Genomic DNA, 59,205 nt, shown 5'->3' with positions numbered 1-59,205 from the left:
CCTTAGTTTCAGGGGAACTGGGAGCCCCGCTGACTCCTGAGGCAGCAGTGGGGGTCCATGGGGGAACCCAGGCTTCCTATTCTCAGGCCCGGGGCTCACACTGAGCCGGGTGGTGCTTGGTTCCTAGCAGAGATGGGATGGAAGCTGGCAGGTGGGACATGCTTGCCCTAGAAGCTAGGATGCTTCTCACCTTGTGTCCCCCTGATTTTATCCCAACTTATCCCATTTTCCTGTTTTATTTCTTCATATTCTCATCCATATCAAAAGCACAGTATTTTGTGTATGAAATGCATCTCCTCATGTGGAATGCTATCTCCTTGAGGACAGAACCTCCAAGATAGAGGGTCTGAGTCAGGTGGCTGGGACTCTACGGCCAGCACCAGGTTGCTCCATCATTGGCCACCAGAATTCAACTTAAGCCTGTCTACTTGGGGTGTGGACACTGCCCTGCGAGACTGGAGGTCCCTATGACAGTCTTGCCTTCACCTGTCTCTCTAAGGGTGCAGTCTGGGACAACGTGACACACCAAGGACAACTGTTGGTGTCAGATCACCAGGGGTAGGAGTGGTTGGGTGGGCTGCTTAGGGACACACACACAGGAGTCCCTTCTTGGAATCCCTTTAGGGGCCAGGTGAGGCTGGGGGCTGCGAAGTTCCAGACAGGCAGCTTGTGGTGGGATTTTCCAGACCTGAGCTCTTCCTCCTGCAGCCCTGGCCAGCAGGGCTGTCCTTGTCTTTCCATCTCCCAGCACCCCAAGAGGTGGGCGTCGTCCCTCCCTCTGGGACAGAAAAGCCCAGGCTAGCGCTTGCTCAGGGTGTCACAGCAGCCCCCATTGCTGGATCTGAGCGTGTGCCTCGCCTGTGACCTGCTGACCCTGGCCTGGCCTGGAAGCCTCTTTCCTGTCTGAGATGCCTGGGCCAGGAGGCTCCAGTGGACTAGGGTTTCCCGCCAGCAGAAGGCAGACCTTGCTCCTCCTTCGCCATGCAGAACCAGCCTCTAGATGGAGGGGCCTGGGCTCCCCATGCCTCAGCGGCCCCAGCATCCATCCAAACTGTGGAATGTTGCTTTGTGTTCATTTTCCATATTTTTATGTTGATTTCCTGTTTATGAGAAAATCATTCCTGATAGTAATATAATTATAAAAAATTTCAGGTTTTGTTAGAGATGTGATCAAATTTAAAGAAAAAATGTGCAGCAGGTAATAGTACAGGTGTCACATGGGTGTGGCCTGAGACCGCATGTAGCTGGGAACAGCGACAGCTCAGGAACTTGGGGCAGCGGCTTTGGCTCTCTGCCGCCCCTGGATGCTGTGCCCTGTGGGCCGAGGTGCCCTCATAGGGGACGATTTTCTATTAATGTTTGGGGGTGGGGGGCTGTATAAACTGAGTTTCCCAGATGCCTCTAGGGGTCCTGAGATGAACCAGAGACAGGGCCCTCCCTTGTGCCTGGGATGGCTGGTGCTTTGGGGGAAATGGTCGGGGTGGGGCTGGGGTGGACAGACAGTGGAGAGCTGCCCCTGGCTGGGCTCAGAGCTGAGCCATGGGGACCCCTCCAAGGACTCTGGGGTCTGAGCCCGGAGCTGCAGTGGGAATGCACGGCACAGCAGGTGTTTGAAAATCTGGGGAACTGCAGGACCATGGAATCGGGTGGTTATTGCTAAGCTCCGTGGAGGCTGTGGAAAAAAGCAGCACAAAGCTGAGGGTGCATAATCAGCAACTAGAGGCTGAATGTGACACCAGAGGGCTCCTGGGGCTCACAGAGAGGCTGGACTCTAGAGAAACAGCAGAGAAAGCCAAGGGCCCAGCCCAGAAGGATCAGAATCCACAGAATTGTCGAGCTCTGGAGACGGATGCTTCCCGCAGGGCAGGTTCGTGGGGCCGAGGCCAAGGCCAAGGCCAGGGCCTGGTTGGGAAAAAATTGGACTGCGACACAGGCAATATCAGGCCGATGCCCCAGTGATCTTGATTCCCCAGATGCCCCATTTCTGCAGAAGGGGCTTACCCTCCTCCTGGAACCGGCACCACATGTGAGCTTCCTGCAGCTGCTGTGACAGAGGACACAAACTTAGTGCTTAACACGACACACGTTTCCCAGTTTGGGAGGTAGGAGGCCGGCACGGACTCACTGGCTGACTCAGGGGTCGGTGGGGCTGGTTCCTCCTGGCTGTTCCAGGGGGGAACATGCTTCCTGACTTTTGCAGGTCCTGAGGCGCCTGCTCCCTGGGCTTGGGGCCCCTTCCTTCCTCCCCCTGCAACTCCCGCAACATGCCAGGCCGAGTCTCCCTCAGGCTGCATCTCCCTGGTTCCCTCTCCTGCCTCCAACACTGGGCCACCTGGATGCCCCCGCGTCTCAAGGCCGGCTGATTGATTAGCTGTTTTAATTCCCCTCTGCCAGGTAACCTGACCTATTCACAGGTTTGCGGCACTCACTGGGATGTGGATATCTTTGGGGGATCGTTATTCTGCTCATCCACCCACATTTGTAACACAGACACCTCTCCCTTACAAGACGACACACGCTCACCCGGGACGTGCCCCCCCACCGTCCCTCCTGAACACGACGATGTCTATAATCAGTTCAGTCGCGGCCTAACCCAGGAGGGCCCTGGGAAAGGGGGAGGGACTGTGTCCCAGAGGAGCCACAGGGTCTCACCAAGCTTTTCTCACGGGAGCCGTGAGCACACACAGCGGGCCGGTTGATCTAGACAGCAGGAACATGCGGCTGGGTCAGGGCTCGCTGATGTGGAAGTGCTGTCAGGCGGTGGTGGGCGAGACCCCGAGGAGACGGAGCCCCCTCCCTCCTGGGATGGCTCCTGGGAGCGTGAAAAGGTGAGGGCCACTCCGAGAGTCGAAATGGGAGTTGCCTGCAGGTGGTGGAGGAAGGGCTTGGAAGTGGCCTGCTGGGCAGGGTATACTCAGGAGCCTAGAAACCGGCCAGAGGCCCGCGGCCACAGACGGCCCAGGGACGTCCTGTTCACCAGAGCTCTGGAACCACTAGATGGTGCTGGGACTCTCCTCCAATGGCCAGGGCTTGGGACAAGAGGTAGGTCACACACGAGGCTCGGTGTTGGCAGAAGGTAGCAGGACTTTGAACATGGTGGCATGTGGCATCACCTAGCCTTCAGAAGCCAGGTGGACACGATGGGAGTGGACGGCGAGGTTGGAGGGGCAGCCATGACGGCCTGACCTCCAGAGAGTTATGGAGACGGTCAGCGGAGTACGAGGCCCTTAGGGGCAAAACAGGGACGTCCATCAGAGGTGGTACCCAACACAAGACACTGTGTGTGGGGCCTCAGGAGGCCGTGGGAAGATGCCCCAGGAGCATTGCGGTGCCTTGCCTGGGTGTTAGACCTAAGCCGGAGCCCAGTGACCAGAGGAGAGAGGCTGGTCCCTGTGAGGAAGGACCGTCTCGGTGAGTATACCTGGAATTGACTCTCCCAGGCCTTCCCCAAAGGGACCTGTTTCCCTCTGCTCCAGTCACTCTACACTTGGGGAAGGGGACACCCAGACATGTCAGGCACTGTTGGACATGAGTTTGAGTTGACATTGATACCCCATGTATCAGTCTGTTCTGTTGCTTGTAAAAGAATGCTTGAAACTGCGTAATTTATAAAAGAACAAAATTTATTTCTTATAATTTTGGAGGCTGGGAAGTCCAAAGTTCAGGAGGTGCCTCTGGTGAGGGCCTTGTTCGGGGTGGTGACTCTCTACAGAGCCCCAGGAGCCTGGGAAGGGTTCTGGGGGCAGACAAAGCAGGGACACCAACTGGGACACTGTCCTCTAGGACACCCAGGGGACAGGATTCTGGGAGGGAGTGGGATGGGAAAACCAGCAAGGGAGGGACAGAGGCCCCCCTGCAGCTCTGGGGCAGCCTACGTTGTGGGGGGCTTGCAAGTCCCACAACGTGGGGGTGCTTGACCAACCCCCAAAAGTGGAGGATCTTGGGGCAGAGAGTGTGGGGTCCTGGCAAGGAGGGGACCACTGGGCCTCCTGGTGCCCAGGACATGGCTGAGGATGTTGAGGCAGAGGTCTGGGGAACGTGGCCGTGGCAGTGCTGCCATGCCCTACTCAGGAGTCTTAGGGGCAGCCATGGGGACCCAAGCCCACTGCGGCTCCTCAGCCAAAAGAGAAGGGGAGAGGGAGCAGCTGCTCAGGGGCAGGGCCTGGGTGTCCCAAATTCTAGGGTAAGCCGCTTCACAAAGACCCCACAGACCAGGATGGCTGTGTGCCAGGAACACTCGGGGAGACCCAAGAAGGAAAGGCAGCAGTGGGGGAGTGGGCTCAGGCCGTGGCCACCCCCTACACACTCCTTGCAGCCCCCCAGGCCCCAGACCCTGTGATCGCTGGCCCCTCTGACCCTGCTCAGCAGCCTGGTTTCCTAACCCTGGCCAGGGCTCAGCTTTGCAGTCAGGAAGGGCTTCTAGGACTTACAATTTTTAAGAAACAATGGAAATATCTCTGGTAGAAATTGAAATAAAAAGCTGTCACGACGCCAGAGCAGTATGTGTGTGGCCGAGTGGATCAGGGTTCATTTGGGGCAGCCTGCAGACATCGAATGTCAGGGTTGTTCTCTCCTCCCACCCCACAGACACCCCAATCGGCCCTCAAGCCTCAGGTCCCTGCACCCTGGAGCAGAGGGGGCTTCAGAGATTGGCAAGCCAAAGACGGCCCCTTCCTTAGCTCAAACAGAATACCATTTTCCTCTGCCAGAAAAAGTCAAGGGTTTACAAGGTGATGCGAACTGTCCAGAGTCCAAACCGGGTGCCCCTCAGAGACTCTGAAGCCGTGGGTTTTGGGGCAGGGCCAGCAAGAGTGGGGGAGCTGGGGAGGGAAGGCGGGACTCGCTCCTTCGCCATGCTGGGCCCAGGCTTGAGCGTGAGAAGGGTATCCCGAGCCCCATCCCAGGCACGGCAGGGCTGGGAGAGAGCAGAGACCACCTGGATCCCCAGCTGCCCTGTGGAGTCCAGGAGCTGAGAGTCCAAACGGGCATCACAACAAAGAGCAAAGTGACCTTGTAGTGGAGACCCGTGCCTGAGATAGGATGGGGGCAGCTGGGCCGGGGCCCACACACCCAAGAGGGAGGCCTCAGGGAACATCTCAGATGTCCCGCATCGGGGGCTGTACCGAGAGACGCCCCCACAGCAGGAAAAGCCCCAGGTGCTCCGAGCCCTGCAGGTGGCTCTTCTGCCCTTTTTCACCAAACCCCTGGTAGAGCGGCAGCCCGTGGGCCAAAGATGGGGGCCGGAGACAGGGCCGGGGGTGGGGAAGTCTAAGCGGGGATTTTGAATCGGGAAGTGACTGAGCAGATGCTCCTAAGTGGGCAGTGAGAAACCACTGGATTTAACGGGAATCGCCCAGCACTGTCCAACCGAACTTTCTTCAAGGATGGAAATTCCCATATCTGCTGTCCAGTCCAGTAGCCACTGCCAGGGAGATGCCACCATCCCTCCCAGCCACTGGCTGGTGGAGAGACAGGTGGGAAAAGCCTGAGGGTCACCGGGGCAAGCCCAGCAAGGCCCCCCACCCAGGCGTCCTTTCTTTTCAAATGAGGGTCGCTGTGTGAGGGAAGGTCTCGGGGGTGGGCCTGGAGAGGTGGGCTCTAGTCCCCCTTCCCCCTCTAGATCCTATCAACTGTGTTCAACTTTGCACATGTTGAGACCAGTGCTGCCCAGTGGCACTTGCTACAGTATCCGCTGTCCAGTGTGGTAGCCACTGGCCACTTGTAGCTACTGAGCACTCGCAAGGTGGCTCTTTTAATCAGCCTGCATTTACATGGCCTCGTGTAAACATTGTCCCTGCAGTCACCAGGCTGTTCTGGGAGAACAGAAGTAAACTGAGACCTCCCAGGGCAAGGACACCTCTCGCCTTTTGTGGGCGGTTGAGTCCATCTGAAACATCTCACCCCAGCCGAGAGGCTCCTCGTCTCAGCTGAGGCACAGCCAGGCTGGGTTTGAGGGCGTAGATTGTGGAAGACAAGGAAAATGAGCAAAAGACCATCCAAACCGGGGGGTGGGCTCTGGGGGAAGGACAATTGTCCCATCCTTGGGGTGGGGGGAGGCCTAGGAGGGAGGCCGCCTCCTGGAAACAGACCCCACCCAGCACACCTCAGCACCCCACCCCACCATGATTGCTCCAGGCTGGCCCTGAGCCCTCCAGAACCTTGGGACACCCCTCAGAAAGTCACCCCTCAGAAAGTCACCCCTCAAAGACACTTGAGGCTGCTGTCCACACAGTTTAATAGGACAGCAGGCAGTGGGCAGGAGGCGTGGTCCCCGGACACCTCCTTCCCAACCTCTGTGTCCTCGGCCCCTGAGCTCAGGAAGGACAGGGCACTTTGGGGGCCGGTGGGGTGGGAGGGCTGGAAGCAGAGGACGGAGGTGGCGGTAGAGCTGAACAAGGGAGGCTGCGTGGGGGTGGCCAGAGCGCAGGTCCCTCCTCAGCTCTCGCAGGGCTCTCGAGGCTCCAGCGGGACGTGCTGGAGGATCCAGGACGAGTAGGTCATCACTTGTGCATGGACCCCAGGATAGTCCCCGTGCTTGGAGTCCATGCCCCAGCTCAGCGCCCTCACTGGGAGCCACATGTCCAGCCAGTAACAGACTGGGGGGACCTGCCATCATCCTGTGGGGGGAGGACACAGTCAGACACAGGGGCCCTGGTGCCCCCTTGGTAGCGCAGCGTTGGGAACCTAAAGCCGAGGCAGAGGGTGGGCCTGGGTCTCACCTGGCAGGAGCCCCGCCCCTTCCTCCCCGCACAAAGCATGTCGTCCTTGATGACGCTGCCTTCGCCGCGGCAGGTGAGCCCTTGTGGTACATCTTCTCGCAGACTCGGTTGCCCACGATGGCGACCTCGGCCTCCTGCAGGTGTTGGGACAGTGGCAGCGACACTGGGGGGAGGGGCTGGGTGAGCACGGGCTGGCCCTGGGGGCTCGGGTCCCTCCGTCCATCTGCCAGGGAGCGCGAGCCCTGGCAGGATCGTTCAGACGCACACTCCTGCTCGGCAGACTGAAGCCACAGTCCTGCGATTGAAACCACAGGGAACCGTACGGTCCCAGAGTTACATGATGACGTTCTGCAGCGGAGGTGTGTTCATAAAATTAAAACAGGGGCTTCAGCCAATACAGAAAAAGCCACCCAGAAAATAACAGCCACGCTGAAGCCATAGCCATGGCCAAGAGCTGTGCTCTGTGGTTCTGGAAGGTCTCGCTGATGTAACAACAAACAGGAGGAAGAGTTGCCACATTGTGGTGTCTGCGCCGGGCAGGGTTCCCGGGGAAAGGAGCCTCCAAGCCGAACCTCTTTGAAAGAACGTGCCACCACTGGCTTTGGGGGGATCCTTCACTTCTGGGGAGCAGTGAGATGCACCGGTCTGTCTTTGACAGTCACCATGAAGAGGGTGGTGCGGAGGAGGAAGGTTATCATTAAATTGTCATCGCCCTATGTAGGTCCCAGAGGAAAAGCTCAGAGTCGCGTCTTCAGGAGGAGAGAAGGGCCGCGTCCCACTCACGCTTCCTCCGCAAGTTTCAGGGTCGACGCCACAGGTGACCAGTGACGCAGACCCCCGTCAGAGACTATAGACACCGGGAGCCGGTGCCGAGGGGGAGCCTCTCCTGGGCACACGCTTCCCCTTCCCAGCCTCAGTTTACCCATCTTAACCCTGGGGACGTGGACAAGGTGAGTTCTCAAAACACGCATAGAGTCTGCGGATGAACAACCCGAGAGTGTAAGACCAGGCAGGTGAGGCGAGAGGACCCGCTGCCCCCAGCGACATTCTGCTGGAAACGGGGGCACAGACCCCTTCCCGGGGAATGAGAGTGCTGACGTCCTGAGCGAGTCACTCGCACCGTTTGACCTCCCCACTTGCGAACTGAGGAACGGCACCTACCTCCTTGGAGGTGGGCAGGGTTTAAACAAGAACCACTGCAGACGCCCCCTGGGTGGGCTGGGAGCAGGCGGCCCACCTGCGACCCAGGCTCAGCCCCCACTCCCCGGCCCGGGTCCTGCCCTGTCCTTCCCTATCTACCCTCCAGGTTCCCAGAACTTACTGGGGGCCTCGACGGTGCCCCAGCCTGGCACCCAGCACTTCATCCCGGGGACGAGCATCAGTGAATCAGGAGCCAGGGAGACGGGTGGACGCGCTCGGACAGCATCGCAGGGGTCTCCAGCCTCAGCAGGGCAAGGTCCGCGCCCCCTCGGCAGACAGGCTCACGCTGAACTTGGGGTGGCGGATGGTCTGAGCCACCTTTGTGAGCTGGTCATTGTCATAGAGCTTCACTTGTCCGGTTTGGACCCTGTATGTCTGCCCGCTCCCCACCCCCACTTCTCCCCACCGGGGGGCCGCCGGTGAGTTACTCACGGTGCTGTGCAGTGGGCAGCGGTCGGCACCCACTGGGGGTGGATGAGGGAGCCCCGACATTTGTGCTCCCACTGGTCACATTCCTTGTTGAAGATGCTCAGGCTGACCTGCCATGGCCACTTCCCAGGGTGAACGTCACGCCCCCACATACTGCCCAGCAGCTCAGTGTCCGGGGTGGGGTCTGGGGAAGCAGAGCGAGGAGCCATCGGGGAGCCTGGAGCTCAGCACAGCCTCTCATGGGCTCAGTCCCTCCCCAGGGCCCGGGGTGAGCCGGGCCACCTCATACGGGAGTCACCCCTCCACCCCACCCTAAGTCAGTGCAAGCCTGGGGTCAGGGACCGGTCCCGGGACAGCAGGAGCAATGAATGGGGTCAGGACTCACCCGGGAACATGGGCACGGAGCCCCCCAGGCAGGGCAGGGTCAGGAACAGCAGCCACAGCACCTGCAGGGTGGGGGCCAGAGCTTGGGTGAGGAGACCAGGGGCCCGACCTCGGGGTTTGGGAATGGAGAGGGCGGGAGCATCCGAGAGGGACACACCCTCATCTTCCCATGTCTCTCTCCTGTAGACTGCGGTGGGGGGCAGGGGGGCCCTCCAGCCCCTTTATCCTCCCAGCCCAGGAAGTAAGGGGGGGCGGGTCTAGTGTGGGCGGGGTCTTGGTCTCCTGTGGGCGGGGCCTCCTGTGGGCGTGGGGCGTCTCCTCAGGGCGGCGTGTGGGTCTCCTGTGGGCGGGGCTCCCCTCTACTAGCTGTCAATCCATCAGCATTTTAATGAAGCCCTTCCATGCTCCAGGCCCAGGGAAAGGCCCACGTCAAGGCGTTTACACTGAACGGGGCCATTTCAAGTGGTGATCGATGCAATGAGGACGAGAGAGGGCGAGATACAGGGGTGGACCAGGCCCTTGCTGTGCTCAGGAAAGGCCTCTCCAAGGAGGATCCATGCCAAGGGCAGACCAGAGGAATAAGAGGGCTGAGCCGGGTTCTCCAGCTGGGTGTCCCGGGTCCACGCCCTCCCCCCCCCCCGCCCCGGCGCTGGGGCCTGGTGCCCAGCAGTGCAGTGTGCAGACACCTGTGTTCTCCACCTGGACCTGACTGGTGCCACCAACTCCCCACCGCGCCCCAAGACAGCTCTGGTAGCCCGGCAGAACGCGTGTGGAAGGCTGGAGAGGCCGAGGGATGTGGGGCCAAGACACCTCTGTGCGAGGGCCGCTGCAGGCGTGACCAGGAGCAACCGTTTCGCACCCTCTTCCTGCCCCTTCCCAGGGCACTAGGCGTCCCGCGGGCCCTCCGGGACAAGAAAGCCTCCTGTCCCCTCAGCAGTCAGCTCAGGGAGCCCACGCGCTGGGACCTGTGAGATCTCTGGGATGGGGCTCTGTGTCTTGGGGTGGGGAAGACTCCCCCAGACCAAGGAAAGCAAAGCGCCAGGTGAGTTCCATGGTCCCCAGGACAGGTACCTGCTTGGCCTGAACCTGCGGGGTGAAGGATGAGGGCAGAGGAGGGGATGTTGATGACACTAGGTACTCCCCCCACCACAGCCACACCCGGCCAGTGAATCCCTCTGCCCCACTTTCCAGCATCCCCAGCTCCCAGCAGAGCCAGGTCCTTCCTGTGGGCTGTGCCAGGTCAGGTGACCCATCCCAGCCAGAAGGTGACCCCCTGGAGGTAGAGGCTCCACGCCTCCCAAGACCCCTAAGAGGAGATTCCCCAAACACAAATAACAACACATGCCCCATGTGCTCCTGCTGCAGACCCCGCCTCAGAGGGCGGGACCCTAGTGAGTGTCCCTTTGAAGACCCCAAGTTCCCATAGCAGGGAGAGGTGCCCGGGAGACCCGGGACAGTTTGTGGACCCTCGCATGTGGGCGGCTTCTCAGGGGACTCATGTCACGGTCTCACAGCTGTAAAAGAATCAAGGAAATGAGAATTGTGGTCTCTTTTTTTTAACGTTCATTTTTTAAAACAGCTTTATTGAGATAGAGTTCACATACCGTACAATTCCCCCATTTAAAGTGTACAGTTCGGTGGGCTGTAGTGCATTCACAGATATGCACAACTATCACCATTGTCAATTTTATGGCATTTTCAACACCCTAAGAGGAAACCCTGCGACCGTCCCCCATCCCTCCCCTCCCCAGCCCCTGCAACCGCTGATCTACTTTCTGTCTCTGTAGAGTTCCCTCTTCTGGGCATTTTGTATGCTGTGTGGTCCCCTGTGACTGGCTTCTCTCACTCAGCTGCTGCAAAAGCTGTGGGCTCTTTCCTTGGGTGTCCCCTTCCCTGTCCCAGGAAGCCAGGTCAGCACCCCCTCCCCAACCTGAGTGTCAGTAAATGTGGCTGAAGACACCTCCATCCTGGCCATCAGGGGTCAGTCCCAGGCACTTGCACGGTGGTGGGGTCTTAGCTTGGGCTGCTACGACAAAGTGCCTCAGACGGGGTGGCTTATAAACAACAGAACTAATTTCTGATGGTTCTGGAGGCTGGAAGCCCCAGATCAGGGAACCGGTAGGGCTGGTTCTGGTGAGGGCCTGCTTCCTGGTTGATAGACAGCTGGCTTCTGGCTGTGTCCTCATGGGTTGGAAGGGACGACCAAGCTCTCTGGGGTCCCTTTTACAAGGGCACTGATCCCCTAACCACCTACCGAAGTCCCTACCTCCCAAAACATTGGAGGTTAGGGCTTCGACATATGAATTTGGGGGTACACAAACATTCAAGCCATAGTGGGGGGTGAGAATTGAAGGATACAGCCACCAACAGTGGGAAAAGGAGGTTCTTCCAGGCATCTGAGGGTCCCCAAGGGCCCGCCTTCTCCCACGGCATCTGGTGTGGGGAAGGGCAGGTAGTGGCTGAGAGGGGCCCCGGGAGGCTGATTCTGGGCGGAAGCCCCAGCTGCCTCTGCCTGACTTCTGTGCTCCACAGGACAGAAACAAGCACTGGAGCCTTCAGAATTTGAACTGCCACGTGGGCTCAGAAGGTGGCATCTTGGCACTGACAGGTGTGCACTGAGGTATTGGGGCACGTCCCCTAAAGCTGAGCTCTGCCTAAGATCCCTGGGACCTGAACAGGCTGGTGGGGAGCAGCCCCATGACACCCAGTAGGGACTGTCGACTGCACCAACTACATAGAGGAGCATGAAGGGAACAGGCAGCTCCAGGGCCCCTCCTTCTCCACAGCCCTGGGGGCCTTGGGAGCCCTGACCAGGGACCTGCGTCGGTCCCTTCTGGAGACCCCACTCTGCCGACTCAGCACATCCCACCCCATGCTGTATCACATCAAAGCCAAGGAGCCCCCCAGAGGGAGAGGCCATGAAATGGAAGCAGCCCAAGATACAGAGAGAGGGCCCCAGGGCCCGACTTCAGACAGACAGCAAGTTCTTTCCCGCTAAAGGTGGTTCCACGCGGCTCCTGCGGGCCAAGAGGCTGGGATGGGTGGAGACCGTGTGCCATAGGACCGGGAATCAGGTAGACATAGAGCAGGTTGGAGATGGGGGTCGTGGACGCCTACCCTCTCCCCACTGGGCCACCCTTCCCCCATCCCCAGGACTCTCTCTGCTAAGCCAGACCCTGACTTCCTTCTACCAGGGTCACCCCAAGAATCTCAGGCTCCGGGGACTCAGAAGCACCTCCAATATCTTAGGCCAAGTGTCACTGAAACATGACCAGCAGGACATGTCACTGAAACAAACAGCTACAAAATCCAGAGTCACAAAGGGGACCCCCAATTTCCTAGTGCAGTTGTGTCATGGGAGCCTGACGGGCCTGTGCGGCCCCTGCTGGAAGGACCTCAGGGGAAGGACTCACTGGATCATTTGCAGAACGAACCAGGGAAGTTTTAATTCAGGTCACACAAGACTTTTAAAATCCCAAAGAGAGAAGTTCATACCAGAAAAGGAGGAGGTCTACAGAGTAGGCCAGAGACACTGTCCAGGGTGGAGGAACTGAGAGGGAGTCTGAAAGGACAGTGGGAGAAAGACCCGGCGCCCCGGGCATCCCACTGGTCGCCTACCTTCCAGCACAGATACCACCGCGCCATACCAACTGCCCTGTGTCCACATCCCTGCTGGACCGGGAGGGCCATAGTGGGAGGGAAAGGGGAAGGAGGGCAGGAGAGATGGCAGAGAGAGGGAGTCAGTCAGTCTGGGACTGAAGCCACAGTGCCGAGCACTGAGACGCAGCACCTCGCCAGGGCAGACGATCGATCATGTGGGGAAAGGAATCCTGCCCCTTGCAGACGTGGGGGCCCGTCCCTCTCCTGCCTGGTCCGAGTGCCAGTGTTGGGGCTCCAGCAGGCGAGCCCAGCTAACCCAGTTCAGTGAGCCTCCCAGATGCACCCACACTCTAGACACACGCCACAGCCTGGAAGCAGTGTTTCCACACTGTTTAATGAGAAACAAATCATGAACAGTTTGTCTGGGATTCCTGGGATTTTGTTCCCACTCTCAACTCATCTCTGGGGACCCCCTCCCCTCCCCTCCCAACCCCCAGCAGAAAAAAAATCCTCGAGAGGCCCGCACAGAGCAGAAGGGTCCCCGGGCAGGGGTGAAAAGGGAGGGTGAGGCTGGAAGTGTGGGAGGAGCAGTGTGGCGACGAGGAAGTTTGCGGTTCTCCCCATCACGTGGACTGCACCCCAGTCCCATCTAGGGCCCAGGGAATTGAGGGATGTACTCATGGATCCAGGACACGTAGCTTGTTACGCGGGTGTACACCCCAGGGAAGCCATCGTGACCGCAGAGGTGGCCCCAGCTCACGACCCCCACCTGGACCCAGGTGCAGTTCCACCTGCACACCAGGGGCCCCCCACTGTCGAGCTGCAGAGAGAGAGACAGCACTCGGCAAACGCTTCCTGTGAGCCCCACGGCAATGGGGCTGTGGGTCCCCATTTCATCGCTAGGAGGGTCTGGGGTCTCACCTGGCAGGAGTCGTGGCCCTTGTCCCCGGCACACAGCATGCTGTCCTTGATGATCTTGCTGGAGTCGTCTGGTACAAAGGAGCTGTTCTGGTACAGATGGTTACAGACCGTGTTCCCCACAATGGGGACATCCACCTCCTGTAGGTGGAAGGGCGGGGGCAGCGGCGCTGTGGGCAGAAGGAGGGGCTGGTCGTGGTGGCAGGGGGCTCCTGCCTCTTCCCAACAATGGAGATCCCATTCCACTCCACACTGGGTCTCCCCCAACCTTCAGCAGAGCCCCCAGCTATGAGTCCTGACCCTGGCATCTAGAACCAGCTACACCCAACCCCATGACCCAGTTTCCCCATGTCCATTGTGATTGGGGTCTGACCACCAGACACCCACGCATGTAGACGCTCACCCAGCGCCATGACTCTCGAGCCTCCATACAAATTCTGCTTCCCCAGAGGAGGAGCCTGGGGCCAAAATGGACCACCCAAACTGGGTGAGTCTGGATTTCCTCCCCTAAAACACAGCGTCATCATCCGCCCTCACTGTGGTAGCCAGAGTCAAGCTGGGGTCTGCAGGGATCTGGATCGGCACCCAGAACTGCCTGCCCGGCACTGCGCAGAGCCAGTCCCACTTCCTGACGTCTGTTCCAGGAACTTCCTGTCCCAAACCCGGGTGCTGTATTCATGTGCTCACAGAGAGATTCCGAAAAAGTTCACAGGGAAAGTCATTTTCTATAAAGACCTAGCCCCCCATTCTTACCCACCACATCACCCTGATACCCACTTTCTACTGCGATGTTGCCCCAGCCCGTCACCCAGCAGGTCTTCCTCGAGGGGACCTTCAGGGAAGCAGGCGGCAGGGAGACCGGATGGACGTGCTCGGAAAGCGTCACGGGGGCCTCCAGTTTCAGCAGGGCGAGGTCTGCGGAGCCCGTGGCACCCAGGCTGGAGTTGAAGTCAGGGTGGCGGAAGATCTGAGCCACCTTTGACAGTTGGTCATTATCGTAGAGTCTCAGCTGCCCGACTTGGACCCGAAAGGCACAAGCCTCCAGCTCCTCCCTGGGGGAGAGGAGACCAGGAGCCACTCAGAGGAGGCTGGCGAGGGTCCCGGCTCAGCGTTGCTGTGGGGATCAGGCTGGATCCTCAGAGCCCAGGCTTCCCCCACGACTGGGGAGGAGCCCCTGAAAAACCTGCCTCCTGCCCCAGGGCTCCGCACACAGCACCTCCCCCCTGTCCCCACCCCACTTGCACCCAGACCAGGGGACGGGACGGGCACTACTCACGGTTCAAGGCAGTGGGCTGCGGTCAGCACCCACTGGGGGTGGATGAGGGAGCCCCCGCAGATGTGCTCCCACAGCCCCTGCCACAGGTCGTAGAACCTCAGGCTGACCTGCCAAGGGTACGGCCTGGCTGAGACGTCACAGCCTCCGACGATACCCACCAACTCACGACCTGGGGTGGGGTCTGGGGCAGCAGGTTGAGCGGTCATCAGGGGACTAGACAACAGTCTCCCCAGAGCTCAGGAGCAAGCGTCCACTGGCACCTGGACAGTCCCCATGCCTGGGGTCAGGGACAGGGTCCTGGGACAGCCAGGGCAGTGGATGGGTCAGGACTCACCTGGGGTCAGGGGCACGGAGCCCTCCAGGCAGGGGAGGGTCAGCATCAGCAGCCACAGCATCTGCAGGAGGCCTGGAGAGACAAGAGCTCGGACCCAAACACGCCTCCAGGAGCAGGAGGCTCTGGCGTTCCGTTCCAGAGGGTGGCTGCTCCCTTCCCTGCTGGCGTCGCCGATGCCCCCTGCCGTCTCTCTCTGGGCCCCATTTATCCTTCTCACACAGGAAGTGGGTACAGGGCAGAGGAGCCTGCTGCGGGGTAGGTGCTGTGGCCGAGCAGAGGTCTCCTCTCGCTGGGGCCAGACTGACCGGTGGTCATCGGTGGGAAGCCCAGACACTCCCGCGCTCCTCCCTGGGGGAAGGTGGGCAGGTCATGGGAGGCAGAGGAGGAAACAGGCCCCCCGAGAGTGTCCCATTAGCGAAGGACACGGGCAGTGAACGTGGTGTTTAGAGGGCGTGATAGATACAAAGAAGAAAGGACCCGTCGCAGAGCAGAAGCCAACTGGGTTGGTGTCTGAGGGAAACTTTCAGAGCTGACATGTGCACCGCGGCTGAGGGACCTCCAGGCAGCTGTATCTGTCCTCAGCCTTGGGCTCAGCACCTTGGCCCACAGCCTTTCTCTTCTGGGTCCAGTCGCCCCCAGGGTCTGGCCAGAAACAGGCTTACCCACAGCCCCTGAGGTCTCATGGTCACTAACTCGGAAGCAAAGCTCCAGGGGACTCCACACTGGGGCCAAAGGTTGTAGCCGTCAGAGGCCAGGGGAACACCGGGGACCCGACCTTTCCAGAGGAGCCAGAAGGGACAGTGCCGCCTAACACCAGGGTCTGCTCAGGGTGGGAGGTCAGGAATGTGTCTGGGCCCCCAGAAGTGCCGGCCAGACAGTGGTGGCTCTACATGGTGGGCTCCTCCATGTAGGTGGGGACACAGAGGATTCTGTCCCCTGCAGTGAACTCCTCCACGTGGAGGGGAGGAGGAGGAAGAGGGGACCTAGGCTGTCACTGCCGCCTCCATTCCGGGGGCCACCTGTCCAGGACCCAGGGCAGGGTCCACATCACAGCTGCCCTCCTCTGTAGCAATGGCCTGGACACTGCCTACCCTCCAGCCCAACCAATTAGGGCCCATCCCTCCTCTCGCTGCCAGCACAGCCGGCGGCTTCCCATAGCTCAGCCAGGCCGAGGACGCACCCACGCTGGGGAGATGGGAACACAACCCTCAGGGGGGGCAGAGGCTCTGCCCTGCCACGAAGGGGGATCCCCAAACATGAGAGGGGCTTGAGTTCTGGGCCCTGAAATAATGACAAACAACCCCCAGAGCCCAGCTCCACGCCTTTGTCAGGCCCTTCTGCACCACCACACGGCTGACTGTGAGCCTTGGAGTCTGGGACACGTCCATGGACACACCCGTGGACACACGTGTGTTGGGAGGTCGCAAAGAGACTGTTCTGTCATGGTTCTGAAGCTGCAAAGGAATCTGGGGAAAAGGGCTGTGGAATTTTCCCCGTGTGTTTCCCCTTTCCAGTTCCAGGAAGCTGCACAAGCCGTCTGGGACGCTGGCAGCTCTCTTTGACGCTGCCGGAAGCTGCTTGCAGTTGTCCTAGGAGAGCTGAGGGCCGGAGAAGGTTTTGCCAGGAGTGCGGGGAGGTGCGTGCACTTGAGAGAAGACAGCCAGGCCAGGCGATGGGGAGACAATAGTCCTTCCAAGCCCTTAGGGAGAGGATGAGGTCTGTGGATTCAGCCAGGAGGGGCCCCTATTAGGGGCTGAATTGTGTCCCCTTCGCAAATTCTTATGGTGATGTCCTAACCCCTGGGACCTCAGATTTGGAGACAGGGTCTTTAAAGAGGTAACTAAGTTAAAATGAGATCATTGGGATGGGCTCTAATCCAATAGGACTGGTGTCCTTACAAGAATGAGAGATCAAGACACAGACACGCACAGAGGGACAACCACATGAGGACACGGGGAGAGGTCGCTGTCTGCAAGCCCAGGAAGGAGGCATCAGAAGGAACCAGCCTACCGACACGTTGGTCCTGGACTCCAGCCTCCAGGGCCATGTGAACGCATGGCTGTTGTTTAAGCCCCCAGGCCCTGTGCTCGGTTATGGCAGCCCCTGGGAAGGCAGCCCTGGGGAGGGGGCGGGGGCATGTGGCTGAGCATGTCAGGAGGAACTAGGTAGAATAATATCTTAGGGGATTTTTTCCATGTTTTACCCTGCCAGAGACCCCTGTACAGTGCCCAGTTAGGAGTTAAAGCCCCAAACACTGAGGTCTAATTTCCCCCAAGCTGTACTTTGCTTTAATTCACGTAGAGTGTGTGGCATTCCTTGCTCACCCAAGGGAGGGACAGTCAGGGCCTCATGTGCTCCCCAGGTCCAGGGTGCTCAGGATGCTGTGAAACTGTGTGTCCAGGATCCTCAGCCCAGGCCGTGTTCCCTCCTGGAGACCCCCTCTCTGCCGGCCTCCGCTACTGCCAGAGCTCCCCTGGGCCCCACACACAGCATTGCAGGAAGGGGTCAGATCGTGGTCAAGGGCGGGAGTTGCCCAACAACTGTCTCTGACCCAGGCCCCGGCCCAAGCCCAGGTTGCGTCACAGCGGAGCTGAGGAGACTCCCCCTGCGGTCGGAGCTCTGGACAGAGAGCAGGGCCTGTTCTCCTCTCCATGGAGGCCTCAGCACCCTCCTCTGGTCTGCAGAGCCAGGTTTGGGCGTGAAGTTGGGGGTCACTTAGAGACTGATCAAGGTCTCCCTGGAGCCCCCTCCCACGTCCCACAGGTGGCTCCGGCCCCTGCTTCTGTCCACTAAGGCCATCCACTGAGTCACGGGTTTCCCGTCGAGGGAGACCCCTAGATGCTACAGGCCAAGGGCATGTCAGTGCCCTGCCACACGTGTCACCATGATAACAGGCCACAGCATGCGGGCTCCAATGAGGAAACAGCTTCATGGCTGAATTGACAGCCCCCAGGAACACCATGTCACCCCCACGGACCCAGATCCATCAACCCCCGCCCACCCAGGCAACTGCTCTTCTTTTTGGGCCTCAGACACTAAAAGGCTGACCACGGCTCTCCAGGGGACGGACGCTGACCCCCATTGTCCACCCACTTGCAGGGATAGAAGGCCACTTCCTTGCTACAGGGGACTCACAATGGCAAAGGGACTCAGCTGTCATTCCACTATGCATAATATCACATTTTTCATCAAAGCTAACATTTTGCACCGATCCATATTGATGCTCATGTCGCTGGTTTGTGCATTTTACCTATTGCCGAGTGGACCGTGGTAGGGATACACCACGACTTCCAGATTCTTGCCACCACAAACATCACAGCATTTTCATCTAAACCAAGCATCAGCCGATCCGTGCTCCTGTAGTACACACAGGAGGGTGGGCACGGATTGGCTCCAGAGCGGGCACAAGTCACTGCCGGCTGGCACTGTGGAGTGGCCGGCCCCGTCTCCCTCCTGCCTCAGCTCTGAGAGCGTCACCCTCTGGGTCCTCCCAACACTAGGTAGCATCGAGCTTTTCAGTGCCAGTCTAAGGAGCACACACGGCCCCTGGCGGATGTTTTCAGCAGCACTTCCCGGTGAGCGAGGAAAGCAGCCAGTTCCCGTGCTTATTGGTGGCACCTTCTGTGAACAGGTACGTCTGTTTTCCCCAAAGCTCCCTCAGTATTTCTGACACATCCTTCTGGTTCAGAACCACTGACCACAGGACAAAGCTCAAGACCCTTCAGGTGGACTTCACAGCCCCTCTGATCCGAATGCCACTGCCCCTCCAAGCTCTCTCCTGTTCCACCTCCCCACTCAGTGTTTGCTCCACCAGAAATGATCTCAGCTCCTTGTTCTCCGGCATAAATCCCATTCAGACTACAGGAACCAACGCTAAACTCTGCTCCTCATCAAACGCACCCCAAGACCAGACAAATGTGATCCCTTGGAACCATCGTGGAATCCTGGCAACGTCAGGATCTTGTTGCTCGGAAACCACACGCCAGGATGGGAGAAAGAGCATTTGGTGCCTGATCAAATGCCAGCACAACCCCCCCCCCCCCCCCCGCCATAGTCCCTCAGCCTGAGTCTGTTGGTGCAGGGGGCTCCACTCCCAGGCCCAGCCCCTGCATCCCTAGACCACTTCTGATCTCGCACACAGAGGGATGGAATTTCCTGGGAGTTTCAATGATCGACAGGAGCTGGTAGAGAAATGTCCTGGCTCCCTAGCTCCTCACGAGGGAGAAAGCCAGAGCACGTTCCTCTGGCTCGACTTCCCAGGCAGAATCAAGCTCCAGCTACCCACGGTGGGACACGGTGGAAACAGCTTCCCAGGGCACATCACTGGCTACCAACCCTTCCCTGCCACGAGCTCCCTCCTTCGGCACACACACCTCCCAAAACACAACTCACACCTGAGTCCTTGCTGCAGGGTCTGCTCCTGGCAAGATCTAAGATAAGACTGCGTGAGGCATTCAGAAGAGAGGCGGGGCCGCAACCAGTGTGAGTGGGCTGAGGGTTGGATCCTGTCTTTATTTAATATTTTAAGAAATCACAGATCACTTGAAAAAACACAGGTCAGGTTGTATCAGATTTATCAAATGCAACAGTAGATACAAGTTAACAATGAAGTAATATCTGAAAGCAGGGAAGAAAATTATCTAGAACCTGCGACACTTGACCTGAGCAAACTCCCGCTCGAGGATGACAGTAATATAAACATATTCTCAGACACAGCGGGTCTCAAACTTGTGACATCCTTTGATACAGTTTAGATAAAGTCTCTCTCTTTTTTTTTTGAAGATGGTAGAAGCAGAGAGCAGAGAGCTAGATAAAGTCTTAAGTACAAGGAAAGAAATTTACAGAAAATGTTGCAAGAGATGTGCTCAGCAAAGGATATCAAACATCATGGTAAAAATTGCTGCTATCTTTTAAAAATAGATAACACCAAAAAAAAAAAAAAAGAGAGAGAGAGAGAGAAAATATATCCACAATAACCCAGAAAGAACAGTTTAGATGATATCAGTGTGATGGTTTTGGAGGAAGAGAAGAGACCAGGAGATGTGAGAGGCTGATAAACTTCTTATCTTGTGGAGGTTACACGCAGATATCTATTCTAGAAGAAAGGTAAGAAAGGGAGAAAAAGAAACATAGAAATAGTTGAACTGCATAAAAATAGTAAATTAAGATGGTAGGAACCTGTCCATCAATGACTCTGATAAATACAAAGGAGTGAATTCAGCACTCCCTCAATATTTTAATACAAATATTAAAGGTGCATATAAAAAACAAATCCAGATACATAGTGTTTACACGAGAGGGAAAAGTTTGAAAGTAAAAGGATGGGAAAGATGTTACAGGTAAATATTAGCCAAAAGATAGCACGATTCGTTTTTTAAAATTGTTTTGTTAATCGGATTTCATCAAAATTAAAGATTTACTCTTATCAGTGGACTAGTGTGTACAAAACTATGCTATCATTGTGCAGTATAGGCATGTACTGAAATAACACACTGTACCCAAAATATATACAAGTGAATTTCAAAATAAAAAAATTTTTTAAAAATATAAAGTTTTTAAAGTAATAATCAATCACATATATAAATATTTTTTTACATACCAAGATCAAGGGTTTATATCCCCACATCACCCTGTTGACCAAAAAATAGATAAATAAATATTTAAAAAATAAAAATAACATATATAAAATAACACTCTTAAGAAAATAAAAACAAAGTTACAGACAGGGAGAAAATATTTGCAAAACATAAAGTATTTGTATCTGGAATATATAAAGAATTCTTAAAACTCCAAAATGTTGTGGTAGCATGTGTCAGAATTTCCCTCCTTTTGAAGACTGAATTATGTTCCATTTTGTGTGCATACCGTATTTTGTTTATCCACCTATCTGTCCATGGACACGTGTTGCTTCCACCTTTTAGCTATTGTGAATGCTGCTGCTATGAACCTGGATGTACTATTAGGATATATTTTTGCATCCCCTATAAAACAAAAGAGACCTAAATTAATGGAGAGATAAACCATGGACTTGGATAGAAGGACTACATATCATGGAGATGTTAATATTTCTCAAAGTGACCTATAGATTCAATGTGATTACAATGTAAATCCCAACAGAATGTTTCTCATCGACTTTGATGAGATTTTCTACAAGTAATACAGAACAGTAAGGGGCCATGAACATCAGGGACATTTCCGAGGGACGGAGAGGGAGGACTCCCACTACTTGATGTAGGGACTTATTACAAAGCCATGGTGCGTCCACGTGTCCTCCCACTCGATGCGGCAGATTAATCTAACTGCGCAGTGTCCACACTGGGTTAAGCTTCACTAGGATCATTAGCCCAGGTGCTAAGTTAGCACCGCAGAGCTGCGACATCTCCCTCAGAGCCTCAGTTTCCCCATCTGAAGCTTGACAGCTCTCCACCTGGAATAAGGCCTGTGCAGAACATGCAGCTTCTCCCCTCGGTGCAGCCGGTGCTAATTCTAATTGTCTTTCAGTCATTTATTGAGATCAGGCTTTAAAACACCTAGGAGATTGTTTTAAAGACCCCCATTCTCAAACCCCAGAACATGGAGCTTCCATCTCTCATCTCCCTTCCCTCTTTCTCTTTGAGGTCACCAACTGTCCTTAGGACAATAGGACGTAGTTGTTGAGGACCAGAGGCTTACACCTGGGGATGAGGACACCTGTCTTCTCTCCAAGGACCAGAAGCCGCCCTGTGATGCCTGGATTAAGGTGGAGGAAACCAGACCTCCAGAAGAGTCTTATGCCCCCAGGGCATGGAAGTAAACCCCTCAAGCCATGGGCTTCAGACATCCACGTGGGCGTGGACAAGGGCACATCAGAGCAGCTGGGGTGGACTGCAGACTCGACGCACGTTCTGAAAGGTTCTGCTCTGCCTAGGACTCGTTCAAAGTGTGCTGGGTGAGCGGGAGAACCCCTAGAAACACTGGGTTGAATTTTCCACCAGTTTGTACTCCGATTTTACATGACACGAAGAACAGAGTGGTGACACATGTCCTGCTCATCCAAGAGAAGACACTAGACTCTGTGCTGTGTCCCCTGGTGGAGACCCACCCTCAGCGGCCCTCAGCCTCACCCAGTGCTCTCCTCAGCCCTGCCCAAACACAGTGCTGCAAACACAGATTAATTAGACAAGAGGTCACCATGGGCGCTACCCAGCCTGAGCCCCAGCCCCAGGCCCCCTGTTCTAGCCCACATTGCCCATCACTGAGCCAAGGAGCCCCAATGCCGTGAGGCCAATGCAGCCCAAGATACAGGGAGAGGACCCCAGTGCTCGACTCGACTCGGGATGTAGAGTGAGAGCCTGGTCTTTCTCCTCAGTCAGGTCTTCAGCACCCTGCCCTGGCCTTCAGGGCCAGTTAAAATGGAGAGTTTGGGGTCAGTGAGAGACCAGCCCCAGAAAAGCAGAGATGGGGCATACACACCCCGAGTGTCTCCCCAAGCCCTCTCTCCATCCCCCAACACAACCAGCAGACTGTCCAGCTGTTTCCCACCCCCAGGGAAACATCCCCCAGGTGGAGCCCATAAGTGACCAGTGACACGTGCCCTCCATCCAGTGGCCAGACCCAGATGGATTTATTTCCTACCTGACACCTCCCTTCCTCTGGACACCCTGCTCAGCACTGCTCAGACCATCGGTCTGGGTGTTTCTATTAAAGTCCAGGGACACGTTTGCTGTTCGGATTCGTGAATGAGAAGAAGACACAGGCAAGGGGGTGGAGCGGAGGCCCGGGGAGGCTGTGAGCACCTGGGTGTGCCCACAGCCTGGCTGCATGGTTTGGGGCAAATCTCCACCTCCTCTGACCCTCAGGTACACAAGAAGGGTCAAGAAGGTGGGGCCGAAGGGGTTGGGGACGGAGGTGCTGCTGGACCCAGTCAGGGTAGCCAGCAGCCTCCCCATATCAACTCACAGAAGCCAATTGTTAATCTTCAGGAATTTTCAATTTAGTCATTAAACACAGCCTTTAATAAAAATTAAACTGTATCGACTTATCATTGAAAACATTAGATTGAAAAAACAGAGATGAAAATATAATCTCTGAAATCTTAAATTCACAAGATGGACTTAACAGCAGAATGGATTTGGCAAAGGGGAGACCAGCAAAAAGGAAGAGAAATCAATTGGAAGTTTCCAATCTGAGGAAAAAGAGAAGAAAGGCTTTTTTTTTTTTTTTTAAATGAGTGGGTCCTCTGGTCCCTTTTCCTATTTTTTTTTTCTTTGCTGAGATTTCTTCACACCAATTGTGAGTGTATTTTCCTTTACATCCTTGGGCACAGTTATAAAAGCTGCCTTAAAGGCTTGCTTGGTAATTCTAATATCTGCAATATTGTGTCCACCTCTGCCCATCCCTCGCACTATGGGTGACTGTGAACACTACGCATTCCCAGACGCAGGCGTCCTGTCTCCAACCTACGTGGATTCACAGCTGAAGCAGGACCCTCATCCCCAGTAGGTGGGGGGATGTTCCGAGGCTGATTCAGTCTAGGATAAGGGCTAAAACCTCCCAGCGCCCAACCTCAGGAGGGACAGCAGGCTGCCGTGTTCCATTTCCTCTCAAGTTGGCTCCTCAAACGGCAACCCCAAAGACCCCAGGGCCGAGTTTGGCCTCCGCCCAAATCTCGGGCTTCTAAGCAGGAGGGACCAGACACAGCCTTCGGCCAAGTGCCTGTAGAAGCCCAGTGGGACTTGTCACAGGTGCAGCTGGATGCAAGCCCAGATGCGCAGACAGGATCCTCAGCTCCTAATGGAGACATCTTTGGTGAGGAGACCTGCAGCCTGGGGCAGAGGCATGTCTGGATTTTTCCAGTGTGAGACCGGCATGGTCTGAATGTGTGGCCTGGGCACACGCCTGCCCTCTCTGAACGACGGAGGGAAGCCAGGGACATATATGACAAGTGCACACGTGTGCATATGCATGCAGGAAAACAGGCACATGCAAAAACGCACAGGCACCGCACAGTTTTCACAGAATCTAAGAAGGTCCTTGGAACGTCAGAACTGAGGTTGAGCAGCTCAGCTCAGGATGGAGACCACACGGTGTCCAGTTGGGCACCTGTCCAGGGCTGGGAGGGATGGGAGCTTGGCGTCCCCACCTCTTCCTCCTGCCTTATGTCAGTGCTCGCCAGCCCCCCTGTGGGCACCAGGAGGGACCGTGGGTCACCAGGGCTCCTCCATCAGGTCCTCCCATGGGCAGGTGGGCAGCAGGTGGATACCATGGCATAAAACACAGACCGGCTCCTGGAACAGGTACCCAATGCGCTGTCCCTCTTACTCAGCTCTAGGACAGACGAGGGTGTCCCTGCTGTGCCTTCTCAGCTTGGGGACTGGACCCCCAGGAGTGCTGTGTGGAGTGGTTTCCGGCTCCCACCCTTGGGGACCCAGAATCACCGTGCATTTTCCCTCCAGGGAACCACAGTTTTCTGGGGCATCACGCTGTTAAGCCCCTCTCACCCCTGAGGGTGGTGGTCTCCACCCATCGTCCCAGCTGTGTCTGAGGCTGGCCCCTCAGCGATTACAGGGTCCTTTAGAATCTAATGGGGTCTTGCCTTGTAATTCCAAGGTGCCCACAGGGACCCTTGAAGATTGGTGAGGGTCTCATTCTGTGGCTCTGTTTGGGGACTGCCCAGAGAGGCGTGAGCCATGGAAGCCTGTCGTGCTTCTGTGTGCACACGCTTCAGCAGGGGGACAGCTCCGCACTGCACAACCCCCACCCCGGTCACAGCCCTGGCCCCAAGAACACTCCCTCACAGTGCCCCCCTCCGTCCTCATGCGCAGTGACCCTGGGCAGGACCCGGGGAGCCTTCCTCCCACTAGACAGGCTCCCCCCAACCCCGGACAAAGGGTGGGGATGGGAGGAGAGTAGAGTCAGCCCCTAATTTCTTGAGAGTGGACCTCACTCTCCCCTGGAGCCTGAACTCTCCAGGACTCCAGAGCCCACAGACGCCGCTTGGCGGGCGGGGGCAGGAGGGTGAGGCAGGACCCGTAGGTCCCAGGGTGGACCGCCCTTCCCCAGACTGTGCCTTCAGCCTCAGGGAGAGAAATCGGAGTGTGTGAAAGGGCTTGACTGGGCCAGCCCGCCCTGAACAGGCTTGACCCTCCATCATCCTCTCTCGCAGCTCTGCCCAAACTGGCAGGGCTGACACACCTGGAAGTACATCAAGTGTCCCTTCCCCAAGCTCCCTAGAGCCCCACGACACGGGGTCCTGGCTTGGGGCTGTGGGTCCTGAATCATGGTCAGCTGGGGGCTCTATCAGAGCAAACTCACTGCCATCTCCAGACACACATGGGAAAAGACACCACACCCAGCAGACAACTGGCAGGAGGTGATGTGAGTCTGCTGACGTTTATGAAATACTTGACCCCAGAACGAAATAATGCGCCTGCACCCGCCCACCAAGCAGCTCATGAGCCCAATACACGGCGCTGTCAGTGCACGTCCTCCCTGTGGTTTAGAGTAAACCATCACTCAGTCAAACACCCCAAGCCATTCTGCTCACTCCATCCATGAACGAGTCAGCTGGAGGACACTGAGGGGTGGCAGAGGTCCCAGGAGAACTTGCGAAGGTGCCCAAGAAATATCCGCGTAGGCTGCTGGCCCCAGAGTCCTCGAGGGCATCGTCCAGTGGGACGCCCCAGCTGCCTCCACCTCCACGCTGTCCTCGCCCTCAGCCCAGAGCAACCAGGAGCAGCAGGGAGAGGAGAGGACAAAGGACAGGAAAGACTGACCACGTCTCTGTTTACTGCTGGGGCTGTCTGAGCCCAGGTGCCCAGGCAGGGGAGAGGCTGAACACAGAATGAGCAATGGGAGTTGTGGTGTAGGTCAGACTGGACAGTCTAAATACAGAATTGGGATTCTGACACCAGAAAGGGAAGTCTCCAGAGTCAGCAGGAAAACCTCCCCACTCCCAGACATGGGGACCCAACCCTCCGCTCTGGACTCAGCCTGAGACGCCTGAACCCAGGGACCCTCCAGGAGGCCCCACAGCTCCCTCAGTCAACGCCTCAGTGAGTCTGCACCGCAATCCTCAGTCCCGGGCTGAAGCTGAATTTTCCACAGTTCAGTGGGAAACAGAGAGTGAGCGGGTGGCCATGGGCCCTGGGCCACCAACTGCACTCCCACCCGCTGTGGTTTGAACGTCCCCTCCAAATCTCATGTTGAGACTTGAGCCCCATCGGAACAGTGTTTAGAGGGTGGGAGATCGGACCGTGATATTAGAAGGTGGGCCTTTAGGAGGTGATTGGATCATGAGGACTGTGCCCTTGTGGATGGATTAATCCATCCGCGGATTAGTGGGTTATCGGGGGAGTAGACTGTTGGCTTTATAAGGAGAGAGAGTGAGCAAGTCAGCACACTGAGACCTCCCACCACGGGACACCCTGTGCTGCCTCAGGACTCTGCAGAGAGTCCCACCTGCAAGGAGCCCTCAGCAGGCGGGTCGCTCCATCTTGACCTTCCCAGCCTTCAACAATTTTACAACTAAATTTTGTTTCTTTATAAATTATCCAGTTTCAAGTATTCTGTTAAAACCAACAGAAAACAGAGCAATACGCGACCCCACTTTCAAGAGACACCAGCACTCAGAGCCTCTTCCTCCCAGAGGTCAGAGAAGACCAGCAGACTCAGGGCCAGGACGGCACGAGGGTCTCAGCAGTGTGGAGGGTGACGAGGTTTGGGAGGACGAGTTTGGAACTGGGGAAGCAGCGGGGGCTGTCAACAGGAAAGACTGGGGACCTCCCCCATCACGCAGACCCCAGCCCAGCCCCATCTAAGGTCTGGGGGATCGAGGGATGTGCAGGTAGATCCAGGACATGTAGTTGTGATGACCATAGACATCGTCCCAGCTCACCACTCACACCTGGACTCAGACACAATTCCAAGTGTAGAGCACGGGGCCCCAGAGTGGTCCTCTGGGAAGATGCGGAACTCAGCAGTCATCTCCATGTGCCCCACTGCAATGGAGCTACCGATTCCCAATTTCTTGGAGTAGGAGGGGCAGAGGAGACAGGGTGGGTCTGGGGTCTCACCTGGCAGGAATCCCAGCCCTCACACCCAGCATATAGCATGTGACCCTTGATGATCCGGTTAGTGTAAGGAGATGTTTGAATACCGCTGGTCACAATCCTCATTCCCCCCATGGGGACCTCCCCTTCTTGTAGGGGGCAGGGCGGGGCAGCGGTGCTGTGGAGAGGGGCTAAGTGAGAGCCAGGGGCTGAGCCCTGCCCAGTTCCCATTCCACTCGACACTGGGTCTCCCCAGACCTTCAGCAGAGAACACAGGACGCCTCCAACTTCGGGCCCTGACCCTGGGGTCTAGAACCAGCTACACTAGACCCTGTGACTCAGTTTCCCCACATTCACGGTGATTGGAGTCTGACCACATAACATCTAACAGTCTAGATGCCCATCACGGGACTCCACTGGCCTGAGGACAGGACAACCGAGGAGAGTTTTCTTCCAGGAACCTTTTTCCTGGGAAAGGTGTGGATGAAGGTTCCTCCTGAGGAAATGCATGGTGCCAGGGAGAGCGCACGTGTGAGCCCGGTGGACTCGGCACCTGCACACGCTGAGGTCATTGCAGGCCCCAGCCTCTCGCTCCCAGCTTCACTCACCTGCAGGTGGACCGAGGTCCACCCCCCCAAGTTACGGCGACAGCCCAGAGGGAATGTGAGAATTGCCCGTCGGTCTGGCAGAGGGTAGATGCCCCGCGTCCTGGGTGTCCAGGAACCTGCCTGCTGTGGTCTGAATGTTTGTGTCCCCCAGATTCATGTGTTGAAATCCTCCCCACCAAGGTGGGGCCTCTGGGAGGTGATCAGGTGGAGCCCTCGTAAGTACGATTAACACTCTTGTAAGATGGGCCCAAGGGAGCTCGTCACCCCTGACACCCGGTGAGAACACAGAGAGAAGGCGCCGTCTGTGGACCAGGATGTGGCCGCACCAGACACCGAACCTGTGCCTTTCCAGCCCCCAGAACTGCGAGAAATACATGTCTGTTGCTTATCAGATACCCAGTTCATGGCATTTTGTTGTAGCAGGCTGAACCAACTAAGACTCTGTCATCTGAGGCTGGTTCCCGGTGCACAGTTAGGCTCCGCGCACATGGATTCTCCCTGGAAAAGCTGACCACAGAATTATGAAAAGATCCAGCTATGCCACCCCTGGGTGGATACCCGAGAGAACTGAAAACAGGGACTCAGACAGATACTTGTGCACCGTGTCCGTGGCGGCATTACTCACAGTAGCCAGGAGGTGGGCACGACCCAGGGTCCAACAACAGATGACAGAGTGCACTGACGTGGGCCACCCGTACAGGGGAACGTTACTCGGCCACGACAAGGAGTGGAGCCAGACACACGCCACGACATGGGCGAGCCCCGGAAACGTGCTGGGCGACAGAGCCAGACACACACCGTCACAGATCATTCGATTCCATGTGTCTGACGTGTCTGGGACAGACAGAGACAGGAAGCAGATCAGCGGTTGCGGGGCCGGGGAGGGAGCCGTTATTAGGTCGTGCAGGGTTTCTGTTTGGGAGGGTGAAGAAGTTCTGAAGGTGCGCGGTGGTGACGGTCGCACGGCAGTGTGGACGTGCTCGGTGCCGCTGGACTTGAAGGTAGACGGTGTGTTATGTGCGTCCTCCCACGATGAGGAGCCGAGGAATTCGGGCTCCCTCCGCTGCCGCCCGCCCCTCTCCGGCCCCGGGGATCATCCCGCAGGCGAAACACAAGCTGCGTTTCAGGTGACTCTGCCAGTGCCGCCCTCTGGCATTTCAGGGCCCCCCCTCCCTCCTACCTGGCCCTGAGCCTGAGCCCCTTCCTCCACCACCTGGCGTGTGAGTCTGACGCCTCACCGTCACTCGGCGCGGCCACAGCTTTTCGGTGCCTCTAAGGGCCCCCGGCGTCTGAGCTAAACCGTACCTCGGGAGCCTCCATCGATAAACTGTCCCCCGGGAGCCTCCATCGATAAACTGTCCCCCGCTTCCTCGCGGGGCCCAGCGCATCCCGGGCTGTGTCACGCTGGAGCCGGCCCTGACCGTAGGTGCGGTGGCCACACGCTGAGAGGGAGCTCGGTGGGCGGGGGGTATTGATTGGAGAGCGATAGCCACGGAAGGGAGGGTGAGGAGGCAGGATTGTCCAGGGAAGCGGGGCTGTGAGCCTGGCCCAGCAAAGCCTCAGACGGGCCCCCGGGGAGCCCCTGGCCTATCTGAGTCACCAGAGACTTTACACCCCACCCGGGGGTCTTCAGCTGCAGCGGGACCCCAAGCCCGTCCCTGGGAGGACCTGGGTCTTGGAGCTCCTGCCCACCACTGTCACCACAGCCACTACCCTACTGCTCCCGGGATCCTGGTGTCGGCCTCCTCTGCCATCACCTGCCAGGATTCCCCTCCCCCTCCTCCCACCGCCTGCTCTGTGTTCAGGGCTCCCAACTCCCAGCCTGGGTGGTGCTTCCCGGTGGCATGCTGAGCCCAGGTCACATGTCACAGGGTGCTTGGGAAAGCGATTCTTTGGCCTTTTCTGGTTCCTGAGCGGTAGGAGTTCCTCTCTTAGGAATCCCATAACAGGTCGCCTTCCAAGCACACGACGAAGCCGACACATCAGTCATGACAAATAACCTCTCCAGACTACCCCAGAACCTTCGCAGACCCCCTCCCACCCCAACAGGCCTCCAGAGGGAAAGTCCAGGGCTGGGCACAGAGGCATAGAGAGCACAGTGATGTTCAGGCCCCCACGGCCCCGGCAAAGTCCGGCTACACCCTGGATGGAAGCATCACCCAGAAACACACTGAAGCCACCATCCATGTTACTGGGGCTCAGAGAGATCCTTGCACATCCCCTTCCTCGGGGACACTCACAGGGCCACAGGGAGGGCTGCTTGAACACAACATCTTTTTCCCTCTTTTGCAAAACCCTGAAATAAATGAGATTTCACTAAACGTCCCCAAGGAGGTGGAAAGGGGAGCGTGTGACTATTAGAGAGAAGATGGCAGGGACGTGGGGGACTAGCGATCTCAGCACTAGGAGGGGGAACACTGGGTCCACCAGGGAGTGTGGCATCTGTGGCTGCTTCACAGCAGGACGTGGGAGACAGGAGGGGCCCCAGTGAGGCTGGACGCTCAGACCCTGGCCAGCCCTGCACTCCGAGGGGTTTGGGGAGTGGGCTTCTCTCAAAAGACATGGAGGCCTGTCAAGTGCTTTCTGTGCCTAAGAGTGCCAGGGCCTTCGCACTGCCCTGGAGTGAGCGCTGTACTGGGATGAATAGGGTCCCCCCAAATTCATGAACTCTGGAGCCTCGGAATGTGACCTTATTTGGAAACAGGGTCACTGCAGATGTAATTAGTTGAAGTCACACTGGAGTATGACAGGTGTCCTTATGAGAGGAGGAGACCGGAGGTAGAGACAGGGACAGCTGTGTGACAAGGCAGGCAGAGTGCGGAGTGAGGCATCTGTGAGCTGAGGACTTCAGAAGAGGCAGGAAGGACCCTCCCCTACAGGTTCCACAAGGGGTACTGCCCTGCTGACACCTTGATTTTGGACTTGTGGCCTCCAGAACTATGAAAGAATGGGTTTTTGTTGCTTGAAGCCCCCTGGCTTGAGGTACCTGGTTGTGGCAACCCTGGGACACTAAGGCAGGTGGGGAGACCCCAATAGTGATAGAGGTGTATTTTTCCACCTTGAGGGAAGGGACATGGACTTAGATAGAATCTCCTTTCTAAAACATAAAGGACTGTGGTGTTTCTTGCTTAGCTCTGAGAAAGGGAAGATGTCCAGACGCACCTCTGCCCCGCCCCGGGGCTCCGTGTCGCAAAAGGAGGTCAGAAGGGACAAGAGGCGACCACACCCACTCCTAGACCTTTACTCCAAGCCCAGGTGCCCTGCGTTGCCCAGCCCTGACCTCCCAGCTGAGCCAAAGGGGCGGGAGCTGGGCCACAGTTGGATGGGGGAGGAGCCCTGGGGAGGCGGCTCTGCAAACAATTCCATGGGAGCACAAGGTGAGTTTGGGAAAGGAGTTGAGTTTGGAGCTGGGCAGAGTGGCGGGATGCGGGGTGTGTGTGTGGGAGACTGAGAAACTTGACAACAAGGACATGGAGTCGATCCATCAATCCAACCCCCCAACCCCAGGATGGTGCACCTCTCTGTGGCACAGCAGGTGACCTGGTCCCTCTCCCCATCCCCAGGGCCCCTGACCCCAAGGCTGTGCAGGCTGGTCCCTCAGATGGCAGCAGGCCAAGGGTGGGCAAGTGGCCAGCGGGACTATCCTGTGTTCTACACTACCTCCAGACTCAAGGGGAACCAAAGGACGCTTGATTTCACCAACGGACCCACGCTTGTCAGAGCCCCTGCTAGCGGGAAAGACAGTGCACCGGGTGGGTTGGGTGTGGAGGTGAAGCCTGCACAGCACTAGGGGTGCGGGTTGGGGGTGAGGAGGGGGCGGGGCACATGCAGCCGCCGAGATATGAGTGCTCAGGGGGCCCCGTCTCCAACGGGGCTTGACGCAATTCATGACTCACCAGCATCTGAACACCTAAAGAAAGCTAAGCGTTCTTGAAGCCAACAAGTGCAAACGGGGATGCACACGTGCATGCACATGCGCACACCCACACATATACATGCATGCACAGACATATATGCAAACGCATGTGCACACACGCATACATGTGTGCATGCATACACACATGCATGCACACAAGCGTACTTGACTTTTGTCTTCCAGGAATCCCTCAAGCCCAATCCTGGAACACAGGCTGGACAGTTGGAATCCTCGGTGTCCTCATGCTCAGCTCTGGGGGGCACAGAAGCGTGCCACCACCCCTCACCAAGGGCAGCAGGGGAGATACAGGGCACCGTTCTGGCCTGGGTCTGCGTGCCCAGGAGTGCCAGCTCTGGCAGCCTGTGGTGCCCCCCTCACGCCCATCTCCTCGGGGAGGTGAGACAGAGCAAGGCTAGGCCTGTGAAACAAACTGACTCCATTTTCCCTGCAGAGGACACCATGTTACTTTTCCACTCCTCAATCGTGAGATCCCCAGGGCAAATGATTACCCCATGGCCCACCGTGATAAAATAGACTGAGATAAGAGAGGAAACAGATATTCACTGAGTTGTAAAACCCCTCCCCAAGGCTTGTTTACTATAATTGTAAAAATTAAGTTACCGTAAGGGTCCTTTAGGATTTCTCACCTGCTCACAAATCTTCAAGATGACTGCTACAATGACCACCATGGAGTGACAATGACGAACACCACCGCCATCGTACACCTGTTATAGTGCGTTATAGCGTGTTACAACTGAGTTACAGCAAACTCTCAAGGAGAGGCACGACACCAAGTCTTGTAGCAGGAAGCAGAATTTATTGATGCCGGCAGTGACTCAGCGGACTCGTGTCACAAAGGCTGAGCCCCAAATGCAGCAGGGTGGCCTCTTTTATATTGTTATACTTCAGGTTTTTTACACTGAGGTAAAGGGGTGAACTTATATGGTTATCAGCACCGCACTCTCCCGAGTGAGCCACGGGCCGGCCCGAACTTATATGGTTAACTTGCATTTAGGTGAGAAAAGTTCCGGGTCCGTTTAGTCATTACAGGAGGGCAGGACACAGCTGGGCATACATGATAGCAGGGCAGGGCTCAGTCAGGAGAGCACTCGGGAGAATGCGGGTGACTCAGACCTACTGAGCACGCACCCATGACACAATCAGGAAGAACAGAATGGACCACCCCCAGTGACGCTGGCCTGCACCCCTTAACTCCTTTCCATATAAAAGACCCTGAACAGCTCCCCTTGGAGGTCTAGCTTTACTGTAGCTACCTGCTGTGCATAAGTCTATCTCCCCTCTTAATAAAGCATTGCTTGCTTTATGGCTGGGTTCATTATTCATTTCTCTGACTTTGGAATCCAAGAGCCTAATTCAGTTACTGGCGAAAGCCAGAAAGCTTTGGGCACCAGAGAAGACTCTAGCTGCAAGAGGCAAGTGGCCACTGGGACTATTATGCTCCCATGTCTCTGCTGCTGGTAAGTTTCTCCTGGTGCCTCTGGCCTAAATTCTGACAAGGCAATGCTTTATTCTCTTTGCCTTCTCTGATCTTCTGAGCCCTCTCCTGCTGTTTGGTTGGACTGTATCCACTACTATGTAGGTGCATCCTGGAGGGCTCCTGGCTGGGCTTTGTTTCTCTGATTCAAATCAAGTCAGTACTTTTCTTCTTTGTGCCAACAATGGTGGGGACAGCTGCTTTATCAATTAGTGTCTCAGCAGAATAGGTTGGCTCCACCAATCGGGACTAGGACAAATGAGACCTCATTGCTCCTCCCTTCTCTTTGTTTGTTTGCTTGGTTAGACATTGAGTTGAGTTCCAGTAATCTGAATAAACCCTCCAGTCCTTGCACCAACTTTTGGACTTTCAAGCCATTTGTTTAGTGCGAGAGGGCAGGCTGAGCCCAGTCTGTCGGGAACAGAGGCGGAGCCACATGTTCAGCACCGGGCTCAGCCCTGGGCACTCCTCTCTCGGGACCACCAAGTGCAACTCTGTGCTGTCATCCAATTCTGTCTCCAGATGGCTAGTAGCCCCAAGACCCCAGTATTCCTTAAACACCAGGTCACAGTCAGAGTGCCCGCAACTGGACAGACCCAAGGTCCATTCCCCCTCTACTGGGGGCCCAGGCCCCTTGGGCTCCTCAGACTCTCCTGTTTAATGCTGAAAACGCCAACATTTTGATTGCACCCCTCAGTAATGGAGGAAGGCCCCTTCCAGTGACTACAAAGGGATTTTTAATTTCACGAGACTCAGTTCAAGGTGCACTAGATCCACACGGGTTCCACCGTGGTCATCTGGCAACTCCCAGCACGAGATGGCAGCACACGTGAGCCACGCATGCAGCCCCCTCCACTCTCCCTGTGCCAGGAGGACCCCTGAGGGTGCCCCTCTGTAGAATGGCACCTTCCTGCTGAGTCTCTGGCCTCATTTTCCCAGTGGAGAGCCTCCCCAAGGAACCCAGATTTTGGTTCCTGAACACACAGGGACACCGGAAGGAGAAGCAGCCACTGGCCCCCGCAGAAAACAGGGCCATCCACCTAGAGCCAGACCCCAAGGGCACCTGTGGCTTCTAACCCAGACCCCTGTGTGCACCAACAAGTCTCCAGGGATCCTAATTCACCAGGAATGTACACATTGCCACACGTGGACAAGGGGCTTCACGGCTGACTTCTCACTTTCCCAGTGCCCCCAGAACTGGACCTCAAATTTAAGTAGGAACAGAAGGCACCAGGAGAGCTTTCTGAATCCCCACAGCCTCAGCACACCCATCCCAAAGAGCAGTGGGGTTTGCAGGGTATTGAGAGAAAGACGCAGCACAGTCCTCCTCCAGCAGAGGGTGCCAGTGCTTGTGAGAGCGGCATCTGTCCAGGAAGAATGTCTGCCTCTTCATCTCTGCTCTCTGCTGCCTCCAACCAAAGAGAAGCCAGGGGCAGAGACAGTGGAGGGATTTGGGGAAGGGATGACAGGGCCTGTCTCCCCCACGGCCACTCCCACCTGTGTCAGGGAGGCTCAAGAGGGAATGAAAGACTGAGGTGTGGGGTTGGATCAGATGGACTTTTCACCACTAGACATGAGACTGTACTTTATTTATCCAGAGATCTTGGCCAGATTGGAGAATGGAGATTAGTAGCACCGGGTCAGAATGGGCAGTGATCAGAAGGAGAACTGATGCTTCCTGCTTCTACTCCGCCACGTCCAGGTCACCCAAAACAGCACCACACACTGGTTTGCAACTGTTTGCTCAAATTTTTGTCCCTCAAATATACAGTAAATTTCATGAGGGAGGGATCTCGAGTTGAGGGGAGTTGAGGAAGGGAGGGGGGAGGCCTAGAACTGAAGCCCCCCAGTCCTGGGAGCAACCCTCCATCCCAGGCAGGACACTCTTCCTCCCCCAGCCAAGAGAGCCGGCCCACCCTGCCCTCTGCCTGGCTGCAGTCACAGTTGCCTGTCCCCCCACTGTCCACCTTTGGTAACCTGGGTACCCCCACCATGAAGGTCCCACCCACTGGCCGTTTTGGCCATACCCAGAGGTAAGCACACACAGTCCAGAGCCTGTTCTTCATGCGCTTTAATGAGATACAGAGAGTGGGCAGGAGGCAGGGGTCCTGGGATGCTTCCTCACAGCCTGGCCCCACTTCAGGTAGACTCTGCAAGGCATAGTCCCTGACTCTTTCTTTCAGCTGTCAGGGAAGGGACACGATGCTGAGGGAGGTGTTGAGGGCAGGAAAGTGTCAGAGCTGTCAGGGACAGGGGGATGGAGGAAGGTGCCCGGTCCAACGAGGAGGCCTTAGCAATGAGGTCCCCTAACCCTGGAGGGCCTGTCTTCAGCTCATGCTGTGGCATCCTTGTCCCAACTTGGGGCTTAGGGAGATGAATGAACATTGAAGTAGATCCAGGACACATAGGATGTCACTCGGGTGTAGACTCCAGGAAAGCTGTCACCGCAGTTGATGCCCCAACTCACCACCCCCACCTGGAGCCAGGTGCCCCTCCATTTACAGACCAGGGGGCCCCCAGAGTCACCCTGTGGAGAGAAGAGACATGGGTGAACACTCAGGGCCCCGTGTGCTTGCAGCCTGGGCTGCAGTAAGGGGCGATGGAGACCTGGGGCTCTCACCTGGCAGGAATCCCGGCCCTGGCTCCTGGCACACAGCATGTCTTCCTTGATAAACTTGTTGGCCTTGTGGTACTTCCACCTACAGAACTCGTCCCCCACGATGGGGACTTCCACCTCCTGCAGGTGGTAGGGTCGGGGCAACAGCACTGTGGGGAAAGCTGAGTGAGCTGTGGGGCTGATCGTGGGGGCGTGGGCCCCTCCCCCATTGGCCTGGTGGATTCACTTAGCCCTAGCCAGTGTCTCCCCTTCACCCAAAGTGCAGAGGGCCGAGCCAGCAGCTGGGAGCACAGGTAGAGGGTTCTAGAACCACACACTGAGCTTGGCGTCCCCTACGTGTACCCTGGGGGTTATACAAGACCCCAACTCTCCTGGTTCTTTCTGGGCCAATGGGCTGGTGATCTCTAGGGTGACTGTGTGGGCACCAGGCTCCGAAGAGAACCTGAGGTGTAGTTGTTTTTCTTTTTCGTTTTTTTTTGTTTTGTTTTTGCGCCCAAATAAGTGTTATTGGAAAAAATCAGAGCAAGCGCCTCCCGCTAAGAAATGCAAAGTCATAGACCTGGTGTCAAATTGGACTTTATCTACTTGATAGCAGAGACCTTGAGCATGTCACTTAATGTGTCTTGGACCTGCCCCCTCAAGACCGCAGCGAGAATGGGGTGGGCACCAAGGGCTTGAGCCCGGCGAGGGTAAGGGAGGGTCTGCAGCCCAGCTCCCCTCTTGCCACTCTGGTCTCTGCTCCTTAATGGGGACATCTCAAGCTGCCCGTCCCCCACCCCCACAGGAGACCCCAGGAGGGACCCGGACTAAGACCTGTCTATTATACTTTGCCAAATCCCCACCGCACCTGATCTTGGGGTCTCCTCCTCTCACTCTGACCCCTCCTCCAGATCCTTACCTGTGGGCCTAATGGCACCCCAGCCGGTCACCCAACACCTTGTGCCTGAGGGGACTGTGAACCTCGCTGGTGGGAAGGTGACCACATTGACTCGGTCAGAGAGCGTCACAGGGGCCGCCAGTTTGAGAAGCGCTATGTCTGCCCCGCCTTGCACTTTCAGCAAGAGGTTGTACTTGGGATGGGGGACGATCGCATTCACTGGCAGAAAGTCAGAGCGGGAGAGTCTCACTTGTCCTGCTTGGACCCTGAGGTCCTGAGGCACTACCCTGGGAGGGAGAAGACCAGAAGGTTGTCAGATGCTGGGGTGGGAAAGCAGGGAGTGGGGCGGCCTCTCGGAGCCCCGCGACTTCCCCTCCACAGTGAGTGAGAGACGCCGGGAGACCGAGTCCCACCCAGAATCCAGGTCTGCAGCCGCCCAGCCCAGGAACCTGCCACGACACATACCACACGGCCTCCCCACACTGTCAGTCACCCAGCTGCCAGGGTGAGCCTTACCTTGAGACACAGTGGGCAGCAGTCAGCACCCACTGGCGGTGGATGAGGGAGTCCCCACAGTGGAACTCCCACACGCCAGTGGTTCGGTTGAAGATCCACAGAGCAATCTGCCATGGCCATGTCCCGGGGTGAGTGTCACGCCCCCCCACGATGCTCACCAGCTCAGTCTCCAGGCTGGAATCTGGGGAAGCAGAGTGAGCAGCTGTCAGGGACCCCGGTGTCCCTGCGCAGAGCTCAGTACGGCCTCTTGAGTGCCCAGTCCCTCCCCAGGGCCCAAGGTGAGCCGGGCCACCTCATACGGGAGTCACTCCCCTACTCCAGGAACGGTTCTTGAGAGATCATGGCTGAAGGCACAAGGACAAAGCAGGCTTGAGTGTCAGTTCTCATGTGAGGTCAGAGGCACGGAGCCCCCCTGGCAAGACAGGGTCAGGAACAGCAGCCACAGCATCTGCAGGGGAGGGACAGAGCCTGGGTCAGGAGACCAGGAGCCGGACCCCACGGTTCAGGAATGGAGAGGGCGGGAGGATCCGAGAGGGACACACCCTCACCTTCCCAGGTCTCTCTGCCCTGGGCCGTGGGGCCCCTCCCGCCCCTTTATCCTCCCAGCCCAGGAAGTGGGCAGGGTGTGGGGGGGCTGCTTCTTCAGCGGGGCCAGCAGTGGCCAACAGGTAACTGTCGAACAGAATATGGAGCGTCTTCTCTGAGCCTTCAGCACTGACAGACAATACATTCCTGTTGTTTTAAGCGCTCCAGTTTGCGGTAGCCCTGGGAGACTGATGCATGCTGCTCAGCTGCTCTAATGTACCATGTGCATGATCGAACAGCGCCAGCAGTGCTCCTGAGATGATGAGAGAAGAGGCGGTGGATGTGACACTGGTTCCCATCCTCCTCCTCCTACCTAAGAAGAGGTCTGCAAACTCCTGGGTCCCCAGGCTCTGGGTGGGTGAGGGGGCTGCCTCCCCTCCTGCCCCCTGTTTGTCTGGATGAAGCCCCAGGCTGAGGATACGCCCCCTCGACAGGGTCAGTTCATGCGGGTTTGGAGCTGGTTCCCAGGGCCCACCTGACAGCCAATAGTCACGGGGGTGCCGGTGAGAAGCCACAGGCCCAATGCGAAGCCAGTTACAGGAACCAGACTTCCCGTCCAGCAGCCCCAGGCTGGCGGTACCCAGCAGTGCAGACCTCAGGAGTGATGAGGTAGATGACAGGCCATAAGTTCTGAGGGGCTAGTGTGGGCGCTGTGGGGCCACCAAAAGGTCCTATTTCCCCTGCGGCTCTCTGTCCACAGCCGCAGAAGTCTCCGGCGACCAATGACAGCACTTGAACATACAAGCTGGTCTACCAGACAGAAAGAAGAGGCTTGAGGGTCTTGGGGAAAGTCTCATGATTATTATGGGCAGATAATGATTTTCTTCTCAGAAAAGCCAACAGAATCAACTGAAAAGCTTTTAAAATTAAGTTCCTCAATGTGTCTAGATGGAAGATAAATGTTTTAAGCGCAAGTACATACAGAAAGCACAGATGTGGATAACTCTCTTTCATCCCATAATAATGAAGGAGAGGCCATAACGGCAAAGATTCGCTTCATGACTGCATCTGTACGTCCCCAGTTATGAAATCTAAGAGTCGCCTCAACAGGAAGCAAGCCAGAGCCTGGGACAGCTGCGGGACACTGCTGAGAAGGAAATGACATGGTGACATCAATGTTGTTCCTTGTTTCTGAATAGAGATGTGGTCACCAAACACGAGCTCTTCAAAATCCAAATGTAATATGAGCACATGCGATCACTGATCTGGTCCCTGTAATGGTCATTCAGAGGGACTGCCGAGTTCCCACGCAGGGGACGAGGCGGGGATACCCAGGGAGGCTGCGCAGCAGCGGCAGCGCAGTGTTACCAGCTGTGAACGCGAAAACCGAGGCCTTCTGAACATGGGGCTGAGGTCCTGAGTCCCATGTTCATCCTCCTGGGCTCATCCTCAGCGCTAGCAAAGCAGTGAGCTCCTGAGAGATGTGAAGTCAAAGGGCCTAGAGAGGGACGACGTCTTGATGAGCTGAGGAATGAGGTTTTGCCCCTAAGGGCCTCGTACTCCGTTGACCGTCTCCATAACTCTCTGCAGGTCAGGCGGTCATGGCTGCCCCTCCAACCTCGCTGTCCACTCCCATCGTGCCCACCTGGCTTCTGAAGGCTGGATGATGCCATCTGCCACCACGGTTTCAAAGTCCTGCTACCTTCTGCCAACACTGAGCCTCGTGTGTGACCTACCTCTTGTCCTCAGCCCTGGCCATCAGAGGAGAGTCCCAGCACCATCTAGTGGTTCCAGTGCATTCCCCAGAGCTCTGGTGAACAGGACGTCCCTGGGCCATCATTGGCCGCGGGCCTCTGGCCGGTTTCTAGGCTCCTGAGTATACCCAGCCCAGCAGGCCACTTCCAAGCCCTTCCTCCACCACCTGCAGGCAACTCCCATTCCGACTCTCGGAGTGGCCCTCACCTTTTCACGCTCCCAGGAGCCATCCCAGGAGGGAGGGGGCTCCGTCTCCTCGGGGTCTCGCCCACCACCGCCTGACAGCACTTCCACATCAGCGAGCCCTGACCCAGCCGCATGTTCCTGTTGTCTAGATCAACCGGCCCACTGTGTGTGCTCACGGCTCCCGTGGGAACAGCTTGGTGAGACCCTGTGGCTCCTCTGGGACACAGTCCCTCCCCCTTTCCCAGGGCCCTCCCAGGTTAGGCCGCGACTGAACTGATTATAGACATCGTCGTGTTCAGGAGGGATGGTGGGGGGGCACGTCCCAGGTGGGCGTGTGTCGTCTTGTAAGGGAGAGGTGTCTGTGTTACAAATGTGGGTGGGTGAGCAGAATAACGATCCCCCAAAGATATCCACATCCCAGTGAGTGCCCCAAACCTGTGAATAGGTCAGGTTACCTGGCAGAGGGAAATTAAAGCAGCTAATCAATCAGCCGGCCTTGAGACGCGGGGGCATCCAGGTGGCCCAGTGTTGGAGGCAGGAGAGGGAACCAGGGAGATGCAGCCTGAGGGAGACTCGGCCTGGCATGTTGCGGGAGTTGCAGGGGGAGGAAGGGGCCCCAAGCCCAGGGAGCAGGCGCCTCAGGAGCTGCAAAAGGCAGGAAGCATGTTCCCCCCTGGAACAGCCAGGAGGAACCAGCCCCACCGACCCCTGAGTCAGCCAATGAGTCCGTGCCGGCCTCCTACCTCCCAAACTGGGAAACATGTGTCATGTTAAGCACTAAGCTTGTGTCCTCTGTCACAGCAGCTGCAGGAAGCTCACATGTGGTGCCGGTTCCAGAAGGAGAGTAAGCCGCTTCTGTAGACACAGGGCATCTGGGGAGTCAAGATCACTGGGGCATCAGCCTGGGCATCTCTATTGCCTGTGTTGCAGTCCGATTTTTTCCCAACCAGGCCCTGGCCTTGGCCTCGGCCCCACGAACCTGCCCCGGGGGAAGCATCCGTCTCCAGAGCTCGACCATTCTGCGGATTCCAATCCTTCTGGGCTGGGCCCTCGGCTTTCTCTGCTGTTTCTCCAGAGCCCAGCCTCTCTGTGAGCCCCAGGAGCCCTCTGGTGTCACATTCAGCCTCTAGTTACCGATTATGCACCCTCAGCTTTGTGCTGCCTTTTCCCACAGCCTCCACGGAGCTTAGCAATAACCACCCAATTTCATGGTCCTGCAGTTCCCCAGATTTTCAAACACCTGATGCGCTGTGTGTTCCCATGGGACCCTGCTGAACAGCGGCACTGCTGCTTGGGACTCATCACCAGTTTTGGGCGTACATTGCCAGCTCTGAACCCTGAGTGGGTGCTCAGCACGCCTGGCCCACTGCTACAGGTCAGGCTCCAGGAAGATTAACCTGAGACCCTGCAGTGGGGATTAGCACACAGGAGGTTCCTGAGAGTGAGTTCTGGATAAATCGGTCTGGGGGAGGGAGGGATGGAAGTAGGAGGGGGAGGGAGCCTGAGCCATGGTCCAACTCCGGGGGCCCGGACCACCCTACAAGGAGGTCTGCAGACAGGGGTCTAGACCTTTATAACCTTCTGTCATTCCATGATCCCACACAGGGGGCGAGATGGGCGTGGCCTTGGCAAGCTGCTCGCACCCCATAGCCCCGTAGAGACGGAGGGCAAGAGGCCCTGGCACCCACGAGCAGCCCGGTTTCTCATGTGCACCACAGCAGCCTCCTGAGAATTCACAGCCGACCGCTGGCTCCACATTGGCTAGGCAGGTGGGTTATGCTGCCGAAAAAGGGAGAAGGGTTGCAACCCCATCTCTGGGTGTCTCAACAAGAAAGGCTACTCTCCCTTACTGCAGGCGTCTCCCAGCCAGCGTAGCTCTGCTCTTTCCGCCTGCCCTAGGGCCCAAGCTGATGCCACAGCCTGCATTCCACAGCCAGTGGTCAGTGCTGGCTCTTCACATCCCTGCCCAGAGCTGAGGGGAGCTCCACACCTGTTCTTTGCTGTGGCCTGGACATGTGGTCATGCCTGCTGCTTCCACAGGGTGGGGGCACATCACCCCACTTGGGGGGGCCTGCAGGGAAGGACACAGGCTGGGATGACCATCGATACAAAATCAGTTGAAACGAGGTCTGGGGGCAAGAGGGACCATATGCGGGAGAGGGAAAGGTCCCTTCCATCTGCTTATTACAGTCAAACTAGTAAAGCTCAAAGTCAAAGAGAGAATCTTAAGAGAAGCAAGAGAAAAGCATCAAGGGGAGCCCCTATCAAACTAACAGATTTCTCAACAGAAACTCTACAGGCCAGAAGAAAATGAGATGATATATTCAAAATACTAAAAGAAAAAAGGAAAAAAACCCTGCCAGCCACGAATACTGTACCCAGCAAGGCTATCCTTCAGAAATGAGGGGGAAATAGTGCATTTTCCAGACAAACAAAAGCAGTGGGAGTTCACCACCACAGACTAGCCCTACAAGAAATCCTTAGCATCTGGAATCTGAAAAATGGTAATCACTACCATGAATACACAAGAAAGAACAAAACCCACTGGTAGAACAAAAATGCAAATGAGGAAGAGAAAGAAAGTAAATCTTACCACCATGAAAACCTTACTGACATTGTAATAATGCCCCTGCTTTATTTCTGATTTTGGTATTTTAGGTCTACTCTCTTTTTTTCTTGGTCAGTCTAAAGGTTTGCAAACTTTGTTGATCTCTTTAAATAATCAACTTTTGGTTTTGTTGATTTTCTCTATTGTTTTTTAATTCCCTATTTCATGTATTTCTGTTGTAATCTTTGTTATTTCCTACTTATATTTGCTTTTAGTCTAGTTTGCCCTACTTTTTCCATTTTCTTAAGGTAGAAGTTTCCATTAGTGATTTGAGATTTTTCTTATTTTTAATATAGCCGTTTACAGCTACAAATTTTCCTCTAAGCACTGCATGAACCCTGCATCCTATAAATTTTGATATGCTGTGCTTTTACCTCAAAGTACCCTCTAAATTCCCTGTGATTTTTCTTTTTACCCATTGTTGATTTAGGACAGTGTTGTTCAATGTCCACACATTTGCAAGTTTTCTGAATCTCCTTCTGTGAGTGTGGTCAGAGAACATATTTTCTATGATTTTAGTATTTTAAAATGTATTAAGACTTGATTTGTGGCCAAAAACTAAAAAAGGAAGAAAGGAAAAAAAAAAGAAAAAGAACAGAATTAGGAGAGCAGTGCCAGTCCTGCCTCTGTTACAAACTCTCTGGTTGACTTTCAGCAAGTCCCTGCACCTCTCTGGGCCTGTTCCTTCATCTACAAAATGCAGGACTTCCCTCTGCAATGCTCCTTTTGGCTAAAACATACTATGATGATCATCTTAAAGCATTTCTACTCAAATCTCTGTTTTGTCCTCTTCAAGACTCTTCTTTATCTTCTTTTATTTATTTCACTCTCTGGATCCAGTTGCTCCAGCCACTCACAGGCCAATAGTAATAAAACAGAGAGAGGAAAAATACTTAAGCACCTACTGGCTGTCACAGTCCATATTTTATTTACTATCAATATGCCCATGCTTATTCTCAGCCTCTACTTGAAAGTCCCTTGAGAACAAAGACTAGTGTTGCTTTGCCTCCCATGGATTTGTCACCCCTTTTCCCCTGGGTGACAGAGCCACCAAAGATTACTCAAAGTCCATCTCTTCTGAGCAGTGAGAAGTCTCAGAAAGGAGTTAATCTCCCAGAATCCTCAAGAGCTAGGCATTCCTCCCATTTGGGAAATTAACCACGAATTGGGGTTCTCTTCCTGCATTTATTCGCCATCCCAGTAGTTATAGGAAGAGACACAGGTGGGGTTTTTGCTAAGTACAGTTTAACAAGTTTAACAATAGAAGCTGATTAACATGCAATTAAGTCAATCCACTAACAAAGGCTTGATTTTAGCAAACATTCTCTTCTTACAGCAATTTCCCAGTATCTTTACATATCGATCAGTAACTTGTCTGTCTTTGAGCCAGCAACCTTGCTGTGTTACAACTCTTTACCTTACATCAGAGACTATATAGCCTGGGGAAAATTTCCTGTCTTTTCTAAGGTCAATATTTGAAACTGCAAGGCTTTGGAAAACCAGGTCCTGTGAAGTACATTTGCTTTATGCATACTCTAAAGGCTGGGCCTTCTTTTGTTTATTTCTATATTTTAAACCACATGGTGGATTTGGAAAAGACTTAATGAAGATAATAATATTGACATCTTGAATTAAAAGGTAATATTCCTTTTTCTAGTCTTTTAATATTTCTGAATGCATAGTAGAATATTGCTACTTTTGTATACACTTGTCATTAAGTGTGCTAGTGCTAGTTAATACAGTTGGTACAAACCAATGCTGAGTGTTTTTATGACACTGCCAATTAAAGCCACCTGTGACTGAAGAAAGAAAAAAAACCAATGTCCCCTCCAAAAAGATACGTCCAAGTCCTGACCCCTAGGTTTCTGTAGTGTAGTGGTTATCACGTTTGCCTCACTCAAGTCCTGACCCCTGTACCTATGAATTTGAACTTTTTGGGGAATGGGGTTTTGTATATGTAATCAAGTCAAGAATCTTGAGATGAGTTTATCCTGGATTTAGAATGGGCCATAAATCCAATGACAGGTGTCCTTATTAGAGAAAGGAGAGGGAGATTTCAGACACAGACACACGGTGAGGAGGCCAGGTGAAGAGAGAGCAGAGTTTGGAGTGATGCCTCCAAAGCCAAGGAATGCCAAGGATTGTCAGCAACACCAGAGACTAGGAAAAAGCCTCCAAAGGAGCCAACCCTGCCAACACCTTGATTATAGACTTCTAGCTTCCAGAACTGTGACAGAATAAAATTCAGAGCCCCAGTTTGTGACACTTTGTTCCGGCAGCTGCAGGAAACTATAATGTGTGCAGGTGGCAGGAACTTTTTAAAAAAAATTTATCAATATACAATGTAGTTGATTTTTGTGTCCCTTTACCAATTCCTCCTTTTCCCCTTCCCTCTCCCCCCGCCCCCCCAGGTGGCAAGAATTTAAGTACAGGATTGCTGTAAAGAGGCGCGTCCCCTCTGGAACTGGATCTCCAGTTGAATGCGGCAGGGGGCCAAGGGTGGCGGGGGGGTGAGGTGCTCCACTGGCATTTCTTGTTGGGGAGGATTTAGACAGGAGCAGGGGATGTTGTTAAATGTGCGCTTCTCTAAGTGTGGGTCTCGGTGGTCCCAGCTGCCTGCCCAGGTACCTATGACAGAGTGGCCAATGCCTCCAGGGCTTCTCGCTCCTGGAACCCGGTGACAGGACAGGAAAGAGCAGAGAAAGCAGAAAGGAGACATCCGCAAATGAGAGACGTCAATACAGCCTCAGAAGACAGGAGCGGAGAGAGGAGGGGGCTGACGAGTGCCTGCTGGGGGACGTGTTCCCAAAAAGAGCCCCTCAGGACCACAGAAATGCTCTGGAAACAGAGGCAAACCTACCCAAAAAGAATGTAGGTGAGCAACGGAATGGTGGAGGACTGGCTTTAAATCCTTACAAGGGAAAATGTTCATTGTAAACATTATGCTCAGTGAAATAATGCAGACACGAAGGCCACGTGGTGTATGCATCTGTTTATACTAAACGTCCAGAACAGGCAAGTCCACAGAGACAGAAGGCAGCTCGGTGGCTGCCAGGGGCTGAGGGAAATGGTCACAGGATTGTTTTCTGAGGATGATGGAATTGTCCTGAAACTAGACAGTGGTGCTGGTTGCACAGCCTTGTGAATATAATAAAAACCACCAAATGGTGAACTTGGAGTGGGTGAATTTTATGGTATGTGAGTCATATTTCATTTAAAAATGATTTGAAAATGTTACCAGTAGTGTCTAAGTGGTTGCGTGTGGAGAACTCAATGTAAAAAATCTTTCAACTTTTCCGTATCTTTGAAAGTTTTCATGATGAAATATTGGGGGACTGAATGAAAAGTAAGATTTCGATCGGCACACCTCTGGTCACTTGTGGGGTTGGACGTCTTTCTGTGCTTATTGGCCGTTTAGGTTCCATTCTGTGTCTGTACCAAGCAGGGTGCAGGCAGAAGCAGGAACTGGACTTGCTGGTCAGCAGAAAGGAATTTTAGAGAAGGAATTAGGATTTTTAAATTATCATTGGAAAATTGGAATGGGCTGGAAGCAGGATCCCAGGAACCACACAGGAAACACACTGCACTCCGGGTGGGGGCGTGGGGGTGGGGGGATGGGTAAGAGTGTGAGCATGAATGTGTGTATGTGTGTGGTGTGTGCACGTGTGTGAGTGGATGTGTACATGTGTGTGAGCACGTGACCGAGTGTATGTATTGTGTGCGTGTGTGAGCATATGTGTGTGAGCAGGTGTGTGCATGTGCATGTAAGAATGTACACTGTGTGCAAGCATGTGTGCACACTGTGTGTGAGTATGAGCACTGTGCAGTGTGCACGTAAGTATGTGTGTGTGAGCATGTGTGTGTATGTGTGAGCATATGTGTGTGAGCGGGCGTGTGCACGTGTATGAGCATGTGTGTGCAAGCGTGTGTGTGAGTTACAGCTGCAGCAGATCTCCCTGCTTGGCTGTGACAGAGGTTCCATCAAATGCTCAGTGGTGACTTGGTTGAGGGGCTGCCAGCCCACCTGCCCCCTACACCCTGGACGCTGCAGAAAAGCCCCCTCACCCCACCAGGCTTGCGGGCAGCCACAGCTGAGCACAGAAGATGCCACGGCTCACGGGGCGCCAAATCCCACTCTGTGCATGGAGCTGGTGGGTCCTGCTTCATCTCCAGAGCCCGGGCGTAAAGGGGTGGGAGACCCAGGTGGCCAGCACACTGTTCACCACGTCCCCTGAAACAGCCTCCGCCCACGTGCTGTCAGGCAGCCAACTGTTTTCTTTTTGAACTCCTGGAGCTCTTTACCTGTTCTGGACACTATGTCCCCTCCCATCTGTGGCTTGTCTCCTCAATGGTCACGGTGTCGTCATCATTCAGAAGGTTTAGAGTTAAGTGTAGTTGAGAACATCAATCCGTTCCTTTTATCACTTTTGGTTTTTGTGTCCTCTTTAAGAAAAAAACTTCTCTCCTTGAAGACGTAGAGGTATTTTACAGTATTTTCCTGCAGATATTTTTAAGTTTTCTTTCTCATGGAGACCTTTGACGTTGCTGGAGTTTATGTTTAGGAGCAGTGTGAGGGCTGAGATCCAATTTTGGGTCTGCACATTGCTGTGCACCCCACCACCTCTGAGACACATCGCCTTCCTGCACACGCGTGGAGCTGCCTCTGGGGCCTCTACTTTGTTACCCTGGAGTATTTCTCTATCCCTGGACCAAGGACACAATTACCAACTATATCTGGTGGGGCAAGGCCACCTTCCTTGTTATTTGCTCCTCAAAACAATCTTGGATCCTGCTGCCCTTTGCCTTCTGAGAGAACGAGACCTCGTGCTGTGCTTTTAACTGAAATCTGACAACATTGCAGTATTCCTTTCTTTTTCATGGCTGGGATGGAGGAAACACCAGACCAGCAATTCGAGGTGTTTTTCTGGCCAGTAAGACAATTTATGTGCAGATATTTGTACTGGTGAGGTTCACTGAGCAGGATCAAAGAGGATAGTTAATAGGCTAATTTTCATAAGTTAGTGGATAAATTTGATTTCTGATGACAAATATTGTTTATAACTTAAGTGGATAAAAGCAATTTCCTTCAACAAATATCGGGAAAAAATATAATGTTAATAACAAACATTTTAATGAGATTCATAAACCTTGAGATTAGTAATTACAACCTCTGTTGTTGGAATTTACATATCGCAGCAGCTCCTTGCCCTCCATTTATTAATATTTAAGAGGACTTGTTTTCACTAGCAACCTTGCATATATAAACTTTAAAAAGAATTTTGTTCTTTGGCTCACAACCAAGACAGTTTTTCACCCAGGAGTCAAGTCAGTCTTCATCTTAAAATCAGATGCTACAAGGAAAACAGTGCAGGGAAAAACTGAGCTGCTGAATAGAAACAGCGCTCTGAATTCTCAGAGTTTCTGTGTCAGCACAATATATTCCACTCAAGGATTTTCATGTCAAATTCTATCATGTCCTGTAACCTAAGGCTAGCTCTCTTTTTAATCACGGCAGAGTAGTTTATTGGTAACTTTTTACTTCTACACAGCTGCTGTAAAAACTCACAAATTACCTTGTCATGCTTCCCCAAAGATCTTGTTAGTATTTTTATTGGGAGTGCTGTGAATGTATAAGACTTGACATCATCACGATGTGACGTCTTCTGATCCATGTTATGACCCGTCTGTCATTTGTTTAGGCCTCTGTCCTTATGTTCAACTGGATATTTTCTTCTGTAGAATCGTGCATGTGTTTTGCTGGATTTCTTCCTAGGTAATTTACGCCGCATTATTTCTGGGAATGCTAACTTACTACTTTTCTAATGGGTCATTGGCAGCGTGTGGAAGCATGTTTGTCTCCAGTGTGTTGGACTCACACTGATCTTGCAGGAAGCTGCCTTCCTGTGCTTGCTCTTTCTGATAGTGTCTGCAGATGATTTTGGAGCACCGTGAAGATAGCCATGCTGTTGACAGACACCGGCAGCCTGTTTCTTCCTTTCCAACCTTACACCTTTAGTGTATGTCCCTGAACACTCAGCGGCTGCGGGTGGCCTGCGCTGTGTCTGTCCTTCCCTCAGAGTGGGGAGCCCGGCCTTCACTGTCGTTTTACCATTAGGCATGACGTTTGCTGTGGACTCGGTGAAATCCCACTTATCAAATTTAGGAAGTTCCCTTCAGCCCAAATTTGCTACGAGTTTTACCACAAAAGGTGGTTGAATTTATCAACCAAAAGAATCAAATGCTTTTTCCTTGTCTATCGAGATTATCATATCATCTGGCGGTTCATCTCTGCTCTGTTCACATAGTAAATTATGGTAATAAATTCTCCTAGTGTTGAGCCATCCTGCTGAGACCCTACTAGGTTTTATTGTAATTTTTTATACGTTATTAGTGTCAGTGTGTTAATGTTTTATTTTGGATTTTTTGAATCTATGCTTGTAATTGAATTGGGCTTAAAAATTTCCTGTATGCTGTTTCTACAGTTTTGTTCTCCGGGTTACGTTAATCTTATAAAATTAGCTAGAAATTTTCCTCTTTTTCTATTCTCTGAAGAGTTTGTATGAAATTGGGGCCATCTGTCCCTTGAAGATTTAGTGTAATTCTCCCGTAATGCCATCCCAGACTAATGTTTTCATCTGCGTTTTGTTCCCCGGTGGACTTTGAGCCACCCAGACGTGGTGCTTTAATGGGTATAGATCCACACAGCTCTCCTCTGCTTTCCTGAGTCAGATTTTGAGAGTCCTGCTTTGCAAACTGCCCATTTTATCTGATGAAAGTGTGTTGAGTGTAGTTGTTCATAGTAATCTCCCACAATTTTTCAGATTCATACATGCTTATGTTCACCTCTGTTATTACTAATATTATCTGTGCATCTTCTGTCCTGCTGAATCAATCTTGCTAGAGCTGTGCCTACATTCAGGGAACCAGTTTTTGGCTCTGAGGCTCTATTGTTTGTTTGTAATCTGTATTACAGGTTTCTTTTATTACGTTTTAATTACCTTTTATTTTATTCTTTTAATTGCCTTACTCGCTATTTTATTCCTTGTGCTTTCTTTGGGTTTCTTCTAGTGTTCATTTTCCCACCTCTTGACCTAAACATCTAGCCCATTAATTCCTTTCTCCTCCATTTTTACTAAACCCAGCAATGACTGGCGTTTCCCTACACGTGGCAATCACGTGCGCCCCACAGGACCCGTAGGTGGTGTTCTCACTGTTGTCAGTTCTAAATATCTTGTCATCTCTGTGATGATATTCCTTTGACCCAAGAATTCTTTAGAAGTATATTTTTAAACTTCCAAATGTAGGAGGGTTTGTGTCTGTATTTCCATGTAAGTGTAAGTTAAAAATACCAACCAGCCTGTGCTTGTTTTCAAATATAAAGCAACTGAAATTGAACTGTGATGACAGAAAATTAGGCTCCATGTTTACTGAGGGTGTTAATGAACGTGGAAAAAGCAAATATATCATGGCGGTAAAAAAGATACATTTACAGGATTCTCATGAGTAAAGTTAGACAATCATGAGTTTTGTAAAAATGTTCCACATTGCTTGATGTTTCACTGGGATCTGCTCTCATTCCTGTGCATAAAAGTTACACACGATTATACCTTCTACTCCTACTGCAGGTGTTTGCATCATCCTGAACCAGCAGCGCACACTCACACACACACGCACACACATGGGAGGGCACCGGAGGCTGCTGTGCGGGGAGACCAGGCCTGGGACTGAAATTGTGCCCGGAACGTGCGTGTCTGCATGTGGATGGTGGGCCCTCCGCCTCTTTCTCCAGCTGTGTTCCTGGAGTCAGGCAAAGGCACCCGACATTTCTGTGAGATGAGACACAGGAAGCGCACACGGTGGATGTGGGGACAGGGCGGATGCCTGGGGTCCCGGGAGAGCTGTAAGCAGAATGTGGTGGCCGTGCCCAGAAACCCCATCTGTCGTGGCAGAGGGCCCTGCCTGGGAGCTGGCCAGGGGCCCTCAGACCCAGGGGAGGATGTGCTGTAACGTCACGGTACCCAGGGATGGGGACACAGAACTGCTCGAGGGACCTGCATGCTATACAAGCAGGAGAGCAAAGTTGATAAGGTGGTGTTTCATGGTCAGCATGGCCTCCTTTGTCCTGAGGCAAGGCCTTAGGACAGCCGTCATATAGCTGGTGACATGGACAAAAGCACCCAAGTCATCCCTGGCCCTGACCCCAGGACATCGGGCCCCTGGAGCTTTCTACTGTGACCCGTGGGGACTCCAGTGGGGACTTGTGCATCGCTGGTCCCTACAGCACCCCCCCCACCACCCTGCCCACCTGGGTCCAGCTCCAGCTGCGATGTCGCAAGAGGGACCTGCCAGGTAACGGCAGCTGTGCCTTTGCCCAATCTGCATCACCAAACCCTGCATCCTGCCCTCGTCTTCACCCTATCGCAAGCCAGACATCCTCGTGCAGCCCCAGGTTCGATCCCAATCTGCCGCCCCCGCCCTCACTCGTCCTCTCCCCTGACTCTATCGGGGCCCAGGCTTCCGGTCCTTGCCCGTTTGCATCACACAGATTCTTTCTGGGTGTGGGTGGGAGAGACTTTCCAGGGAACAACGAGGTCCCTCCCTGCTTTACTCGTGGGGGCGGTAAGGCGGGACCAGACCCTGACACCCTCCCCACACCCAACTTCTCCAAGAAGCTCCTTTTTCCCCCAGCAAGGGGAGCATAACCAACCTTCTGGGTGCTCAGGGGTCCCTTTGCCTGGCATCTGGCCTTTGCCTTGTAGTGATTGCAAGGTGAAGACAGAGCATGGAGACAGTAACATCTCGGGCAAGGCCACCCGTTGCTCCATCACACCCCAGCGGCCTCACACTAGCCCAGCACAGCCACATAAGACACTTCAGTGTTAACACCTCTAGTGCCACATGGCAAACAGTCTGAGAGAGATGGCAGCACGCAGTCCAGCTGATTCAGAATGTCACCTGTGCAGCGCCCTGGGGAAGCTCTTCTGCTGGGCGGCTCCTGCAGCCGCCGGTTATTTATTGCAGGGGTTGGGAGCTGCCTGGAGGTTCAGAAGTGCTTGTACAGGGGGGCATGGAGCTTAGGAGGACCTCTCTGGAAGCCCCCTCCTGAAAGTGCCCCCACGCCAGGATACCACAGGACAGCCCAGAAAGCAGCAAGACAGTGTCTGGGATGGGACAGAAATGGCCAGGGTGGAGACTCTGGGGACTTTGCTTTATCTGCTGCTTATCTGGGGAAGGGGAGTCTGCCCCAGATCATGCAGCCCAAGCCCCTGAGATGATGGCCAGGTGCACAGCCAGCTACCAGCAACCCATGTGCACCTTCCCACCTCTGGGTCCCTCAGGCCGTCATCATAGCACGTTGTTACTGGACCTACCAGCTGATGCTGACTCCCCTTTTGCCCCCCTAAGACACTCTCCCAGCTGGGGTTCCTTGTGGAGGGAGGCAGACCGGGAGGTGAGACCACGGCTTCAATCCCACCCACGCACCCTCGGCCCCTCCTCTCTCCTCACTGTGAGTCGGGGGGGCTTTGCCAGTACCAACGGGACCACCCTGACCAGTAGTGGGCAGAGTGGAGGGCAAAGTTCAGGCAGCCCTGAGGACCCCCCAGGTACCTGGCAGGACCCCGCATCACTCAGTGACCTCAGGCTGCTGGAGAAGCCTGGCAGGGCTCGCGGAGCTGAGATTGCCCCAGAACTGGCGGCTGATGGCACATTGGACAGAAGATCACATCAGCCTTCTCTAAAAGTCACAATGATTTGGAAATGATGAGAGTATTTTGTGAACTGTTTATACCAAAGCATATCACTTGGTGTGGTTGGCAGAATGATATCCCCGCATCCCACCCCCCAGAAGGTGCCCTCATCCTGATCCTGGAGCCTGGGGACACGCAGGCTCCCAGCGGGGGGGCAATGTGTACTCTTAGCTGAACTCCAGAGGGGCAGGTGGCCCTGGTCATCTGTGGGTCCAGCCTGACCACAGGGCTCTTGAGCGTGGGAGGGAGGCAGCATGGGAAGGACTCGGCCCACCACGCGGGCTGCGAAGGTAAGGAAGTGTCTGTGAGCCCAGGAGTGCAGAGCCCCTGGACGCGGGAGAGGCGGGAAGGGGACCCTGCTCTGGGGTCTCTGGGAGGAGCTCACCCGCCAGCACCTTGATTTTAGGCCAGTGAGAGCCGCTGTGAACGTCTGTCCTCCACAACCATGAAATGATAATGTCTGAGCCGTTTTAAGCCACAAAGTTTGTGGTAAGTTATTACACTTGGGATCACAAACTTGTTAGGTAATTTATTATGGCGATGATAAGAAACTAACATGCTTGGTAACAGTTTTTATGAGATTTATAACCTCTTGTACTAGATAATGAGGTTATATTTATATTTTTTATACAAATACATAATTATATTTTGTGTATAGATTTATATTTACTTAAATATTTTATTAACTATTTAAATATCTACTTATATACTTATATATAGATACATGTATTCCTCATGTATGAAAAATACAGGAGAAGGTAGGTACAATGATAGATAGACAGACAGACAGGCAGACAGATAGATATAGGTCAGGTGTCTCCACAGGACTCCCTCAGTGTCCCTCCACTGTGCCTTCTGGATGTGCCTTCTTCCGAGGTATGTGAATCTCCTGTGGCTTCTGTAACTAAGTGCCTGGGAGGCTTAGACAAGAAAAGTTTATTCTCTCACAGTTCTGGAGGCCAGAAGTCAGAAATCAAGGTGCTGGCAGGGTTGCTTCCTTCTTAGGGGCTCAGAGGCAGCATCTGTTTCTACCTCTCCTGGCTTCTGGTGGCTCCTGGCGATCCTTGGCTGGAAGGCTTATCTCTCCGATCTCTGTCTCTATCGTCACACGGCCTTCTCCCTGCATCTGTGTCCCTCTCCTCTTCTTGTAAGGACACCAGTCACATTGGATTCAGGGCCTACCCTACTCCAAGTTACTTGTCTTAACTTAAGTATAAATCACATCTGCAAAGACCGTACTTCCAGATAAGGTCACGTGCACAGATACCCGGGGATAGGACTTCAGCATGTCTTTTAGGGCACACAATTCAACCCCCAGCATGAGCTTGGTGCACCAAGAGCTTCCCTTTCTGCTTTCCAGCATAGCGATGGGTGGATTTCAACTCTTTGTTTGGTTGCTTCTATGGATCTGACATGGGAAGGGATGGCGTGGTGTGTGCTCTTCCAGCCGACTGGGAACTCCTGCCTCCTTGGTCTCCACCACCCTCTCCCCAGCTCTTCTGAAGACAATGATTCCCTGGGGACTTTCCAGAATTGAAGACTCTTGGCCCAAACCCATCTCTTCTGACCCAAATTTCCACAGGGGAGGATCTGGTGTACTCCTGTCCCCCACCCCACCAGGTGCTTCCACAGTTAGTGGAGTTTGAGGTGCTCTGGCCACCAGAGCCCCGTGAGCCCTGGAAATGCTGTCCCTGGTGTCTCCAGCTACAGAATCAAGCAGCTCCCTGAGGTCCCCATCATCCTCGACCTCCCTGGAGCAAATTCCACAGCTGACTGCTCCTCCTTGAAGACCCTCCACCCTGATCTCTGGGGTCCTGCCATCTTCTACACTTTTCTACCACTTGGACCACTAGCCTGCAGCTTCCTCTCCTGGATGCTTCCCTCTGTCCCCAGCGTGCTGGTGACCCTAGCTCAAACCCTCTGGAAGGTCAGCTCCTTGGGGCAAGCAGCTCCCATTCCACATCCCCAGGACCTGGGATGGTGCCCGCACACAGTGGTGCTCACCAAATATTTGTTGAAGGAGCCAGTAGTAAGCAGCCTTCACTCCTCTCTGGGCCTTCTGCCTGGGGATGCTGTCCACCCTCTAGGGGTCAAGGAGACCGTCTTTAAGTGGGAGATGCCTGTGTCACATTGACTTCTCCTGGCCACTCTCAGGAGACATGAGCAAGGGAAGGGGGCAGCCACACCTGGCATTTGCAAGTGGATCCCCAGCGTCAGGCAGATCCACGTTCTGTCACACCATCCAGGCCACTCAGGGGCCCAAGGGAAGGCTGTAGATCATGATGGGAGCTCTTTGAGCAAAGCATTACACACAGACAAGTGGCGCAAGGACCATCAAAGCAGTCGCAGTCACAGACCTGGGTGGAGCATCAACCGCATCCACTGAAACTCCCAAACACAACTCTCCCTGATGTCTAGACGCATACATGGTGCCTGAAGGGCTTTTCCATGAGGTGTTTCAGGAGCGTCTCAGATCTAACATGCCCAGCCCCTGTGGGAAGAAAGCACCAATAATTCAGCAGCGACACAGTCCCCAAGGAGGTGAATGGATGTTTGCCCCAGATTTAGGTCCACACAACTCTCCTGGGTTGCCAGGGGAAACGCCCCTCATTTAAGGATGTTTTCCACATGGGGTGACCAACCGAGATGTCTCCCACCCTCCAATGAAAGGAGAAAGGACCCTTGCAGGAGAGTCAGCAAGTTACAAAGAGTTGTTTTCTCCTAAATGCAGGTTGAACCTTTGCTGTGGAATGAATTGTGTCCCCCCAACCCTTGAAGTCGTATCTTGAGGCCCTAACCTCCAGTGTGCCTGTATGTGGAGTAAGGAAATAATTGAGGTTAAGTGAGATCATAAGAGCAGGGCCCTGATCTGATAGGATTAGTGTTCTTAGAAGAGACACCAGAGAGCTCACTCACTTCTCGCCACGTGAGGACACAGTGAGAAGGCAGCAGTCTGCAAGCCAGGAAGAGAGCCCTCCCCAGAAAGCAAACTGGCCAGAGCCTTGATCTGGGACTTCCCAGCCTCCAGAACTGTGAGAAAATAAATATCTGTTGTTTAAGCTGCACAGTCTGTGGTATTTTGTTACGGCAGCTCAAGGAGCCTGAGACAACCTTCCAGAGCAGGAAATGGGAGCGAGCTTGGTTACAGGGAAAGAAGGGGCTGGTCCTCTCCAGGGGATGGTGCTGGGACTCTTCCCACCATGACAGACTCTGAGCCCCGACTGGCCAGACTGCACCAGGCTACCCACTGCTGTGGCCTCAGCTCCCCAGGGCACCAGCAGCTGCAGACGTTCTGCAAGGGGACCCTCTGCTTCCCTTTTAATCTGAAGTCCTGAGGTCTGTGTTCATGAGACACCTCCACTCACGGCGTGTTGTCATTGTTGCTCTACACGAGATCTCCTTCCTCTTTTATCTGTTTGTTCTCATTCATCCCCACCGTAGCAGCACAGTGTAGGGATAGCTGTGGACTTTATGGCCATTTTTCCCAGGCTCAAATCCCAGCTACACTTGTTGACTGTGTGATTTGGGAGCATCAGTTCACCTCTCTGTGCCTCAGTTTCCTCCTCTGTAAAGTAGAGATAATGATGGTGCCCACCCCCTGGCGTTAGCAAGGGAGAAATGAGTTCTTGTAGGGGAGCACTTGGGAGTGCTGACAACAAAAAGAAGTGACAGCAGTGCTCGGAAAAGCACCTGTGCACGAGTGTTCACAGCAGCTCTATTCACAGTAGCCACGGTGTTCACGGGAGCCAAAGGGTGGGGACAATGCAAATGTCCTCAACAGACAAAGGGATAAACAAAATGTGGTCTATCCAAATTCTGAGGAATATTACTCAGTCATAAAAAGAATGAAGTTCTGATACGTGCTATAGCGGGGACGAACCTTGAAAACCTTATGTTAAATGAAAGAAGACAGGCACAAAAGGACAAATATGGTATGATTCCGCTTGCAGGAGGTCCCTAGAACAGGGAGCTTCGTAGAGATGGAAACTGGAATGGTGGTTCCCAGGGCCAGTGGAGGGGAGAGTGGGGAGTGACTGCTAATGGGCACAGGGTGATGAAAACATTTCGGGATTAGATAGAAGTGGTGGTCGCATTGCATGGTGAATGTACTAAATGCCACCGAATTGTTCACATTAAAATGGTAAATTTTATGTTGTCAGAATCTGACCTCAATTAAACATAACAACAATGACAAAAAAACAGCACTGGGAAAATAGAAATACTGTGTGAGTGAGTCCTGCTATCAGGGGCTTAATGTGGGTCTTTGTTTAAATCCTCACAGACATGCACGTCTTGTGATGGATTTTCACTTTTATTACAGGTGCTCTGTTCTGTGCCTCATTCTGCGTCTCTTTGTCCTGTGAAGCCTGGTGTTTGGAAGTCCCACCCGTGTGCCTGCTGCCCATCAGCCCTGTCACCTCAAACAGCCACATGCCACCCAAGCATCCTGGCGCACAACCTCTCAGAATCAGGCAGGCTGTGGTTGGGGATCCAGAGGGTGTAGGAAAGGAGGGTGTTGTCTCACTCCAGAGGCACCTTTTGCCAATCTGGTGGTGGCTTAGGGTGGAGGCGAGGTGGGGGTGCCAGTGGTGTAAGTGCTGACAACACCCCCAAGGTGACTTTGAGGTGCCCTTCTGGTTAGGAGACACCACAAACAGACTCCATCTAAACCCTCAGGGCACTTCCTGTCTGCCTCCTGCATCCACACACAGGGAGCCTAACTTCTCAGGTACACCAAGGGACCTCTCTCTCCTTGGAGAACCAGGCATCTCCTCCTTTAAGCATTTTCCCTGCCACCTCTGGAAGGCTTGGTCGCATCGTCTTTTGGTCACCACTTCACCTGGAACCTAACTCTCTCATAAGCCACTTATATGCCACATTTTATTGCCATTATTTGTTTAAAAGGTGGTCTCTCAGCAGACTGGAAAACCGAGGAAGGCTAAGTCACATTCATTTCTGTATCTTCCACGCCAGAATCTGGCATGTGTACTTCTGGATGGATGCATGCATGGATGGACAGATGGATAAATGAATTACTAAATGGACAGATGGCTGGCTGGCTGGATGGATCTGAGTGGATGGATAGATGAGTGAGTGGATTAGTGGGTGGATGGATGGGTGGGTGGATGAGTAGATGGATTCGTGGGTAGATGGACAGATGGATGAATGGATGGATGGATGTGGGTGGATGGCTGATGGATGGAGTTTTGAGGTGAGGCTGACCTGCACTCTTGGTGGAGGTGTGGGCTGGGAGTTGGGGCCTCAAGAGTGGAGGATGCTCCCCCCACCCTCTTGCTACCCCAATCCATCCTTTCCCACCACTACCAGTTAATGCCCGGCCTAGAGCAATACCTTGTGCAAGCCAACCCTCCAGAGAGATGCACCTCCATCGGGAAGCCCCTGTCACTGGACCACCCACAGCCATGTCCACACCCAAGAACACACTGGTCACTTTCTGGCTTGCATTGCTGACAGTTTAATAAAACAACACTGGGAACTGTTCCTGGGCCCTCCATTCCTAACCTCACCCCACTCAAAGCATCTTGCATGCCTCTTCCTCCCAGTGTCAGGGAGGAGGGTGACAGGGTCTGCAAAGGTGGAAGGGACTGAGGACTCTGTGGGAGAGAGGACTAGGGAAAGATTGGGCATTGGAAGGGGGAGACAGCAGAGGGGCTGGAACATAGAAGAAACTGGGTTCTCAGGGAGCCGGGCAGTGATGGCCAGGACCTGGACCCTTAAAAGTGCATTTGCTGCTGGATCCAGGACACGTAAGTCTGGACTGGAGTGTAGACTCCGGTGCCAGGCCGACTGCTATAAAATCCCCAGCTCACCACTCCCACCTGGGCTTCCAGCATGGGACACGTCTCTGGTCATCATCCTCCAGCCCAGTCTTCAGATGGAAGGAACGCCTCAAGCAGAGAGTCTCTTCTGAACTCCTGGTCCCAGGCCTCTGAAAATAGCTGAATCAATGGACCTCCTATGTTCCCACATTGATGAGTGGCCACTTGATCCCCTCACCCCACAGGGATGAATTTATCCATGGTTTTAGGAAATATCTCAGTGCCAATGTCAAAGGCTGGGGCAGATGGCTCTGTTTTGAAAAGGTCACAATTCTGGTTGTCAAACTCAGCTCCCATGAAACCCCAGGGTCCCTGCTCCACCCTGCACTGGGGCTGGCAGGGGGTGGCTTATCCCACCTGCCCAGGCCTCTCTAGTTCCGAGGTTTTAATCAGGGCTCCCAAGTCGAAGCCTGTCTCCACCCCAGAGCTGTGCCAGCCGCTCAGGGAAGGGGGAAGCCGGGGTCTTTGTGACAGCTCCACCTGCTGTTCTGTTTCCTCCTTTTCCAGCCTCAGAAATAATGTGGGGTTGGAAGGGAGACAGAGCGATGCTTCCCCGGCCACCACCGTTTGTGGGCTCCAGGTCCCAGCGAGTCTGTCCTTTCCCACAGATGATGTGTGTGTAAAGGGAACGAGAAAGTGGGGGTCAGGGGTGGGCTACGGCCTGATGATCACCCAGGTCTTGGCTCAAATGCAATCCCCCCTTCAGTTCATGCCTTAGAGATTCAGTTCTGTTCTATTTTCTTCAGAGCATCTTACTTTTTATTTACCCATGTGCACACTGTCGGTCTCACGACTAAGCTGCCTCCAGCACCAGTTCTCTGCTGGGCTCAGAGAAGATGCTCCATATTCTGTTTGACAGGTACCTGTTGGCCACTGCTGGCCCCGCTGAAGAAGCAGCCCCCCCACACCCTGCCCACTTCCTGGGCTGGGAGGATAAAGGGGCGGGAGGGGCCCCACGGCCCAGGGCAGAGAGACCTGGGAAGGTGAGGGTGTGTCCCTCTCGGATCCTCCCGCCCTCTCCATTCCTGAACCGTGGGGTCCGGCTCCTGGTCTCCTGACCCAGGCTCAGTCCCTCCCCTGCAGATGCTGTGGCTGCTGTTCCTGACCCTGCCTTGCCTGAGGGGCTCCGTGCCTGTGACCTCACTTGAGAACTAACACTCAAGCCTGCTTTGTCCTTGTGCCTCCAGCCATGATCTCTCAGGAACCATTCCTGGAGTAGGGGAGTGACTCCCGTATGATGTGGCCCGGCTCACCTTGGGCCCCGGAGAGGGACTGGGCACTCAAGAGGCTGTCCTCAAACAATTGCAGATAGATCTACCATACGACCCAGCTATCCCACTGTTGGGAATATACCCAGAGGAATGGAAATCATCAAGTCGAAGATATACCTGTTCCCCAATGTTCATCGCAGCACTCTTTACAATAGCCAAGAGTTGGAACCAGCCCAAATGTCCATCATCAGATGAGTGGATATGGAAAATGTGGTACATCTACACAATGGAATACTACTCAGCTATAAAAACGAATGAAATACTGCCATTTGCAACAACATGGATGGACCTTGAGAGAATTATATTAAGTGAAACAAGTCAGGCACAGAAAGAGAAATACCACATGTTCTCAC

The 59,205-nt window shown here is 54.3% G+C and overlaps 2 protein-coding genes across 2 annotated transcripts; both read right to left on the bottom strand.

Annotated features, from left to right (window-relative positions):
• Positions 1 to 12,981: 12,981 nt before the first annotated feature.
• On the bottom strand, positions 12,982 to 14,921 carry LOC134380803 (mastin-like). The gene is made up of 5 exons (XM_063100958.1): positions 14,861 to 14,921; positions 14,527 to 14,707; positions 14,028 to 14,302; positions 13,254 to 13,420; positions 12,982 to 13,152 (listed from the first exon to the last, which is right to left on the bottom strand). Exons 1-5 carry the CDS (start codon positions 14,919 to 14,921, stop codon positions 12,982 to 12,984), a joined length of 855 nt encoding a protein of 284 aa, XP_062957028.1.
• Positions 14,922 to 35,273: 20,352 nt separating this feature from the next.
• Positions 35,274 to 39,518, bottom strand: LOC134380970 (mastin-like). Its single transcript, XM_063101070.1, has 6 exons — positions 39,406 to 39,518; positions 37,817 to 38,073; positions 36,919 to 37,099; positions 36,424 to 36,689; positions 35,529 to 35,674; positions 35,274 to 35,435 (listed from the first exon to the last, which is right to left on the bottom strand). Exons 1-6 carry the CDS (start codon positions 39,516 to 39,518, stop codon positions 35,274 to 35,276), a joined length of 1,125 nt encoding a protein of 374 aa, XP_062957140.1.
• Positions 39,519 to 59,205: the final 19,687 nt, after the last annotated feature.

The sequence above is a fragment of the Cynocephalus volans genome, chromosome 6 (genome assembly GCF_027409185.1).
Source record: "Cynocephalus volans isolate mCynVol1 chromosome 6, mCynVol1.pri, whole genome shotgun sequence".
In the NCBI taxonomy this organism is placed as follows: domain Eukaryota; kingdom Metazoa; phylum Chordata; class Mammalia; order Dermoptera; family Cynocephalidae; genus Cynocephalus; species Cynocephalus volans.
Note: the sequence above shows the minus strand (reverse complement) of the source record. Positions and strands in the feature narration are given on the sequence as shown.

Coding starts and splice junctions, on each gene's coding strand:
- LOC134380803 (XM_063100958.1), bottom strand. CDS start 14,921: ATGCTGTGGCTGCTGATGCTGACCCTCCCCTGCCTGGAGGGCTCCGTG. Junction 14,303..14,526: donor GCAGCCCACTGCCTTGAACC/GTGAGTAGTGCC, acceptor CCTCTCCCCCAG/GGAGGAGCTGGAGGCTTGTG. Junction 13,421..14,027: donor GGGCAACATCGCAGTAGAAA/GTGGGTATCAGG, acceptor TTCTGCCCACAG/CGCCGCTGCCCCCGCCCTTC.
- LOC134380970 (XM_063101070.1), bottom strand. CDS start 39,518: ATGCGGCTGGGTCAGGGCTCGCTGATGTGGAAGTGCTGTCAGGCGGTG. Junction 36,690..36,918: donor GCTGCCCACTGTGTCTCAAG/GTAAGGCTCACC, acceptor TCTCCCTCCCAG/GGTAGTGCCTCAGGACCTCA. Junction 35,436..35,528: donor AGGGCCGGGATTCCTGCCAG/GTGAGAGCCCCA, acceptor TTCTCTCCACAG/GGTGACTCTGGGGGCCCCCT.